The sequence below is a fragment of the Malus domestica genome, chromosome 08, assembly GCF_042453785.1.
Source record: "Malus domestica chromosome 08, GDT2T_hap1".
NCBI lineage: Eukaryota > Viridiplantae > Streptophyta > Magnoliopsida > Rosales > Rosaceae > Malus > Malus domestica.
The window spans coordinates 28,293,030-28,365,118 of record NC_091668.1 but is presented as its reverse complement, the minus strand read 5'-3'; the positions used below and the strand labels follow the sequence as shown (position 1 = coordinate 28,365,118).

Here is a 72,089-nt window from a genome sequence, read left to right as displayed (position 1 = left end):
TTTATTTAATTTTTAAAAACGTATTCTATTTAAATACATATTATTTATTTATTTATTAAACCAAACAATAATTATTTTATTTTTTTAAATCATAACAAAATTTTGGGAGGGTATTTTGGGGGGATTTTTGCCACCATTTTTTTCTGTCGGTTATAACCGACAGTAATGAAAATTTTTTGTCGGTTTATATTTAAAAAAATATTTATATCGGTTTTAACCGACAGTAATGAAAATTTTCCAACATAAAATCCCTCCATCTCTTCCTTGCGCCGGTGCCTTCTCCCTTCCCCCTTCCTTCCCCCTTTTCTCATCCTTGCATTTCCTTCTCTTCTCTTGTGAGAACCCGTTTTTGGTTAGGTTTCTGTGAAGTTTTAAGATCAGAAAATGGGATCCTTCCCCACTTCCATCTGCCGGCCTTCTTTCTTTTTCTACAAACATCATCATGACCTTTTTATCTTTTCAACAGCACCATCATTACTTTTTATTAAATCTCTCTCACTTCTTCTCTCATGTCCCATCCTCCCACTTTTATTTTATTTCTTCTCCCCCTATCAGCCGGTTCTCTTCACTCACATCTTTCTCTCTCTGACACACACCCCACTTTCCCGTGCACTCTCCCCTCCCTCACATCACTTATTCTCAGCCACTCAATCTCTCTCTATTTCATATCTCTTTTTCCCTCAAACTCTTTCATTTCATCTACACGCACAGAGAGCAATGTTGCAAAGAGCAACGTAGAGAAGCAGGGAGAAAGGCCGAGTGTATGAATAAGAGCAAAGGCTCTTGTTTGTTATCATGCAAAGGAGTTAGTCAGTATGCATGTAAGCTTAAGTTCTGGAGATTTTTAGATAGGTTGTCTTGTCAAAGCTCAAATTATCAAGGTGAGTGGGATCTTACATCTCTTCTCTTCTCTCCTCATTTCCTTCTCCCTTCCCCATTCCTTCCCCCTTTTCTCCCCTCCCTTCCTTCTGTCGAGTTCAACACTTGCAACTGAGAGCCTTTGGGAAAGGACAAGGTGAAATAATTCATTCACTTACATATATGCGTGTGCTAGACATGAGTTCAAGCACAGTTGTCACACTGCCAGATTCAATTGGGAGGCTGAAGCTCTCTTGCGCTACCTCGATTTATACTCTTTTTGTTTGATTTTCTTTTCTTGGCAACGAAACAGGCATCAACTTTTGATTTCTCGGAAACCCTAATTATCTATTTCTTCGATTAAAGTGATGTAGGCTACGACGAGAAGTGACAGAATTTGATTCGAAGAATCGATTTCACTTGGGCAGTGGAGAAGGACGAGAACAAGAAGTAGAAGAAACGCTCGAAAGAGAACGGGCGACACAGTGGCAATGGCAAAGCATGGTGGTGAACTTGCAATTGGCGCACCAAGAGCTCTCTGTGATCATAGATCTCATCAACACTGTAAGTATTTCGATTTTCATTCGATTTCGGGGAGAGATTCATTTCAATGAGCAATGCTTGCTGTGATTGAGTGATTCTAATGGAATGTGTGCAGGTAGAAACAAACGATGTTGTAACAGTGGCTAGCATGACGCATCCTAAACTGCTTCCTAATGAAGCTATGTCTGATCTTGCTGTGAATATGGAAAATACAGTGAATGCATGGGATATGGAAAATGCAGAAAGTGATTGTTTATATATTTTTTTATTATTAATATATTTTCTGTTGGTTTTATCCGACAATAATGCTTTTATTTATTCTTATTAATAAATTCTCTATCGATTAGATTCGACATAAGTTCTGTCGGTTTTAGTATTTTCTGTCGGTTTTAGCCAACAGAAATGCTCTTATTTATTCATTATTAATATATTCTTTGTCAGTTATATCCGACACAATTTCTGTCGATTTTAGAGTATTTTCTGTCAGAAAATTCATTTCCTGATGCTGGCAATTCGGTCGCTTATTATATCCGCCGCTACATCCATTTTCTGTCCGATTTTGCTTAAAATCCGACAGTAATATACATTTTTTTCGGTTTTTGGACCACCAGTTATAGATAATTTTGTAGTAGATTTCTCTTTAATGAAGAACCTATCAACCTCCACCTGCTTCGTCCTATCATATTGTACCAGATTAGGAGCGATATCCCTAGCAGCTTTGTTGTCACAAAATAACTTCATCGACGAACTATGATTGACCCTCAAATCTCATAATAGAAACTTAAGCCATAAGAGTTCGCAAATACCAAGAGCCATAACTCTATATTCTGCTTCTGCACTTGAACAAGCTACTACATTCTGCTTTTTACTTCTCCATTGCGGTCAGTTCTAAGCTTTGGCCCTCCATCTTCATAGCTTCCTTGCGATCTGCTTCACGACAGACATACGCATAAGTAGCTTGAAGTCCAAGTGCATCTTTGCGCAATATTTCTCCACGAACTTGATCATACTCATCATCAAGCCCACCAAGAAACAAATACAACCTTTGTCGCTCGGTTGTCTTCTAGAAAATCAAAACATCTTTTTCACATGCCATGGCCACTTTATTAAAGTGGTCTAATTCCTGAAAAATCTCTGTCAATTCTCCAAAGTAACTAGCCAAAGGCCGCCCATTCTGCCTGAGACGTGAGGCTTTCTGATTTAATGAATAAATTCTAGCCTCATCATTCTCATCAAAATAAGCAATCTTAAGAGCATCCCATATCTCTTTAGAAGTTGACAAACAAATATAACGTTTCATGATCTCCAGCTTCATTGCCGACAAGAGCCAACTCTTAATTCTCTGATCTTCAGAGAACCAATCATCATATTTGGGATCATCCTCTGCAGGAGCCTTAATGGACCCACAAAGATATCTTATCTTCTTCCTTCCAACAATATGAATTTGAATAAGAGGATCCCATATGTCATGGTTCTTCTCATCCAAAACCATCCCAATGTTGAAGTTTGAATTATCTGGCTGAATCATGACCGAAGCGGTAGCAAAAACGATTTGGTTGTTCTCGGAAGACATCTTTCATAGAGACTAGAAAACATGTGCAGCGGCAAAGGTACTCGGGCCAGCAACAAAACGCGTTGCTTATCAGAATTCAGGGCAATAAGATCGGGACACAGCAACAACTTCACGTTGCTTGCTTTTTTTCAGAGGCACCACGGTGATGCTGGGCACGGCACAATAACAAACCTTGTTAGGGTTCGAAACTTTCTTTCCTTTTTTTTACGACATGGCTCTGGTGCCAAGAAGATAATGCTTTGAATGTGTTAATTGTATTCTTCTCATTTTGAGGTATATATAATCAAGTACAATCCTACTACAATAAGGAAAGAATAATTACAATCAATCTACAACCTAAACTAGGAAACCTAATATTATAGGAATCCCAGAATTAAAGGAAAATAGTATACAAGTCAACAACTAGTCATGAGGAAACAAAAGGAAGCCAGAAATATTTCACCCTAACTATATGGAATTAATAAATAGAGATAGTTAAGATTTAGAATATTAGCTATTAAACTCTCCACTGTAATTATTTTGTGGTTTTCTACCTTTTGCCAGAGATGAACAAGAAAACACAAGTGTTTCCCAACTTGGTTAACCTGCACGGAAGTTTGTAGCCCTAGAATTTGAATTAGTTTGCAAAGGGTGTGTACAAATGGCAATCTCATACTTTGTTGCATGCATGCGTTAAGAGGATCCAAGATTATGAAAGCGGACACAAGCATTGTACTGGACAATATTTTGATTTCTGGTCTTGTATCGACAAATGTGTAAGTAGTAGTGTTCAAAGGTCTTGAAACTCATTTAGTTATACTGTCATGTTTGTTGACCTAAAAGCCTAAAACTACAATTGCGCGATGCAGGTTGCTCCCAAGCTTTTCCCGAAGCTGAAGTGATGTGGTGATTAGTTTTGCCCTAAAATGATGGCATTTTGTTTTTCAGATTTTAACTCAATCTCAATGCTTCAGAAGAGTATGTTTGTTCCCTGAACTAAGGATGGATGTATGACACATGTTATGAATATGGAGGCACTGAATTTGTGATGAATAAAAAGTAAAGTTATGGTTTTTGGGGCGCTCGACACACACGTTAATTTCTTGATAGTCTTGTAAACATAAGTTAAGACGCTTTGGAGTTTATCCGGCTAGCGTGTCAATTACTTGTATAACCATGCTAAAATTAAAAAATTAAAAGATAATGCTCAAATGATGATTAATTCATTATTATATAATATAATTAATAATAAATGAAAAGGTTAACTAGGGTCAAGTAAGAGGACACTTGGCATGCTTAGAGGTGTGTGGTAAGCATACACCACAATTAATTAATGTGGATGAGCAAAAATGCACCGAAAGCAAAACTATCAAATAATTTCCATACGCGAATATATATTATATTATATTGTATTACATTTATATTATATTATATTATATTATATTGTATTGTATTGTATTGTATTGTATTGTATTGTATTGTTGTATTGTATTCTATTGTATGGTATTGTATTGTAGTGTTTTTATATTATACTATATTATTTGGGGCGGAAGCATGACGGAAACGGATTGGGGATTCCTATAGTCATGTACAAAATTGTAATTGAATAATATTAACGGTTTTTCCCCATATCCAAAAAATGCCTCAATTTTCATCCCCAAATTTGCCCCCATTCGGATGGTTATCCAAAGTTATTGGATTTATTTGTTGAATTACCATACCTATACCCATGTCACCATTAATAGAGTTGAACTTTGAAACTATCCAGTTACAAACACAAAAGTACTAGATTTTAGACGTATCCAATTACAAGGAAAAATAGGGTGTGAACTAGATTTGCAATTTTATGAACGACACAAAAAAAATCAGAAATCAAGTCGAAGTTTAACGGGTCAAATGTTTTATCGAGCCAACCCGTTAATATGTTTTTTTGTTTTAAGTCCATGTCATTCATTAACAGTAGATAGTGCCGGATTCAAGATTTTAACATCGAGTTGTCCCAATATAAAAGTTCCAATAAAAACTAGACGAAGATAAATTGAAAAAATAAACAACAAACTATGTTTGTACCATACTTGACCAATCCCGAAACTACTGAGCACCGGTCAACATTATACCGTCAAGGACCCAGAAGAGTTTCCCTCCAACCAGGAGGCCAATCACAGCGCGACACGTGTCGACATCAGAAGCCAATCATAACGCGACACGTGTCAACATCAGAAGCCAATCACAACACGACACGTGTCAATCAGAATGGAACTAGAAACTTTCTTCTATAAATAGAGATCATTCTCTCACAATAATTCCTAATGTCATTTGTACTAAATCATTCACTAGTAGTTGCTAAAGGAGAGCTTGAACATATGTACTTGTGTAAACCCTTCATAATTAATGAGAACTCCTCTACTCCGTGGATGTAGCCAATTTGGGTGAACCACGTACATCTTGTGTTTGCTTCCCTGTCCCTATCCATTTACATACTTATTCACACTAGTGACCGGAGCAATCTAGTGAAGGTCACAAACTTAACACTTTCTGTTGTACCAAAGTCCTCACTGATTTTGTGCATCAACATTTGGCGCCGTCTGTGGGAACGACACTTATTCCCACTCTCTTCAGCTTTGCCAAGCTGGTTTCCACCATTCGTACACTCTCTTTTAACCAGGCATCCCTCTCCAACATGGGGAGCAAAGGAAGCCACAGCACACAGAATGACACCCATCTTGCACCTAGTGCGAAGCAACGAAAGAAGGAAGGAAAGAAGGTTGCTCTTCAAGCTAAAGTCGATGAGCTAGAATCTCAAAACAACAAGATAGCAATGAAGAATGAGGTCCTCCAAGAGCAGTATGAGAAGCTCTTTGAGATGCTCCACAAAACTGGGCGTACTCAAACACAAGAACTCGTTACCCCTGTGGACATCAACCATCATCTGGATGCCTATCAACAAGGAGGGTCACCTTCCTTCAACATGGGTATCTCTGATGAGGAACGAGCTAATCATCAAAACATTGATCAGCATGAGACTTCTCTCAACCCAACTGCTTCGACCCGAAGCAGGAGAAGTGGAGAAAGACACCTCCTTGCAGAAAGGTTGGAATGATCGAAAGCCGTTTATCGTGACTGCCGAGACTTCCTAAAGCAACATTGAGAGAATCCCCACCACATAAGTTCGAAGATCAATGACCCAAGGGTTTCTGAAAGACTCGGTCCCCTTCCACGTCCCAGGCCGGCTACCAATTTGGGAAAGAGGCAACAAGTCCTAGAGAAACACGAAGGTATAGAGGACTCAGAGATGTTTCGACAGACATACCTTGAAAGTCAGTACGGCGAGTCTAGGGAAAAATCACATGCTCTTGATCAAACCTTCCTGCTTCCAAGAGGAGATTGAGATTTACGAAAGAAAGCTCCAGTCGTACATGACTCCACTCAGGACCCTCTTGTCCTACAGCTTCTTAAGGAAGTAAACAAGTTGAAGGCCGAACGACAAGCAGAGATACCTGATTGGAACCAACCTAGGCCTAGTCCTCTTACAAAGAGGATCATCGACACCTCATCCAAGCAAAGACAAAGCAGAAGTTTGGCTTGCAACTCTATACTAGAAAAGAGGACCCGATTAAACACCTTAACCTCTTTGAGTCCACCATGGCATACCGGATGCACACCGACGAAGAGCGATGTCTTCTCTTCCCCTCCACCCTCTCTGGCGGAGCTCTAAATTGGTATTGCCTTCTTCCACCTGAGACAGTAGACTCATTTGAGGAATTGAGGAAACTATTTGTTTCTCACCACATTTTCCAGACCGATCGCTTGCATTATGCAGATGACTTGTACACTATTCGCCAGAAGCCGGACTAGTCACTACAAGAGTATGTCAGTCGCTTTAGCCATAAGTATTCTCGCTGCGCTGAGGCAGATGATAAGACCGCCTTCAAGGCCTTCATGGCAGGCATACGTGATTGTTTCTTCAAGTACATGATCAATGCCAACACTTGGAAGACTTACTCTGAGGTGATGGCACAGGTTTACAACCATGCCTCCGCTGAGGCAAGGACATATCAAGGGAAACCCCCCATATCCACCTATTATCAGCAAGTAGGGAGTGGAAGCCAGATCCAACCAAATGAGAAGACCTCGACCTTCCAAACGGCAGCGGTGCCTCCCCCTGCCTTACTTAATACTTTGCCAAGTCAACAGACATATCAATCTCAGGGTAAAAGGAAAGATTTCCATCATCACCAGTCTTATTTTAGTAAAATGAGTAAGGGACACTACCGCGATAACCAAAAGTATCGCCACGATAATCCTCGACCCTAGGCAGTCAACACAGTGGGTCAAGCACGTGTCAAGACAGCCCCTACCCCGAGGTATGAGGCATACACACCTTTGAACGCCACATGCATGGCCATTTACCCCAGCATAGCATACCTGATACCAAAGCCAAAGTCGAGGCACTCAGATTACAAGTCCACGAAGAACACGGGCACGTTTTGCTGCTACCACAAGTATAACGACCATGAAGGCAAGAAGTGTATCACCTTTCGTGATCATATTGAAGCTTTGGCATGTGAAGGAAAATTTGATCAATTCCTCCTTCACCTTCCAAGGGGTAACCGTAACCAACGCCAGGTTAATGTGATATATTCCATAAGTGGTGGCACACCCATATCTAAATCTTTCAACAGGGCCATGAAAAATAATGAACGAGCTTTAAGGTCTGGCCACCAAGTGTTTCACGTGGAAGACATCAGGAGAGGTAAGTATCATCTACTCTCACAACGACCCACTGATCGTGGAAGCTCACATAGCCAACTTTGAAGTACGACGAATCTTGGTAAACACGGGGGCTTCAGTCAATATCATGTTTGCTAAAGCTTTCAGGGCACTTAATGTAGCTGAAAATTTGCTCGATCGCTCGATTTCCCCTTTGATAAGCTTCTCCGGCGATATCGTGCAACCTTTGGGGAGCATACACTTACCTTTCACCATTGGTACAGGCCCTTACACAGCTACTATTACCACTAACTTCCTGGTGGTTGATTGCCCAATGGCATACAATGTCATCTTCGGACGCACAAGCATCAATGATCTCAAGGCCATGGTATCCACACATATGTTGTTGATGAAATTTCCAACCCCCTATGGCAATGGTTACATCATAGGAGATCAACTTAGTGCACGATCATGTTACAACACTTCGGTCAAGCAACAGCACCTGCTTGTGCCCAAGGAAACCCTTTCTATACATGACCAAGTCATAAAGACCAGCCCAGACGAAGCCAACTTGGATCTTCACGGTGGCAACAGTCAACCCGACGATCCTCGAGATGACTCTTTCACCCAGCAAGCACAACCCGCTGAAGAGTTGGAGAAGGTCTCTATCTCAAAAGATTATCCGGATCGCATGGTGAAGATTGGTACCACCTTGTCACCACCCATTCGGTTGGCATTGATCTCTTTTTTGCAAGAGAACACTGAGGTCTTTGCCTGGTCATACGAGGACATGCCAAGCATCTCCCCCGATATAATCTATCATTGCCTAAGTATTGACCCCAAGACCAAGCCAGTGAGACAAAAGCGAAGATCTTATGACGTGGAACGGTACGAGGCAATAAAGGCAGAAGTTAAAAAACTCAAAGGCATAGGCTTCATCCACAAAGTCAATTATCCAACATGGGTAGCAAATGTTGTCCTTGTTAAGAAGAATCCGACCAAGGAAAGTCTCCTGCTCCAAAAGGTCTTATGGAGAATGTGTGTCGATTACACCGACCTAAACAAAGGATGCCCGAATGATAGCTTTCCTCTTCCTCTCATAAACAGACTTATAGACTCTACGACAGGGTGTGAACTCCTGAGCTTCATGGATGATTACTCAGGATACAACCAAATCCTCATGAACCCTTCGGACCAAGAACACACAGCCTTCACTACTGACAGGGGACTATATTGCTATAAAGTCATGCCCTTCGACCTAAAGAATGCATGAGCGACTTATCAAAGACTGGTCAATTCAATGTTCGTCGAACACATTGGGAAGAGCATGGAAGTTTACATTAATGATATGCTAGTCAAGAGCAAACATGTTAACCAACATATCACCAACCTATTTGAAACTTTCACCATTCTGAAGAGGTATTGAATGAGGTTGAACCCCAATAAATGTGCCTTCGGCGTAGGCTATGGTAAATTCTTAGGCTTCATGATAAGCCAACGAGGCATTGAGGCTAATCCAGAGAAGATCAAAGCAATCTTCGACATGAAGGAACCAGTAACTTCAAAAGACATCCAGAGCCTTACTGGCAAGGTGGCAACCTTAACTAGGTTCATCTCTAAGGCCACAGATAGATGTGCTCCTTTCTTCAAAGCACTTAAAGGAAGTAAGAAGTACATTACATGGACTGATGAATGTGCTGAGGCATTCAAGAACCTCAAAGACTACATGAGTAAAGCCTCTTTACTCTCCAAACCTGAGGTTGGTGACACTTTCATTATCTATCTGTCGGTATCGGCTTCAGCAGTAAGTTCCGTTCTCATTCGAAATGATGGTAATGTCGAACGGCCTGTCTACTACGCTAGCAAAGCCTTACAAGATGCAGAGACACGATACTCCAACATTGAGAAATTAGCTCTAGCATTGGTCATGTCTGCTCGAAAACTTTGCCCTTACTTCCAAGCACACTCCATCATCGTGCTTACCAATCATCATCTTCGACAGATACTCCAAAGTCCTGACACTTCTGGGCGAATGATCAAATGGGCGATAGCATTGGGTGAGTTTGACATCTCCTACCAACCAAAGCCAGCTGAGAAGGGCCAAGGAGTGGCAGACTTCATCGTCAACTTCACATATCCTGTTGACATTGTTTCTACGCTTAAAGAGGTGGTTTCATTACCCTCGGAAGCTCAGAAAATAGAACCAACAGCCCCAGCATGGAGTCTATATGTTGATGGCTCGTCTAACCAACAGGGTTGTGGAGTAGGACTAGCCCTTACGACCCATGATAAAGTGGCGATGGAGTATGCTCTTCGTTTCAAATTCAAGGCGTCGAACAATAAGGCCGAATATGAACCCTCATAGCAGGCTTACGTTTGGCCAAACACCTTGGGGTTAAATGAATTGATATCTTCAGTGACTCCTAATTAGTGGTTAACCAAGTCACCAACAACTTTGACGCTAAGGATAGCTTCATGGCAGCATATCTGGCACAAACACAATTGTTGCTCAAGCACTTCCACTACCATATCACCCAAATTCCTCGAGTGGCAAACAGTCATGCAGATGCTTTGGCTCGCTTCGCCTCAGCGGTGGAAGACAAGATTGGGAGAAAAATTTAAGTCGAATTGTTGGCAGCACTAAGCACCATGGCTGCGGAAGTATGCAACTTACAACAGGGGGATAGTTGGATTACCCCAATTTGTAGATTCCTTGCTCATGGCACCCTTCCAAATGACAAAGTACAAGCTAAGCAGATTCGATACAAGGCTACCCGTTACTTGATCATTAATGACCAACTCTACAAGCGGGGTTTTAACCTACCATACCTAAGATGTCTTACGCCCGCAGAGGCGGAAACTGTCCTTTAGGAAATACATGAAGAAGTCTGCAGAGATCATGCTAGATCTCGATCCTTAACACACAAGGCTTTTCGCCAAGGATATTACTGGCCAACACTCCACCAAGATGCCATCAGAATATCCTACTCATGTGATAAGTGTCAACGCTACGCAACTATTCCTCACTCCCTTCCCGAGCCGCTCACTCCTATGATCAGCTCTTGGCCCTTCGCCCAATGGGGACTTGATTTAATCGGCCCAATACCTGCAGGGAATGGCAAGGTTCGCTATGCAATCGTTGTAGTTGACTACTTCACAAAGTGGGCCGAAGTAGAACCCTGAGCAACCATTACTGAGGCAAAAATAGAAGACTTCGTATGGAAGAACATTCTTTGCAGATTCGGCATTCCCAATTCGATAGTCACTGACAACAGGCGATAGTTCAACAACAATAAGTTCAGGATGTTCTGCTCTAAATTCAACATCAACTTATGTTTTGCCTCCCTAGCTCATCCCCATTCTAATGGATAAGTTGAAGCCATCAACAAAATAATCAAGCGAACTTTGAAAACCAGCTTGGACAAGGCTAAAGGTTGTTGGCCAGAATTTGTACCCCAAGTTCTTTGGTCATACCGCACTTCGTATCGGACATCAACAGGAGAAACCCCATTCTCACTTACCTTTGGTACAGAGGCAGTTGTCCCAGTTGAGCTTGAGCAATCAACGTTCCGAGTCCAGAACTACGTGCAAAGCGAAAATGACAAACAACTTACCCTTAACTTAGATCTAGTCGAGGAACACAAAAACCAGGCTTACTTGAGGAATGTCGCCTACAAGCAGCGCATCTCCAACTACTATGACTCCAGGGTCAAACCTCGTTCTTTCAAAGTGGGGGACTAGGTATTGAAGAAAAGATTACTCTGCGACAGAGTCCCGAGTGAAAGCACACTTAGTCCAAACTGGGATGGACCGTTTGAAGTTGTTGGCATCAGTCGTCCTGGCTCCTACAAGCTTAGAAGCTTCGATGGCAAGACCATTGGCCATCCATGGAACGCTGATCACTTAAAGTACTATTACAAGTAAACGCACATTGTACAAGTGTTAAGCTTCAGCCGTTCGGCATCCTATGTAACGAATACTATTTGGCATGAATTCAATAAAGAGGTGATTTAGACAACTTGATCATAATCCTCTTACATTCCTAGCAATGAAACACTCGCGTTCAAAGCTTCAACATGAATGCTTCCAACATGAAACAAAGTCTAAGTATATGTCAACAAGACTATACAAATAAACGAACAGCTTCACAGTATATTCGTTCAATCATACATTCCCACACATTCATACATAAGCCAACTGTACTTTGAAAGGGTTCAACATACTTTGTGTCATTCGACACTTGCTACATTGTGCCTAGACACCTTGCCCTTATTCTCACCAACCAGGTGATGAAATGTGAATAAGGAACTCATCTTCATGCCACCAACCAGGTGATAAAATGTGCAACCCGTACTTTCTTTCATGCACCAACCAGGTGATGAAATATACAACCCGTACTCTAATATCATTTGGCAACTTGCCACTCATGCCACCAACCAGGTGAAGAAGGAACTCATCTTCATGCCACCAACTAGGTGATGAAATGTACAACCCGTACTATCCTTCATGCCACCAACCAGATGATGAAATGTACAACCCGTACTCTAATATCATTTGGTAACTTGCCACTCATGCCACCAACCAGGTGAAGAAAGAACTCATCTTCATGCCACCAACCAAGTGATGAAATGTACAACATGTACTCTTCTTCATGCCACCAACCAGGTGATGAAATGTACAACCTGTACTCTAATATCATTTGGCAACTTGCCATTCATGCCACCTATTAGGGGAAGAAGGAACTCATCCTCGTGCCACCAACCGGGTGATAAAATGTGATTAAAGGTTATGAAGGAACTCACCTTCATACCACCAACCAAGTGATGAAAGTAACTCACCATCCATTCCACTTACCATAAGACGAGTGGTACAACTTGTACATGTGAACTCCTAGCATTCACAAATAATCAAAAACCCTCAAGCTTGACAACTCAACTAGGGGAACACTTATGCCCAACAAGAGTTATAGTCACCAACAAAGTCTTATTGCAAGCCAACAACAACTTTAGTGCATAGCATACGAAGATCAAGCTATTCAGCCCTCTTGCATCTGCTTCAAACATTTCCCCTCTGTAACAATGCAAACACTACAACTCGTAGAAAGCTTCACACACTCTTGATCAAGACAATGTGAAGCAAAACCAATTTATGGTGCCAACAAGAGCTTCATCAAAGGAGTTCAACCATAATTCTCAAAAGCTTCACACACTCTTGATTAAGGCAGTGTGAAGCAAAACCAATTTATGGTGCCAATAAGACCTTCATCAATGGAGGGCAACCATAATTCTCAAAAACTTCACACGCTCTTGATCAAGACAGTGTGAAGCAAAACCAATTTATGGTGCCAACAAGAGCTTCATCAAAGGAGTTCAACCACAATTCTCAAAAGCTTCACACACTCTTGATCAAGACAGTGTGAAGCAAAACCAATTTATGGTGCCAACAAAAGTTTCATCAATGGAGGGTAACCACAATTCTCAAAAGCTTCACACACTCTTGATCAAGACAGTGTGAAGCAAAACCAATTTATAGTGCCAACAAAAGCTTCATCAATGAAGGGCAACTACAAATTCTCAAAAGCTTCACACTATCTTGATCAAGATAGTGTGAAGCAAATCAATTCATGGTACCCAACAAAAGCTTCAACTCTAAAGCTTCACCTACAAAGCTTCAACACAAAAGCTTCACCAACAAAAGCTTCATCAATGAAGGACAACTACAAATTCTCAAAAGCTTCACACTATCTTGATCAAGATAGTTTGAAGCAAAATCAATTCATAGTACCCAACAAAAGCTTCAACTCCAAAACTTCACCTACAAAGCTTTAACACAAAAGCTTCACCAACAAAAGCTTCATCAATGGAGGACAACTACAAATTCTCAAAAACTTCACATTATCTTGATCAAGATAGTGTGAAGCAAAATCAATTCATGGTACCTAACAAAAGCTTCAACTCCAAAGCTTCACCTACAAAGCTTCAACTCTAAAGCTTCACCTACAAAAGCTTCAACACAAAAGCTTCACCCATAAAAGCTTCACCAACAAAAGCTTCAACTCCAGAGCTTCATCAATGGAGGACAACTACAAATTCTCAAAAGCTTCACACTATCTTGATCAAGATAGTGTGAAGCAAATCAATTCATGGTAACCAACAAAAGCTTCAACTCCAAAGCTTCACCTACAAAGCTTCAACACAAAAGCTTCACCAACAAAAGCTTCATCAATGGAGGACAACTACAAATTCTCAAAAGCTTCACACTATCTTTATCAAGATAGTGTGAATCAAAATCAATTCATGGTACCCAACAAAAGCTCCAACTCCAAAGCTTCACCTACAAAGCTTCAACTCCAAAGCTTCACCTACAAAGCTTCAACTCCAAAGCTTCACCTACAAAAGCTTCAACACAAAAGCTTCACCCACAAAAGCTTCAACTCCAAAGCTTGACCCACAAAAGCTTAACCCACAAAAGCTTAACCTACAAAAACTTCACCCACAAAAGCTTCACCTACAAAAGCTTCACCCACAAAAGCTTCACCTACAAAAGCTTCACCCATAAAAGCTTGACCCACAAAAGCTTCACCTACAAAAGCTTCACCCACAAAAGCTTCACCCATAAAAGCTTGACCCACAAAAGCTTGACCTACAAAAGCTTCACCTACAAAAGCTTGACCCACAAAAGCATCACCCACAAAAGCTTCACCCACAAAAGCTTGACCCACAAAAGCTTCACCCATAAAAGCTTCACCCACAAAAGCTTCAACATAAAAGCTTCACCTACAAAAGCTTCACACTATCTTGATCAAGATAGTGTGAAGCAAAATCAATTCATGGTGCCCAACAAAGCTTCAACCTCAAAGCTTCACCTACAAAGCTTCAACACTAAAGCTTCACCTACAAAGCTTCACCTACAAAGCTTCAACACCAAAGCTTCACCTACAAAGCTTTAATATATATATATATATATATATATATATATATATATATATATTCGGAAATTTGAAAATTCAAAAATTCAAAAATTCAAAAATTCAAAAATTCAAAAATTCAAAAATTCAAAAATTCAAAAATTCAAAAATTCAAAAATTCAAAAATTCAAAAAAAAAAAAACAAATCGAAAAAAAAAAATTTGCCTAGGCCTCCTATTGTTTGGGCCTAACAACTTTCATAACAAATATATATGAAGAAGGAGTTTTGGGCTACCACTTAAAAAGAAAATGCCTCATTCGTCAACTCCCTTGACCAGAGACTTGAGGGACTCCTACCATATGCTACTGCACCTTCATACTCGGAAGTCTCACGACCACTCAGTGACTTGGATTTTTCAAGTCTCCAAACGAGAAGTTTTCCTCACTCGAGAAATTAAGGGAGCACTACCTCAACCAACATGCTTCACTCACAAAGCTTCAACATACAAGCTTTAACAGAAGGAAAAATTTAAAGAACTTAATGAAGAAGGCCTTGGTGTATTTAACACAATACGTTGAAATGAAGCAAAGCTTGTTTATTGATATCTCCGACAAGTTACAAATATATACATATACATGAATCAAAATAAACAAACAAGAGGGAGCCTTCACAAAGGCTGCTCAGAAGAAGTCTCGGCAATCGGCAGAGCCCCAGAAAGAAGAGGCACCAAAGGGTGATTATTCGGAGCCTTAGTACTAGGCAGAACCCCAAAAGGAGGAGGCACCCAATGTTGATCATTTGGAGCTTCATTATGCGGTACAGCCCTAGAAGACGAAGGCAATAAATGCCTTTGGAACAAACCCACAAACCGCTGATGATCAAGTAAAATCTAACCATCAGATTCATGCAGCTGGTCGAATTTCCTCTTCATGTGCGAGCATGTGCAACTATTTATTCGCATGCTTGAGCCCTCTGATCTCCTGTTTGAGACTTATCACTTCAACCGCCAATGATTTAACTTGGCAGGTTCGAACAAATAGGCGTTGGGCCATATTAGACACAGAACCTACACACTGAACACTGAAAGCCAGAGAATCTTTAACAGATAACTCATAAGACCGTTTGGAAAGTAGTCTGTTATCTTTGGGAGTGAGAAGGTTCCTGGCCACCACCGCAGTGGTCATATCATTCTTCATCATAGAGTCCCCAATGGTAAGAAGACCAGTAGGGGATAAGAAGGATGGGCGCCATATGTTGTCTTGAGAAGGCATGGCTGCCTCTTCACCAAAGTTCAAGTCAAAACGACGGTCAGATGGGCCAGACATTCTCAGAAATGATGAAGGAGAAATGAGGTGCAATAAATCTCTGAAGTAAGGGGAAAATTCCTACAAGCAATAACTCTCTGAATGTACTTCTTGCACACAATTGGTGCCCTTATAAAAGAAATGGCAACAGGTCGTTGGTTCAAAAATTGAAGAGGCACCACTCTCCGGATTTCGAAGATGCACCACTTTCCACACACAACATCAGCTCCTCGGGTACCACAGATAACTTTGCCAAAGATCTCTGACAAAGTTTAGACACATAAATTTTGAAGGTCCAGCTACCCTACTATTACCTACAAGGGTAAAGGAACAGTTCCACTGCTTGATAACTAAAAAGTCTCAATGTGTGTCAACCTCCGTGTTCTGTGGCAAGGCAGATTAGCAAAAATGCCCAACCTTTACTCACATTTGAGAAAACACTCCCAACAAGATTGCTTGCTCAAAAATCGAAGAGGCACCACTCTCCAAATCTCAAGAGCCAGACTCCCAACAGGATTACTTTCTCAAAAATCAAAGAGACACTACTCTCCGAATCTCAAGAGTCAGACTCCCAACAGGATTGCTTGTTCGAAAATCGAAGAGGCATCGCTCTCCGAACTTCGAGAGCCAGATTTCCTTGGATAAAGCTTGTCTACGATCTTCACACGCAACATCAGCTTTCCAGATACCACATACCACTTTTTCAAAGTGCTCTGACAAAGTTAAAACACGTGAAGCTTGCAGCTCCCACTACATTGTTACAACCAAGAAGGGTAAAGGAATAGCATTACTACTTGTTGTTAGGGAGACTCTTATATATGTCGACATCCATCCTCCACGGACAGGTAGACCTGCAAAAATGCTCAACCCTTCCTCATATCTGATAGGGCACTCCCAACAAAGCCTCTCGAAATACTCAGCTTTCTTCCCCCCCCCAATAATACCTATGCAAACCAGCCACACCAGAGCAAGAGTATCTCATATCATCAGGGTCAAAAGCAAGAGTATCCCATATCATGCTTTTTCCCTATCTTTTCCTTTGCCCTTGTTCTTACCTGCAAGACAAAGAGAAAGAGAGCAATCAGTCAGCACTTAGAATCAAGCTTCCAGTCAGGAACTGACTGCCTGGAACCCCTTGCCTGATTACTTACCTGGCATTGCTCTCGAGTACTCATCTTCAACATCTTATGCTTCCAGAAAAGATACCACATCTACCTGAGGAACAGATAGGGCAAGTAAGAAAGATACAAGGAAGCATGTGGAGACAAGCGTAACAGAACACGTGCCGATTCATCTATTACTTCGCTAATGGTAAAAGTATCCCATATCATCAAGGTCGAACGCACTCTTGATTTGATAGACTTGTTTTGACCCTCAAATTCTTGAGTCGGCCTTATACTCTGGAGGAAACCAGAAAACCCTCCAGCCCAGTTCAAGAATAAGTTTGTGGAAAGTTACTTCTTCAAAAGCAAAAGTATATCATATCATCTCTTCTCCATTTACTTCTCCTTATCCTTGTTGCTGTTTATGACACAAGGAGAAGAAGAACAATCAATCGAAATCCAAAGTCGAACCTCTGATCCAGGTTGCTTGCTTGGAAGTCTAATTGCTTACCTTGTCTGTTACCTCTTTCAGCAAATCTCCTAGCTCGGCCACTTGGGGGACTCCTACTATAGGGTTTTGTATCGCACTTGACCAAGCCCGAAACTACAAGTAACCTTCAAGTGAAATTGATACATTACCTTGTGCATCTTCATCGGTTAAAGATACCACCCCTGGATTGATGAAAAGTACTTCTAGAGAAGATGCCACATCTACGTATGAGACAGATAAGGCAAGTGAAAATGATACCACACTTCGGTACTTAGAAGTTTCGTGATTACTCAATGGCTTGGATCTTGCAAGTCCCCAACCGAGGAGTTTCCCTCACTCGGGAACTTAGGGGAGCACTGTTTGTACCATACTTGACCAATCCTAACACTACTGAGCACCGGTCAACGTTATACCGTCAAAGACCCAGAAGAGTTTCCCTCCAACCAGAAGGTCAATCACAGCGCGACACGTGTCGACATCAGAAGCCAATCATAGCGCGACACGTGTCAACATCAGAAGCCAATCACAACATGACACGTGTCAATGTCAGAATGAAACTAGAAACTTTCTTCTATAAATAAAGATCATTCTCTCACGATATTTCCTAATATCATTTGTACTAAATCATTCATTAGTAGTCACTAAAGGAGAGCTTGAACCTATGTACTTGTGTAAACCTTTCACAATTAATGAGAACTCCTCTACTCTGTGGACGTAGCCAATCTGGGTGAACCACGTACATCTTGTGTTTGCTTCCCTGTCCCTATCCATTTACATACTTATTCACACTAGTGACCAGAGCAATCTAGCGAAGGTCGCAAACTTAACACCTTCTGTTGTACCAAAGTGGTCGCTGATTTTGTGCATCAACAAACTACATTTTTTCATCCATAATCTTTGTTACAAAGACTGTTCAAAACATGTCATGATAGTTTCATTGTCAACGTTATGGAGAGAAAAAGTCTGGTGTTGTACTACTAACGGTGGCCTTTGGTGGTCGAGTAGGGTGGGGAATGGGAGATAGTAGGATTGAGGACAAATTTTTCAGTGTGACTGTTACACGGACTTAAGGTGCTATAGTGACTATTAAATACTCTTTCACATGGATTCGAAGGGTCTTAAAGATGGATTTCTTTTTAGGGTTTAATGGCTTTAGGTTTACTCAAAAATCATTTGAAAATGCTTTGAACTTTTGAATTAAAAATGCTGCTAATACCAAAGGTAAATTTGAATCATATTATTACTAATTCATTGTGAGACTAATTAAACTCACCCCTTCCATCTTAATGTAAACAATATCGTTTGTTAAAAAAAAATGTTGCTGCTACTAAATGCTCTTTTACGTGGATTTCTTTCTCCTTCTGTTTTGCAAAACGTGAGCTGCAATGGCAGATTGGAAGAGATCCCAAGTCATACAACAACCCGGAGGAGTTCGAGCCGGAAATGATTTTAAGTAGTGACATAGATTATAAAGGGAATGACTTCGAAGTAATTCTGTTTGGGGCTGGTAGACGGGGTTGCCCTGGAATTCAGTTTGATGTGGCAGTTAAAGAGATTGCTCTGGCAAATTTAGTCCACAAGTTTGATTGGCCATTGCCTGGTGGTGCAAGAGGGGAGGACCTAGACATGACCGAATCCACGGGTGCGACTGTCCATAGAAAATATCCTCTTAAAGCCGTAGCTATCCTATATTCTTGCTGAAATATAGTGTTTGTGTGCACGTGAGTGTCCAGAATTAATAAGATAAGCGTCTGGAATTAATAAGATAAAGTTTTATTGTTGTTGTTGTTATTATGTGTGCATGTAAAATATTTTGCACTCAGATCATACATTTTTATAACTTATGAGTAGAGCATGTTTAAGCAAGTCCACACCCACAAAATAATTGCCTAGACAATTGGGCAAAGATAAATAATAAAAAGATAACTCATTTCATTATTAATTTTATCTTTTTCCTTATTTTTGGAAATGAGGTATTTGTCGATTTGCCCCTGAACTTGTATAGAGGTGTCAATTTCCCTCTTGAACTTTAATTTTAGCTGATTACCTCCTGAACTTTTATAATTAACCAATTTCCCTCCTGAACTTTTACTTTAGCCAATTACCCCATAAAATATTATAAATATCCGATTCCCCCCAACGTTAGATTTTAAAATTTTCATCCAATTTTCCATTCTTTTTGCCACTATACAGTTATCATGTGTTGTCCGCGTGATCAAAATGGAAAAAAAAAAAATTGGATGGAAAGTTTTAAAATCTAGCGTTAATGGGGAAATTAGCTATTTATGAAAATTCAAGGGGTAATTGACTAAAATTAAAGTTCAAGGGGAAATTGACTAATTATAAAAGTTCAGAGGATAATACAAGTTTAGGGGCCAAATTGGCATATGCCTTAGTAAAAAAAGTAATGCTAAAGAGACTAAATTTGTAGGCAAAATTTTGGAAACTGAAGGACATAGAAGTTGATGATTGGTTTATTACTTAATCGTTGATAAACGTGCTTATTTTTATTAATGGCACATTATTTAGTTTCCAAAATTAGTCTCCCTAGCATTAACCTTTGTAAAAACCTCTCTTTTTCCCGTCCCCTCTATAACCCTCTCCCTCCCTTCTCCTCCGCCGAACTACAAATCATCTTTCCTTTCCGTATGTTGCTAGATTAACTTAACTTCTATTTTTCCTTTCCATTGAACCTGCAACTCATCTTCAGCACCATCTTTCATCTCTCTCGAGTTGTCCTCGATCCCGCACTCGACTCAGACGATTCAATGAACAGGAGAAAGGATCGAATTCAAATTTGGGTTTGGTCTTATTAACCTATGAAACTATGAAACTCACAGTATATAGAACAATGGAAGATAGAACAACAAGGACGAGAAGAATAAAGCTTTGTATATTTCGAAGAGTAAAAGAAATGAAATACAATCTAATGCCCAATGACTTTTACATCAGTTGTTTATAATAGCTAACATCTCATTACAAAATGACTCAATTACCCTTTCTAACAACTTCCTCCTAACTACCTCAATCCAATTGGCTAACCAATGACATAATGCCACACGGCATATGGTTATTACTCCCCCCTCAAATGAAGCGGAGCTACAGAAGCTGAGTTTGCTGCAAAACAACTCCCAAGCCAAGTGATCTGCAATGTTTTTGAAAAATTGGACTATGCAATCCCTTTGTAAACACATCGGCTACCTGATCATCGGTGGGAATATAGTGAACCGTAAGATCTCCTTTTTGAACCTTATCACGTACGAAGTGATAATCCGTGTCAAGATGTTTGATCTTTTAGTGGAAAACTGGATTTGAACTTAAAGCCAATGCAGAGAGATTATCACAGTGTAAGGAAGGTGGGACTGATATGTATTGATGAATATCCTTAAACACTGATCGGATCCAAAAAACATCAGCGGCACAGTGAGCTAATGCCTTGTATTCTGCCTCTGTATAACTTCGAGATACTATGGATTGCTTTTTAGACTGCCAAGAAATTGGATTTACCCCAAGATAGAAAACAAAACATGTAATTGATCTTCTGGTGTTGATGTCTGCTCCCCAATCTGAGTCGGAATAAGCAGTTATATTGAATTCCTTGCTTTTTGTATACTGTAAGCCATAGCCAATAGTACCTTGTATATATCTCAAGATTCTTTTGACCAAAAACATGTATAAATCAGTTGGTTGTGCCATGAATTGACAAATCATGTTCACTAAATGGGCTATATCAAGTCTAGTAAAAGTCAGGTATTGAAGAGCCCCAACTATGCTTCTATAATGGCTAGGATCGGATAACGCTGTTCCTTCACCAGCAAGAATTTGAGTATGAGGCTTAGATGGTATTGAAGTAGACTTGCAGTTGTCCATAGCTACCTTGTGTAACACATCTTTGGCATATTTAGTATGTGATATGAACAAAGAACCATCATCCCTATACTGTATATGCAGCCCCAAAAAGTATGTCAATCTTCCCATATCTTTGAGATCAAATACACCAGCAAGATCATCAATCACAGATTGTATTTTAACTGAGTTTGAACCAGTGAGAATTATGTCATCAACATACAATAATAGAAGGATTATGTCTCCACCATCAACTTTGACAAAGAGACTGGTATCTAAAAGAGATTATTGAATCCAATAGCTGGAAGATAGTTTGTGAATTTCGAGTTCCAGGCTCGAAGAGCCTGTTTTAAACCATAAAGAGATTTGATCAATTTGCAAACATGATGAGGACATGTAGCATCCACAAACCCTTGTGGTTGTTTCATATAAACCTCTTCTTCCAAGTCTCCATGAAGAAAAGCTTTTTTGATATCAAGTTGCCTTAATTACCAATTGAACTGAGTAGCTTAGGCTAAGATGAGTCTTACGGTGGTATGTCTAACCACTGGACTGAATGTCTCTAAATAGTCCAAGCCTTGCTCTTGAGTATACCCATGTGCTACCAATCGGGCTTTGTACCTAGAAATGCTACCATCGGGATTTTTCTTTACCTTATACACCCACTTACTTCCAATAACCGATCGATTTGATGGTGGTGGGACAAGTATCCAAGTGCCTTGAGTTTTCAGTGCATTGAATTCCTCTTGCATGGCAATTTGCCATTCTTGTTTCAGTGAGGCAGTTTTAAATGTTCTCGGTTCTTCACAATCCGTGATGTCAGCAAGAAATGAGAATCCTCCAGTCAAATGTGTATCCAAGTTGGTAGAGAAAGCAGCAGTAGATAAATCATCAGGATGTAAAGACTGTAGCTGAGGTAAAAAGACAAGACACCCCACATAACTTTTCCTATGAATGGTACCAATTTTTAACCTGGTTTGGATACAATTCTGATCGACATCTATGATGACTGAATTAATATTAGTTGAAGTTGAGGTAAAAGGAAGAACTACCTGGAGTTATGTAGGATCAATGACACGAAGCAAATGAGTAATGTGTGGTGAAGAGGAAAGAGCATGAGATGTTCCAAAACCCTGATTTTCTGACTCTGTTGATACATGGTCTTCTGATGTATTTGTATTTGGAGAAAATATATCTGTACCTGATTGAGATAAAGAGCTATGTGATCCTGCAGGATCTGTATTTCTCTGTATAGATGACACTGGTATAGATACAATAACCGGGACACTCATTGGTTGATCATGTTCCTCATGTCTATGTAGCCTTGCAGGACTTGTATGTTGAACCATTTTTTGCAGGGAATAAGGATTCATTAAAATGAACATGTCTAGAGATGATAAACTTCTTAGTTTGCAAGTTATAACAAATCACTCCTTTGTACCCTTGTGAATAGCCTAAAAAAACACACATCACTGATCGTGGTTGTAATTTATTTACATTGTATGGTCTCAGCCAATGGAATACAGCAGAACCAAAAATCTTAAGAGATTGTATATCAGGTACCTTCTTATATAAAACCAAGTATGGGGAACTGAAAGATAAACTTTTGCACAGCATGTTATTGATTAACTGAACTGAATGAGCACAAGAAAAATACCATAGCTCAGAGGGTAAACCAGAAGCACTGAGAAGAGTGATTGCAGTTTCCAAGATATGTCTATGTTTCCTTTCTGCAATTCCGTTCTGTTGAAAAGTATACAGGCAAGATATTAATTGCAGGATACCTTTGTCAGCAAGAAAAGAAGTAAAACTCTTACTTGTATATTCACCTACCCCATCTGTTTGCAATGACTTAATTGTTGTACCAAATTGATTAAGAACAAACTTATAGTACTTAACAAAAATGGTAAACACATCTGATTTATTGCTCATAGGAAATATCCAAACAAATCTTGTATATTCATCAACAAATGTTACATAAACCTATATCCCTCTATGGATCTTACAGGTGATGGACCCTAGATATCAGTATGCACTTTCTGAAAAGGAGATGTACACCTATCAGTTCTAACAGGAAATGGAGTCCTAGACATCTTACCTTGAATACAAGAGATACAAGTACTATGAATTTCATCTGTTTGAACTGGAATATTCGATTGTTTTAACATGGTAGTCATCACATCATGAGCTGGATGTCCTAATCTCTGATGCCAGACATTATTCTTCACTGCTTTGCCCAAATAAGTTGCTGGATACTTTGTTATGAACTGAGAACCCTTTGCACTCGTGACCACAGGGATCTAGAACAATTCCTCAGGCCTACTCTTTCCTTGATACACTATCTCCTTTGTCTTCTTGTCCTGCACAAAAAATTCAGAGTCATCACAGATAAACCAGCTTTTGTTATCTGCACATAACTGCTTTACAGATAGTAAACTCCTAGCAATACTAGGCACATGTAAAACTTTATTAAGAACCAGAGAATGTGTAGGAGTCTGAAGTGTAGTTGAACCAATATGTTTAATTGGTAGACTTGTACCATTCCCAATTGTTATCTTCTCAAATCCCTCAAAAGGTGTTACTTAAGAAAGAGCACTGATATCGGAAGTTATATGATGTGACGCACCAGAGTCAACGATCCAAGTATCTTGAGGAATGAATTGTGTTGTCTGTTGTGCATTCATTGCAGACAGTGATGGAGGTGGAGCCTGTCCTTGATAAGCATAGTTTCCCCGCTGATAGCAATCCAAGGCTGAGTGACCTCTCTTCCCACATATTTGACACTCTACTACAACACATGTGGTTGGTATATTCGTATTCCTGTGAAAGCAATTAACTGCAGCGTGTCTTCTTTTGTTGCAAACCTGACATTCAATTACTACTGTAGTTCTAGTATCAACAATGCCTGACCAATTGTTATTTCCATTCCCGAGTTGTCTTGAGCCCCCTGAACTACCAGAACCATACCCTCTTCCTCTGAAGCCATTGTGATTCCTGTAATTGTTTCCACCCCTGTAGTTGTTATTACCTCTATAGTTGTTCCCAAAAGATCCAAATTGTGCATTAGAAAATTGTGGTCCAGATGCATTGTGACCACTAGAGTTTGCAGAAAAACCATATCCATATGAATCATTCGGAAACTAAGGTGGTGGTGAATAATATGGTTGTTGAAATTGAAGTGGTGGTAGTAAGGACTTTGAATCATAAGGGACAGCAGAGATGGTACCAGCAGTGATAGCTGGAATATGAGCATGACTGTGAGAATTTGAAGATGATGCAGAAGAGCTAGAACCAATATTTGAATTAGAACCAGTGGTTGAACTAGAACTTGACCCTTGAATATACAATGCAGACATATTCTGAGCAATTATATTCATTTCACCCTCAATTTCCCTCTCAGCACCAAGTAATAATGCCCTGAACTCCTTCAAAGTGAGTGTAAACTCCCTGGCCAATATAACAGTACGAATAACACCATATTCCTTAGGTAATCCAGCAAGACCAGCAATCATAATATCATTATCTGAGATAGATTCTCCTACAGCACTGAGTTGGTCTCTAATATGCTTTAACCTCCACAAATATCGATCAATTGTATCTGACCCTTTTTGAATCATGTGTAATTCAGTTTTCAAATGATTGATTCTGGATTTAGACACAGTAGCATATCGATCAACAAGATTAGTCCAAGCTTCATACGCAGTTCAACACCTAATCACATATTCCATAGCCTCATCAGTAAGAGTAGCAAGCAATAGACTCAACAAAGCCATATCAATTGTTTCCCATTCAGTATATGCTACTGTGATCTCCCTTGTAATCCCATTATCTGAATCAACAACAAACTTCGATGGACAAGGAGTTGTACCATCAAAATGACCAAACAACTTATATCCCCTTAACACCGACTGAAACTGAAATGCCCATTTGGCAAAATTATCATCCCTAAGCTTAATAGTAAGCATTCCCAAAACACCCTCAACTTTAAACGAGGGCGCAGCCATGACTGAAAGATTGACACTTCCACAGATCAAGAAACTAAATGATGAAAAGATTGACTCTAGAGTCGCAGACGAAGAGTCGCGGACAAGGCATTGGTGGGCTCGTTAGCAATCTCGTGCTGGAACCCAGTCTCTGATGGCTGTGTCAAGAACCAGATTTCCCGCCATTATTGGAGCTTCACGGGCAGTCACAGGTCACCAACGCCCCAGAGATCGCCACCTGATTGGGCTGGGGTGGAGAGATTCTTTTGGATTTTGGGGGGTTGAGTTGCCTAATTGCCCAAGTAATTGGCATGAGGTGGACTTGCTCTTTAAGTTTAATCGACAGTCAGGAGAATGCCTCGGTTGATACTGAGTGATTAACTACGATTTGGTTTAGTCACCCTCGCAATCGTTTACAACTTGCATTCATATGCTTTTCATTTTCGTTCAGTATCAATTTGTAGTCACAAAAATAAGTAACTTGAATTGATAAGATACACAGTGTTATTAAGATGATCGATTTCAGATCAACCACTTCCTTTAAACCATCCTTATAACAAGACTATAAATACCCGTCGAGTACGGCGTACGCTGAAATCCTAGTCCAGCAGCATGAATATGGAAACATAGCATACAAGAATTAGCTCTTCAATCTTGTAACACACATTTTTCCAAGTTTGGTAATCCAATATTGGTTTGTTTCTTGGACACGCCTAACTTCATCCCAACCGCCACTTGATACTACGATCAAATGATATTTCTTTTTATTTGTAAGTAAAAGGTCTTAGGTTCGATTTTCGCCAAAGATGAATATGAACTATATTATTACTAGCTTATTGTAACCGAAACCAACGTCTCCAATGATCTCGCAATGTTTGCTAGGAGGTCCTCATCTATCTCAGCGGGATCCAACATAGTTAATAATCATTTCTAGCACTTAAAGTCAGATATACGCTTGCATGACACCATAAATCATAAACAGCAAACTTACGACAATTAAATAATATTTTCTGTTATATTATTGATGTTAGGGTTGGAGAGCTTAGTTTAACTCGTGACTCATGGAAGTAAAGAAAATCATATATGATGTGTCTCATTATATCATTCTTCTAGTTGCTTGTCAGATTATGCTTGGTTTAGATTTCATTAACTAAGTTCTAATGTAATATATGATGATATTGCTTAGCTGATGACTTTAAACAATTAAAAGATCACGTTCAGTGTTTTTTTTTATTATTATTTTTGTAATTTTTATTTGTGGTATACATGTATATGTATGTCTTTGTGTGAATATATATAATGAGTCACTGTCAGTTAAAATTCTTATTGAGGGACACCTTGTGGGGGGGGTTTACACCGAATTTTGTTTCAATAATCCAAAATTCTAAACTCTTTTCATTCAAAGTTCATCCTCAAGTGAGACAAATCCGAAATTGTAGTCTCAGTAGAAAAACCGGATGAACACGGTGGTATTTCCAGAAACACTAAAATGAAAGCCGTACAATAATGATTTCAAATTTGAGTGATTTGTTGCAAGGATAATTTTCGAGATAAAACATGAAAACTTAGAATATTGTTTCAATCATTGAAATACAATACTAAATAGGCCCTACAGATGTGTTCCCTCCAATAAGCTTATTTGAGAGATCCCTCAATCAAAGCTTCCTCTATGTGTAACAAGTTATTCAAGGGAGCCTTTGGCTGAATATGTTTGCACATAGACAAAAGGGAGAAATAAATTGGATCTGTGAATTGAGAAGTCTGCTACATAATAGAGATTTTCTTTTCAGCTATTTCTGCCAAGCAACGATATCTTAATATCATTGTGGGAGAGCCTTCTTGATTTTTTTCCTTCATTTTGGTTTTTCTGATTTCTAGTGGAGGATAAAAAATGTGGTGTAGAAAATAAGAAATGGGAGACTATTTTTACCTTTAGGCATTACAACACGAATAACACTGGAGTACTTAGAATTTTCCGATTAATTAATATCTCACATGTAGCTAGGTAAATTACAAAAATGCATGGTCACTGCAGAATTAGCAGAAAACCTTCTTTCCACAACAAAATGGTCAGTTCTGAATGTTCATACTACTGGATATCCTTCCCATAATAGGTGGTATTGGTAGCTCAATTCTTTCTCTAGTGATAATACTATTATGTATTCTCCAATGCTCTTCTAGTTTTGTGCGTAACACTTCTATATTGTCAATTTGTGTGTGCATATATAGTATGTCTCTTTTATCTTTCGTAATAGTTACGTAAAACATATTTAGGGTGGACAAGGAACCTGTTGATCAAAAGAAGTAACTGGAAGAGTCGTGCAAGCCAAAATGTGTGACACCGTCCCTCGAGTATCAGGTATTTGCAGCACCCTGATGTTCTTCGGAAATGAAGTGTCTTTCTCCCTTGTTTCATTACTCTAACCATGATAAGGGTCGTCCTTGAAGACCAGCTTGACATCTAATGTCTTGCTTGCTAGTAAGGCACATACCGAACACCAAAAATAGTTTAGCAAAATTCTGAAAATAGAAAGCAACTTTCAGTTCTAGATTCAAGAGTTCAGCATAAACTCACAATGACAGGAGATGATCGTCAAACATGTAATATAATTTACAAACAAAAACAGAAAGAGATGGAGTGATTCATGTTTTCGTAGCTTGATTTCGTTGTTTAAGCAATTGGTGTTAGTCATTGAATTGTTCATATCACGTATGCAACGACAATGCTTCATGCTATATGGATTTGGATCCCATCCGGATCCAATTGTAGGAATCCTTACATTTTAGTCATTCATCGTGGATTGTGCGGTCAGAAATCATTTTATTTTTTTATTTAAAATTAAACACAAATAATACATAATAAAAACTGACCGCACGATGTACGATGAACGGCTAAGATGTGGAAATCCCTAAGATCCCCACAAAATGAATCCATAGCTGATCCTCTTCCATGCTATATAATATGATATGTCAGCAACAAGAAACCCGAATAAAAATAATTTAATCAGATGTTGGTCCGAGCAATTTTTTATTGGCAGCTTGAAGTATAAAACTGATTGACAACCTAACTTTTCAAAATAATATATAGCCATCTAAACCTAACACATGAACTGATAAAAGGAAAGGGATCCTCTTCAGATTCCTTTCATCTGAGCCTCATGACCCATAAATTGAGGCTCTTAAAATTTGATCCAACGGTTTAAAGTTATTATAACTTTTAATAGGACTCCCTGTTTGTAGTCGTTGAGTCAAATTTCAAAGCCCCGGATTTGTGGGTCCGAGGATCCCTTTCCCTAATAAACAATTAAGTAAGATAATGCTAGAGAGACTGATACGAATTATTTAATCATTCTTGTGGAAAATGATGTTGTTAGAGTATTTATACTACAATAATCTTGTCATTCTTGCAAGTATTATTGGTGTTTTTAACTCTTTTGCGTGTGTGGTAAAAATCCTATCAAGAAATTGGCGCTATTGCCGGGATCGAACATAATTCAGAAGGCCTTGAACCCAAAGGACATCATCTTGGACGCCAAAAAGCCTAAATAATCACAAAAACGTCACTTTGACAGCACTCTGCTCCTTTATTTCATCACCATAAATTATTCGTTTGGTAGAAAAACTTGAAACTTTGAACAAATAAGTTGAGACTCTCACGAACATCCTCCAACTGCAATCACTCTAAAATTCATCCATTTGATCACTTTTTGCTCAAGAAGAAGTCGAATGTCCTACATTAGAAATATAATTCAAAGTATCAAAATTCTCACAAAATAACTAATAAATTAATACTAAGAATAAGGTAAAATATATCGACTCATCAAAGACCAATGATGATAGTAGTAATTGGCATGAGGTGGACTTGCTCTTTAAGTTTAATCGACAGTCAGGAGAATGCCTCGGTTGATACTGAGTGATTAACTACGATTTGGTTTAGTCACCCTCGCAATCGTTTACAACTTGCATTCATATGCTTTTCATTTTCGTTCAGTATCAATTTGTAGTCACAAAAATAAGTAACTTGAATTGATATGATACACAGTGTTATTAAGATGATCGATTTCAGATCAACCACTTCCTTTAAACCATCCTTATAACAAGACTATAAATACCCGTCGAGTACGGCGTACGCTGAAATCCTAGTCCAGCAGCATGAATATGGAAACATAGCATAAGAGAATTAGCTCTTCAATCTTGTAACACACATTTTTCCAAGTTTGGTAATCCAATATTGGTTTGTTTCTTGGACACGCCTAACTTCTTCCCAACCACCACTTAATACTACGATCAAATGATATTTCTTTTTATTTGTAAATAAAAAGTCTTAGGTTCGATTTTCGCCAAAGATGAATATGAACTATATTATTACTAGCTTATTGTAACCGAAACCAACGTCTCCAATGATCTCGCAATGTTTGCTAGGAGGTCCTCATCTATCTCAGTGGGATCCAACATAGTTAATAATCATTTCTAGCACTTAAGGTCAGATATACGCTTGCATGACACCATAAATCATAAACAGCAAACTTACGACAATTAAATAATATTTTCTGTTATATTATTAATGTTAGGGTTGGAGAGCTTAGTTTAACTCGTGACTCATGGAAGTAAAGAAAATCATATATGATGTGTCTCATGATATCTTTCTTCTAGTTGCTTGTCAGATTATGCTTGGTTTAGATTTCATTAACTAAGTTCTAATGTAATATATGATGATATTGCTTAGCTGACAGACTTTAAACAATTAAAAGATCACGTTCAGTGTTTTTTTTTTATTATTATTTTTGTAATTTTTATTTGTGGTATACATGTATATGTATGTCTTTGTGTGAATATATATAATGAGTCACTGTCAGTTGAAATTCTTATTTGAGGGACACCTTGTGGTTTACACAGAATTTTGTTTCAATAATCCAAAATTCTAAACTCTTTTCATTCAAAGTTCATCCTCAAGTGAGACAAATCCGAAATTATAGTCTCAGTAGAAAAACCGGATGAACACGGTGGTATTTCAAGAAACACTAACATGAAAGCCGTACAATAATGATTTCAGATTTGAGTGATTTGTTGCAAGGATAATTTTCGGGATAAAACATGAAAACTTAGAATATTGTTTCAATCATTGAAATACAATACTAAATAGGCCCTACAGATGTGTTCCCTCCAATAAGCTTATTTGAGAGATCCCTCAATCAAAGCTTCCTCTATGTGTAACAAGTTATTCAAGGGAGCCTTTGGCTGAATATGTTTGCACATAGACAAAAGGGAGAAATAAATTGGATCTGTGAATTGAGAAGTCTGCTACATAATAGAGATTTTCTTTTCAGCTATTTCTGCCAAGCAACGATATCTTAATATCATTGTGGGAGAGCCTTCTTGATTTTTTTCCTTCATTTTGGTTTTTCTGATTTCTAGTGGAGGATAAAAAATGTGGTGTAGAAAATAAGAAATGGGAGACTATTTTTACCTTTAGGCATTACAACACGAATAACACTGGAGTACTTAGAATTTTACGATTAATTAATATCTCACATGTAGCTAGGTAAATTACAAAAATGCATGGTCACTGCAGAATTAGCAGAAAATCTTCTTTCCACAACAAAATGGTCAGTTCTGAATGTTCATACCACTGGATATCCTTCCCATAATAGGTGGTATTGGTAGCTCAATTCTTTCTCTAGTGATAATACTATTATGTATTCTCCAATGCTCTTCTAGTTTTGTGTGTAACGTTTCTATATTGTCAATTTGTGTGTGCATATATAGTATGTCTCTTCTATCTTTCGTAATAGTTATGGTAAAACATATTTAGGGTGGACAAGGAACCTGTTGATCAAAAGAAGTATCTGGAAGAGTCGTGCAAGCCAAAATGTGTGACACCGTCCCTCGAGTATCAGGTATTTGCAGCACCCTGATGTTCTTCGGAAATGAAGTGTCTTTCTCCCTTGTTTCATTACTCTAACCATGATAAGGGTCGTCCTTGAAGACCAGCTTGACATCTAATATCTTGCTTGCTAGTAAGGCACATACCGAACACCAAAAATAGTTTAGCAAAATTCTGAAAATAGAAAGCCACTTTCAGTTCTGGATTCAAGAGTTCAGCATAAACTCACAATGACAGGAGATGATCGTCAAACATGTAATATAATTTACAAACAAAAACAGAAAGAGATGGAGTGATACATGTTTTCGTAGTTTGATTTCGTTGTTTAAGCAATTGGTGTTAGTCATTGAATTGTTCATATCACGTATGCAACGACAATGCTTCATGCTATATGGATTTGGATCCCATCCGGATCCAATTGTAGGAATCCTTGCATTTTAGTCATTCATCGTGGATTGTGCGGTCAGAAATCATTTTATTTTTTTTATTTAAAATTAAACACAAATAATACATGATGAAAATTGACCGCACAATGTCCGATGAACGGTTAAGATGTGGAAATCCCTAAGATCCCCATAAAGTGAATCCATAGCAGATCCTCTTCCATGCTATATAATATGATATGTCAGCAACAAGAAACCCGAATAAAAATAATTTAATCAGATGTTGGTCCGAGCAATTTTTTATTGGCAGCTTGAGGTATAAAACTGATTGACAACCTAACTTTTCAAAATAATATATAGCCATCTAAACCTAATACATGAACTGATAAACGGAAAGGGATCCTCTACGGATTCCTTTTATCTGAGCCTCATGACCCACAAATTCGGGCTCTTAAAATTTGATCCAACGGTTAAAGTTATTATAACTTTTAATGGGACTCTCTGTTTGTAGTCGTTGAGTCAAATTTCAGGGCCCCGGATTTGTGGGTCCTGAGGCTCAGGTGAAAGGGATCCGGAAAGGATCCCTTTCCCTAATAAACAATTAAGAAGATAATGCTAGAGAGACTGATACGAATTATTTAATAATTCTTGTGGAAAATGATCTTGTTAGAGTATTTATACTACAATAATCTTGTCATTCTTGCAAGTATTATTGGTGTTTTTAACCCTTTTGCATGTGTGGTAAAAATCTATCAAGAAATTGGCACTGTTGCCAGGATCGAACATAATTGCAGAAGGCCTCGAACCCAAAGGACATCATCTTGGACGCCAAAAAGCCTAAATAATCACAAAAACGTCACTTTGACAGCACTCTTCTCCTTTATTTCATCACCATAAATTATTCGTTTGGTAGAAAAACTTGAAACTTTGATACAAATAAGTTGAGAGACTCACGAACATCCTCCAACTGAAATCACTCTAAAATTCGTCCGTTTGATCACTTTTTGATCAAGAAGAAGTCGAATGTCCTACATTAGAAATATAATTCAAAGTATCAAAATTCTCACAAAATAACTAATAAATTAATACTAAGAATAAGGTAAAATATATCGACTCATCAAAGACCAATGTGAGAACATGTGTACTGAGAGGCTCAACATGTTGATTAGCGTGCTCTGATACTAAAAAGAAAATGAGGTCCCACCATAAACCAAGTTGCAATTTAGAGTTGGATTACTCTTTATAATAAAGCGTATGAGAGGTCTATTATTCATTTCTTGACATGAGATTCACGTAGATTGACCGCCAACTTGAAAGAACCCATGAGAATTGCTTTGTAGAAGAATAATACATGCCACCATTTGGTTTGAAGGATATTGGATTTGAATAGATGAGTACTTACTTTCAAGTTATGTTGAAAGAAAATGAAAATTTCGGTCTAATCCCCTTAAAATGAAAAATCATCCTCCTCTACTTTTTAGAATTTTATCAAAAAAGATGGATACTCTACACTAATTTGATCTAATCTATAAGAAGATAATTGTCTAATCTCAAGACGCAGCAGTTGAAGAGAAAAACCTTATATATCCCAAGTCAAATCACCACTTTGCCATTCCCCTTTACCCTCAAAATAACTCAACTTTAAAGAGATTCATTTCAATCCAATCCTACATGCCATACAATGTAAATTGAAGACGGTGATATATAGGGAGGCAGATTGTCAGCCTTCCTATTTGGGTGCCTTTTCTATCTCCTCCTATTTGTGCAGTCACGGTTAAGCCATGTCAACATTTTATATTCTTATTGTTTTTTGTCTTATTATATCTATAAAAACATTAATATAAAATATGTTGACGTGACTTAACCGTGACCGCACGAAATAGGAGAGGATGGAAAGGGGCAGACAATCTGCCTCCGATATATAGCGGGTATATATACATGTTTTCTATTAATCAACAACAACAACAACAACAAAGCCTTTTCCCACTAAGTGGGGTCGGCTATATGAATCCTAGAACGCCATTGCGCTCGGTTTTGTGTCATTTCCTCCGTTAGATCCAAGTACTCTAAGTCTTTTCCTAAGGTCTCTTCCAAAGTTTTCCTAAGTCTTCCTCTACCCCTTCGGCCCTGAACTTCTATCCCGTAGTCACATATTCAAACCGGAGAGTCAGTAGGCCTTCTTTGCACATGTCCAAACCCATTTTGTGTACGTGTTGATGCTTCACCGCCCAACATTCTGTGCCATACAGCATCACTGGCCTTATTGCCGTCCTATAAAATTTTCCCTTGAGCTTCAGTGGTCTACGACGGTCACACAACACGCCGGATGCACTCTTCCACTTCATCCATCCAGCTTGTATTCTATGGTTGAGATCTCCATCTAATTCTCCGTTCTTTTGCAAGATAGATCCTAGGTAGCGAAAACAGTCGCTCTTTGGCATTACCTGATCTCCGATCCTTGCCCCTAACTCATTTTGGCATCCATTTGCGCTAAACTTGCACTCCATATATTCTGTCTTTGATCGGCTTATGCGAAGACCTTTAGATTCCAACACTTCTCTCCAAAGGTTAAGCTTCGCATTTACCCCTCCTGAGTTTCATCTATCAACACTATATCATTTGCGAGAAGCATACACCAAGGAATATCATCTTGAATATGTCCTGTTAACTCATCCATTACCAACGCAAGAGGGTAAGGACTTAAGGATTGTTGATGCACAAAATCAGTGAGGACTTTGGTACAACAGAAAGTATTAAGTTATTGCTATGGTCATTAGTGTGGATAAGTATGTAAATGGATAGAGACAGGAAAGCAAACATAAGATGTACGTGGTTCACCCAGATTGGCTACGTCCACGGAGTAGATGAGTTCTCATTAATTGTGAAGGGTTTACACAAGTACATAGGTTCAAGCTCTCCTTTAGTGAGTACAAATGAATGATTTAGTACAAATGACATTAGGAAATATTGTGGGAGAATGATCTCGTAATCACGAAACTTCTAAGTACCGAAGTGTGGTATCATCTTCACTTGCCTTATCTGTCTCATAGGTAGATGTGGCATCTTCTCTGGAAGTACTTTTCCTCCATCCAGGGGTGGTATCTTTAACTGGTGGAGATGCACAAGGTAATGTATCAATTTCACTTGAAGCTTACTTGTAGTTTCAGGCTTGGTCAAGCGCGATACCAACCATGTAGTAGGAGTCCCCCAAGTCGCCGAGCTAGGGGATCTGCTGAAAGAGGTGACAGACAAGGTAAGCAATCAAAGCTCCAACCAATCAATCCCAGATCAGAAGTTTGATTTCGAGTTCCGGCTGATTGTTCTCATTCTCCCTATGTTGCAAGCAACATGAAGGATAAAGAGAAGAAAAGGAGAATAGATGATATGAGATACTTTTGCTTTTGAAAAAGTAACTTTCCACAGGCTTATTCTTGAACTGGGCTGGAGGGTTTTCTGGTTTCCTCCAGAGTATAAGGCTGACTGAAGAATTTGAGGGTCAAAACAAGTTCATCAAATCTAGAGTACGTTCAACCCTGCTGATATGGGATACTTTTGCTGTTGACAAAGTAGTGGATGTATCGGCATGTGTTCTGTTACGCTTGTCTCCACATGCTTCCTTGTATCCTTCTTACTTTCCCTATTGGTTCCTCAGGCAGATGTGGTATCTTCTCTGGAAGCATAAGATGTTGAAGATGAGTACTCGAGAGCAATGTCAGGTAAGTAATCAGGTAAAGGGTTCCAGGCAATCAGTTCCTGACTGGAAGCTTGATTCCAAGTGCTGACTGATTGCTCTCTTTCTCCTTGTCTTGCAGGTAAGAATAAGGTCAAAGGAAAAGACAGGGAAAAAGCATGATATGGGATACTCTTGCTTTTAACCCTAATGATATGAGATATTCTTACTCTGGTGTAGCTTGTTTGCAGAGGTATTATCGGGGGGAAAGAAAGCTGAGTATTTCGAGAGGCTTCGTTGGGAGTACCCTCTCAGATATGAGGAAGGGTTGAGCATTTTTGCAGGTCTGCCTGTCCGTTAAGGATGAAGGTCAACATATATAGGAGTCTCCCTAACAACAAGTAGTAATGTTATTCCTTTACCCTGCTTGGTCATAGCACGGTAGTTGGAGCTGCCAGCTTCACGTGTGTCAGAGCACTTTGAAAAAGTAGTATGTGGTATATGGAAAGCTGATGTTGCGTGTGAAGATTACAGACAAGCTTTATCCAATGAGATCTGGCTCTCGAAGTTGAGAAAGCGGTGCCTCTTCGATTTTAGAACAAGCAATCATGTCGCGGATCTAGCTCTCGAGATTCGGAGAACAGTGCCTCTTCGATTTTTGAGAGAGCAATCCTGCTGGGAGTCTGGCTCTCGAGATTCGGAGAGCGGTCTCTTCGATTTTTGAGAAAGTAACCATGTTAGGAGTCTGGCTCTCGAGATTCGGAGGACGGTGCCTTTTCGATTTTGGAGCAAGCAATCTTGTTGGGAGTGTTTTCTCGAATGTGAGTAAAGGTAGGGCATGTTTGCTAGTCTACCTTGCCACGGAGCACAGAGGTTGACACACAGGGACTTTCCAATTATCCAGCAATGGTGATGTTCCTTTACCCTTGTGGGTAATAATATGATAGCTAGACCTTCAAAATTTATGTGTCTAAACTTTGTTAGTGTTGTTTCTTTGCTATTCTTTTACCATTATTGGTCATAGCGATGTAGTGGGAGCTGCAAGCTTCACGTGTCTAAACTTTGTCAAAAATCTTTGGCAAAGTTATATGTGGTACCCATGAGCTGATGGTGCGTGTGAAAAGTGGATGATTGAACAGTAAGATTCACGTGCTTTCTACTTCACCAGAAATCTTCAACAGAATGCCCGTAATTTCAGCAAAGCTGAGTGCGCATGTGACAAGTGCTGACAAGGCTGAAAAAAAAAGCAGGTGCCTCTTCGATTTCTGAGATCGGCCCTCGTGGTCTCTGAGCAGCCCAGCTTTTGAGAAAGCAAGCGCCTCTTCGATTTCTGAGATCGGCCTTCATGGTCTTTGAGCAGCCCAGCTTTTGAGAAAGCAAACGCCTCTTCGATTTCTGAGATCGGCCCTCGTGGTCTCTGAGCAGCCCAACTTTTGAGAAAGCAAACGCCTCTTCGATTTCTGGGCAGACGCCTCTTCGATTTCTGAAGCTCCGTCGAGTGCAGATTTTTATAGAGGCTGGCATTAAGTTTCAAAGCACACTTGAATCTTCACCAGTAGAAGCTCCCTTCTTGCACTTCTAAGATCTTGATTTGTCCGACCTCTTCTCTCTTCAACACCTTTGAAAATGTCTGACCCCTCCGACCGTCGTTTTGACTTGAACCTTGTTGAAGAGGCAGCCACGCCTTCTCCAGACAACATATGGCGCCCATCCTTCTTATCCCCTACTGGTCCTTTTACCGTTGGAGATTCCGTGATGAAGAATGATATGACCGCTGCAGTGGTGGCCAGGAACCTTCTCACTCCCAAAGATAACAAACTACTTTCCAAACGGTCTGATGAATTGGCTGTTAAGGATTATCTGGCTCTGAGTGTTCAGTGTGCAGGTTCAGTGTCTAATATGGCCCAACGCCTATTTGCTCGAACCCGCCAAGTTGAATCATTGGCGGCTGAAGTGATGAGTCTCAAACAGGAGATTAGAAGGCTCAAGCATGAGAATAAACAGTTGCACCGGCTCGCACATAACTATGCTACAAACATGAAGAGGAAGCTTGACCAGATGAAGGAATCTGATGGTCAGGTTTTACTTGATCATCAGCGGTTTGTGGGTTTGTTCCAAAGGCATTTATTGTCTTCGTCTTCTGGGGCTGTACCGCATAATGAAGCTCCAAATGATCAACCTCCGATGCCTCCTCCTTCTAGGGTTCTGTCCAGTACTGAGGCTCCGAATGATCCCCCTCCGGTGCCTTCTCTTTCTGGGGCTCTACCGACTGCTGAGACTTCTCCTAAGCAACCTTTGTGAAGGCTCCCTCTTGTTTGTTTATTTTGACTTATGTATATGTACATATTTGTAACTTATCGGAGATATCAATAAATAAGTTTTGCTTCATTTCCAACGTATTGTGTTGAAAACAAATTAATCAATATTGGAAAGAATAATTATTGGTCCGTGAGCTGTCATTCTCAGAAAACAAATGCAAAATTCATAAATAAATAGTTTCGACCAGGTTTCCCGCATTTTATGGCTTCCTTGATTAAAATTGATCTGGTAATTTGTTTGTTTATTCAGTCTATTTCTACAATACAGATTATTATTATTGTGTTACTTTATTCTTTTTCCTTTGATAATTGCTGTCCAACCTCTTTCGTCGAAGGTCGGAGCCCGATCGATCTTATATATATTGTCTGTAGGTTAGGGAAGACGGAGAAGAGATTAACAGAAAAGAAAATGGTGGAGCTGATGAAAATAATAACTGAAACCCTATCATGCTTACTGCAACCATTTTCCTTCAAATATTTCCTACTAGTGGCCATTTTCCTCATCCTCATATACAAATGGTCCTTCACCTCCACACCAAACTCATCGCCACCTTCTCCTCGAAAGCTGCCTGTCATCGGGAACCTTCACCAGCTTGGGTTGTACCCTCATCGCTCACTTGGAGCTTTAGCTCAACGCCACGGGCCTCTCATGATGCTCCATTTTGGAAGCATGCCAGTCCTGGTGGTCTCGTCGGCTGAGGCTGCCTCTGAGGTCATGAAGACCCATGACATCGCATTCTCCAGCAGACCCAAGATCACCTTCTTTAAGAAATTTCTCTACGACTTCAAAGACGTGGCATCGGCGCCTTATGGCGAGTATTGGAGGCAGGTCAAGGGCATATGTGTGTTAAATCTTCTGAGCAGAAAGAAGGTTCGCTCTTTTCGCACAGTGAGAGAAGAGGAAGCCAACTCCATGATCAAAAACATCATGAAGCAATCGACGTCAACTACATCGTCGGTTTCTAATTTAAGCGAAATCTTTCTGACGCTTACTAATGATGTTATCTCTAGAATTACACTTGGGACCAAGTACAGCGATGGTGACGAAGATGGGAAGATGTTTAAGGGGCTTACCGTGGAGTTGACGGAGATAATGTCACGCATCAATATTGGTGACTACATCCCATGGCTTTCTTGGTGCTCACGTCTCAATGGTTTGGATGCTAAGCAAGATGATCTCGCTAAACGATATGATGACTTCTTAGAGACAGTTGTTCAAAAGCATATGGATGGCGATGATCATGTCAAGAACGATGACGAAAAGGATCTTGTGGACGTTTTGCTTTCCCTTCAGAAAGAAAACGTGCTTCCTATTCCTCTCGATCGAGTTTGCATCAAAGCCATCACCTTGGTAATGAACATTCTCTCTTACTGCTGTATGTGTGACATAAAGCATTAAAACTTGATTTTATAGTTCAATGAATACTCTTGCAGGATATGTTTTCGGCTGGCACTGATACAACATCTACAGCCCTAGAGTGGACAATGTCTGAGCTTTTAAGGCATCCCAGAGTAATGAAAAAATTGCAGAACGAGATACGGGGAATAGTCGGAAACAAAACAGACATAACGGAGGATGATTTAGTCGGAATGCACTACTTGAAGGCAGTGATTAAGGAGTCTCTTCGCTTACATCCTCCATTTCCGCTACTGTTGCCCAGGATGTCAACCCAAGATGTTAAAATCAACGGTTACGACATTAAGGCCAACACACAAGTTATAGTGAATGCTTGGCAGATTGGAAGAGATCCCAAGTCATACAACAACCCAGAGGAGTTCGAGCCGGAAAGGTTTTTGAGTAGTGACATAGATTATAAAGGGAAGGACTTCGAATTAATTCCGTTTGGGGCTGGCAGACGGGGTTGCCCCGGAATTCAGTTTGCTGTGGCTGTTAAAGAGATTGCTTTGGCAAATTTAGTCCACAAGTTTGATTGGGCATTGCCTGGTGGCGCAAGAGGGGAGGACCTAGACATGACCGAATCCACGGGTGCGACTGTCCATAGAAAGTATCCTCTAAAAGCAGTAGCTATTCCATATTCTTGCTGAAATTTATGCGTTTGTGCAGGCGCATCCGGAATTAATAAGATAAGACTTTGTTGTTATATGCACGTGTAAAATATTTTGCACTGGATCATACAAGGTTCACAGTGAGTGGAGCATGTTTTAGTTTAATCGACAATCAGACGAGAATGCCTCGGTCGATACAAGTGATTAACTACGATTCGGTTTAGTAACCCTCGCAATGGTTTACAACTTGCGTTCATATGCTTTCATTTTCGTTGAGTATCAATTTGTATTCACAAAAATAAGCAACTCAAATTGATAAGATACACAGCTTTATTATGATGAATCGAATTCACATCAACCAGTTCCTTTAAACCATCCTTATTACAAGACTACAAATACCGGTCGAGTACGCTGAAATCCTGGTCCAGCACCATGAATACGGAAACAGAGCATACAAGAACTAGCCCTCTCAATCTTGCAACACACATTTTTCCAAGTTCGGCAACCCAGTCTTGGCTTGTTTCTTGGACACGCCTAACTTCATCCCAACCGAAACCAACGTCTCCAGTGATCTCGCACTGTTTGATAGGAGGTCCTCGTCTATCTCAATGGCATCCTGCATATAGTTAACATCCCACAACATAAGCCAGATGAAAATAATCATTTCTAGCAGTTAAAGTCCGATATAAGCTTGCATGACACCATAAATCATAAACAGCAAACTTACGACGATTTACCACCTAAATTTTAGATTAGGAGAGCTTCTATTCGCACTAGAAAATACCCATCTCGCCCGCATACCTACCTAACACATCTACCCGGAAAATTTTTAAAAACCAAAATCAATTTCTCTCAACTCTTCGCATAATCCCAAAACTACTCCCCATCTGTGTCAAAGACTCAAAAGCAATCGAAACAAGAAGAAAAGCTAGGCATGTCAATTATCTGATAATAGGCCAAAACAGGAGAAGAATAGTGATGCAACAATGTTTACATCCGCATCCAACACCTTTTTAATCATTATACCAACCTTTTCAAAAACGCAAATTACGGTGCTTCCACCAAATGAGAAATAGCCAAACTGCAAATTGAGTGAACATAAATGTCAATAAGAAACAAGGACAGTGCACATCAGCACATTATTTCTGTGTGAAGTTGTATGTGTGAAGTACAATCATATACATGTATAAAATAGAGTAAAAGGTAGTTATATTCTCTCCACCATTACCCGATTCTAACATTGGTCCATTTTTGAATTCCAGAGAGTCGTCCAACAGTTTTTATTTTTATTGGCGATTTGAACATAGGGACCTTGAGTGAAGAGGTAAACGCTCTAAACCACTACAAGTTCCTTGCATAGTCATCCAACATTTAATCGTCACTTTGGTCCTTCTGTCAGTGTTTTTTCTTTGGGTCAAAACTTAGGGTTACAAATATCCACACATGTTATATAAATTCTCTAGCCTCTCACCTCTCATTTTCTTCTCCCGTTTGAAGTTGTAAACCACTTTTTCATCTCAAATTGAAGTTAATCTCCAATTTTGGGGAAATAGGAGAAGGAAAGTGGAGGGTGATAGGCTGGGCAATTATATATGATGCAAGTAGACATTTTTTAACCCTTGAAATTATAGAAAAACTAACAGGATGTGACAGAAGAATCAGGTAAGTTTTCAAGGACTACAGTTAACATCTACTCCAAAGTCTAAAGCAAAAGAAAAATAATTCAAAAATTGAATCTTAACCTCTTCTCCTTTTTTAATATGGTCCCCCTCCTTCTTTGAAAAGGTAACGCTGCCAACCATAGTCGCACCAATTGCAACAAAAGCCACCTGCAGAAAGAAAAAAAAAAAAAAAAAGATGATCAAAACAATTACACTACTGCTATTGGCACTGCAATAGTAAGTACAGAAAACTTATAAAACATCCATTTTGTAATGCAAAAAGATAAGACCGTTAATATTACTGAGTCGGTAATAGTACTACTCAAGAAAAATACATCTCTTCTTAATTAGGAAAGCAAAAAAGCACTGATTTTGTCCAACACAAATGAACGCACTTCACTGTGACAGGAAATAAATATTTAAATTATAATAGCACAGCCCAATTTCCAAGTGAAATTGACCATTGAAGAAACAAGTCTGAATGCTTCTACTTTTCTAGAATTCAAACAGCATTGCAACACTAGGTAGTCAGATATTTTTAGTAGATGTTAGCTAGAGGTTGAGAATGTCAATGTCAGTGAAAGAATTGGTAGTCAGCTTTTACAGCAAATACTGGTAGTAATGAAAAAATTCAAGCGAAAGAAAATTTTAAAAAGATGAAAATCTTGAATGAACCCTTTAGAAAATGCTAAACCAATTCATAATCCATCAATTAAAAATGTAAAAATCTTAAAAATGGAATCCCAAGGATACAATATGGCATTGAATCTTAACTATCATTGTGCAAGCAATTTTTGGAATTAAATGCTATCTTTGATAATACTTGTTTAAGCTTAACCTACTTTAAGTAATATTTGTAAGCTAACAATTTGATGGACTCACATCTTCATTAAGGCCAACTCTTTTGTGGATCCACATTTTAATTAAGCTATATATAGTCCAACCCAAGCCACGTTTTATGGGCGAATTTTTGCCGAGTAAATTGAAAATTGTCTCCTGGATCTGTAGTCCAAAAATTGCTCTCTCCAGCTGGTTCACATGAAAGCGGTTGCTTTTGTATCGTCCCTTGTTTTACTTTTCTTTTCTTTTTTTTTTCTGTAAACTACTTTCTAAACATGGCGTGGACCAACCACACACCCACATGATGAATCCGGCATAACGCACCCTGCACATTTAAACAGCTCAAAAATCTTCCTAGATACAATACATTCCATCATGTGGAAAAATTGGAATTTTCAGATTTCCACCAAGACTGGCAACAGGATGCAATGGTCCACCTTCCATCTATGTTTGTGTCATCACTGCCGAAAAACATTGACTGATATTTCAAAGTTTCGGTCGAAGTTTTTCATCCTAAGGCACCAATATAACTCATTTTTATAAGCAGAATAGACTGAGCATGTATCACTACTTAATGTCCAAGAGAACACTTTATGTGAACAGAAATGAAATTGACAGTTTGGAAATATAAATGATTGTAGAAACAAACCTTTCCAAATTCTGCAGTTGATATAATTGATACTACTCGCTTATTCTCGGTGAATACATTACAATACTTGCTATTGACAGCTATGGGGTTAACCTGAAAAAGGAGAAAGGAAAAACTTAAGGGAAAATAAAAAAGGAAATCTGTAGAAAAGACAAATCAAGGATTTCCAACATGTCATATCGATCATCTACAATCACATACTGTATATAAGCATCCAGGTATATTTACAATCTTCTGAATAGTTCCAGAAACAGGAAAATGGAAGCGATGATAATCCTGAAACCATAAGAGACGATTAATATCAAAATATAAATCAGATAATGCAAAGTTCAACTTCATAGTACAAGATAATCAAAGCACAGTATAACAAATACCTGCGGTGCCAAACGAAATATTACCAACGATCCATCAATAAAACCACTGGAACATTGATCCTTCCCCAAAAGCCCATGAATTGAAAACTTTCGACCCTAAAAATATTTAAAGAAAAAAAACCAAGAAAATAGAATCAGAAATACATAAAGAACAAAATTAAGAAGCATAATAAGTAAATTACAGCTCCAAATATAAAAGAAATATTACCCAACAGACCTATTAATTTTAACACATTTGCTATGCTCCTTGTAGATCTATTATTTGTTAGCAATAAAGTTGACTCATCCCCAAATAAAACAAAATAATATCTACAAATCTTGACAAACAATTCGACTTCCATTAGCATTTCCTTCCTAAAGGATTCCAATCTTCTGGAATACTCTAAGGGGAATATAATTATCGTTTTCACATAACGTAAAGGCATGCAATCGTAATTCCAAAGACCTAGCCTCTCAAACTTTCTTGCTTTCTGAAGAGATGTCAATACAGAGGCTACACCAGAATCGTTGTAACCTTCAAGATTAGTTAATGTAAGTTATTTTCAGAAGTTAGATCAGAATTCTAACTTATGTAAGATTTGTGCTCCCACAAATTGATGTTTTCATTAAGTGACGAGTTCAATACTTGGGTACTCAACCACTCAATGACCAGACTGGACAAAACACATGAATCAATTTGAACAACTTGAGGTGGTTTCACTGCATGATACAGTAACATCTTGGGTACTCAAACACTCAATACTTGGGTACTCTAACAGTATGAATACATGAATCATCATTATTTTAACCAATTGAAGGCGAAGTGGCAGAACAAAGATATATGATTAGAATCTATATCTTTATTGCATAATTTGCATTGGTATATTAATATTTCTAGACAAGCTCCTTATAATCTTAGGTCTCTGAGAAGGTAGTGAATAAGGGTTGAGTTGAATAAGGGTTCACATTTATCATTTAAATTCCATCTTTCGTGCTTTCAAATTAAATAATTATGTAATTCAATTCCCGGAACTAAGAAGAGACAAGCACCAAAAAATCTTGAGAAAATAATGAAGTCATCAACAAGAATTCAAGTAAAAATGATAAAAATAACCTTAATCCAAAATCTCAGGCTTTCATCAACAGATTTAAATGCCATAAGACGGCTATCCGCAGCACATACGGCAACGTCATCTCGATCCATACAAGCAATTGGTCTTGCTCCAGGCTTTAACTCTCTCACAAAAAATTCATTAAATGTCTACATGCAAAAATTCAGAAATTAGAGATGTTTATCATCTTGACAATGTAAAGGAATACGTCAAATGTCAAACGTTCCAGCAAAAGTAAGAATATTTCACAAGCAAAAGAAACCAAACTAGATCCAACAGCCAATCTGTTAAAGAGAAAAGAAAATACATAAAAATTACAAACTACAAAAACTTCAGCTTTTGAGTCCAGGATTTATAAAAACAATAGAGGACACCCAACAGACCAGCATTCACCTGCATGCCAACTGGAAAAAACTAGCGGGGGTGAAGAAAGGCCATTCATGGGGAACTGGGAACACTAAAGTAGACTCAAAAAAGGGTACGTTATTTTTTTCACTGACTCGGCACATATAAAGGTAGGAAAGCACATGCATGTGGGGAACTGAATATGCAGAAATAAAACATAAGGTAATTTATAAAGTATGAAATAGTAATGAAAAAGAGGTTGCAAATCAACTAATATGTAAGAGTTATTCATATAGGCATCCTGTTGCCTTGTGTTAGGGCTGCTAACGCATCTTTATGCAACTTCAGCTTAGCGGAAAAACATGAACACCCCCTTGATACATTTGGTCAAACATATTAAACCAAAATGAAGAATGCATCAATTAGCCAAACAAGAATGAACTGTTTTAATACATAGGTAAACATGATGAATTTCATCCGATTCCAAAGCCCCAGCCTACCTTAAAATGTTCCAGAGGGTGCTTAACATCAGCCAAATTGATTTGATCCTACAAAATAGTTAAACTTCATCAAATGGATGTCGCTTCAGCTTAGCATGAACGTACAATAACATTATTCGAACTTGAGCATTACTGATAAAAAACAGTTCAAAAGGAAAGAACATCATATCAAATAGAGAGCTTAATTTTGGGTTTCCAGTGATGAGAATGTTGTAGCTACTGCATCGCACACACAACCCAGTCTTTTCCATGTATTGCAGCATATTCAAAAAAGTTCATAACAGATTAATAAGAATGTTATTCTAACAAAAGTGTCATGCCTTAAAAAATTCGACAAATTTTGGTATATCTTTAGCAGATTCAACTGAGTTCATTTTCCTCCCTTGCTTTTCAGAGATGCTCTGCAGGAGCTCCTTTGCCCCTGCATTAAATTGGTGAACCATATTAATAAAAATAAGGTTAATAAAAACTAAAAAGTGACCAAAGAATTCAGAGAAACTAAAACCTGCTGCTAGCTAGCAAAAGAACTCTAAAAGTTAGGAACTATTATTATTATTATTATTTGGATAGGCAATTGACGGTCAGTTCAAAGCCACAAGTCTCCTGTGAAAGTAGATTTAGCGTGGGTAGATATAATGATAGTGTTCGTAGCTACAAGTTACAACCAACCTGTCCCCACGGCCATGGGTAAAGACCATGAGCAAACTGAAACTATAGTTGTTAATATCAGATTATTGAACTTAAATCAAAAGCAATTAAAAACAAATTGCACTTATTAGAGGATAAGGAAGCTGACATTGTTGATAGAAAAGATGGAAGGTAAATAAGGTCAATGGTCCTAAGGAATTTATTGAGTAATACAAGATGTCAATTGAGATAAGAGGAAGGTGCTCGTGAGTCACAACACATCCTCTGCATCTTCATTAGATACAACACGTATTTACATTTTCAAATTAATACAGACCTGTATCCAAAAGGCCAAGCCCTAGTTTTGACTGGTAAATAGCTCTCATAGACAAAACAATCTTTTCATCTATCAGTTCTTCCACAAGTCTCTTTGTCCTCCGATCAAATACCTGAAGCAATAAACTGTTAATGGAAAAATAAAGTAAAAAAGAATTACATTTTGGAACATAGCAGATTGAATCACATCTACAATACTTCAATGGCACACTAGAGGAGAAAAATGAACAAATTTACCAGGTTAACAACCACTATGATGCATACCAGTTAAGCTCTCTGGTAATATGATCAATTTTTTATTATATCATGCAACTGGTTTTGGGTTGGATGCTCTAATTATTTGAACTTGCCAACACGGAAAGTGATCCATATAATTAAAAAACAATAGTAAACACATCATTAACATACAACACCTCAACACTAGAGGTTCCATTCTAGTGGTACTGTTAAGATCTTATGAAAACATTTCATAATCGAACAAACAAGACTTGAGTTCATTCAACTCATGCAAAATATAAGGTTTGAACATGTCCGTCTCTCGTCACTTGTGCATCATTTTAAACTTTCAATTTGTCGTTACGGCTAAAACATAGTCTACAAAACATACAACATCAAGGGAAGGGCAGGGCAAGGCAGATATACAATGCAAGGGAGAAAGTCTGAACGGTGTCGCAACTAAAAACCTCAAGCATGAATACCATTATGGAAAGGGATTCATATTTAAAACGAAAAAAACAATAAATATCTATCTAACCTTTAGCAGATCTAAAAGTAAGCTAAACCAAGAAAGTATACCACAATATGAGCAGCACTCGATCCAGAGTTTAAACCAATGTCATAAGATGAAACATGGGCCCATTCACTGAGTTTAAACATCCACCTACAGATACGTATGACCTTAGTATACCAAGTATAGCACACACTGATATATCCACTCAACTGAAATGAATCACCAACAATAAGAAGCCTGTTAATATGACAAGATTATTACCCATAAGAAGCCTGTTTATCGGTCAAAAATCCTCCAGTCATGACCTGTTTTCCGGTCCCCTCATCGAAACATAGGGTCAAATGGATCATGTAGTTCAGCTTATCAGAGACTTCAAGAGTCTCACCACAAACAGGACAGCAATTCATTAGTGGTTCCCTGAAAAGCAAAATAGTTTTATTCATCTTCTCAAGAATGAGAACTAAAGGGAAATTCTACATTCAAACAAGTTGCATTTAAATTAAACTGAAAATCATGGTATAAAATAAATAAAATGAAAACTTAGGTCTGGCATAAAAAAGGGTAATAGTAAGAAAGAACCTAAATTGTAAGAATTATAAAACTGTTTCCAAAGTACATAATCGATGGGCCAAACTAATTTAGGAGCAGTTAGCCATAATTTTTCTCACAAGCCCAACAAGAATGTGCTGACCAATGGTCTCAACTCGTATTCGTGTTAAACATAATAGCAATTGAAGTTGGCAACAAAACAAGTAAGGCCCTTTTTCTTTGAATGGACAATAGTTTCCTAAGCTGGAAATTCTTTCATTCTTTTAATTAGTCTAAGTTTGTTTCAATAGAAATTACCCTTATGAGCTAACCTTTTCCACGACATGAGCATAGCCTCTAGTTTTGTCAAATAATTCTTCTTCCTAGATCTAATGTTGAGTTGAAGCCATTCCAAACAGAAGTAAGCATAATTTTTTTTAAATGTAAGGAAAACTAAGAAGTATTTTTCTAAAACCTATCAAACAACAATTCAATAAACTTTTCTAAGGGAATTTTCTCCAAAACTTAAAAACAGTATAAAACCTAAAGATTTTTTATTCTCGTCTGATAAACATACAACAACTATAAGTATGACATATAACCCCAAATGGACATATGTTGACAGCCATGGAAGCTGAAAAATAATAAAATTCACATTTTCAACACTGCATAGGCTTAGAGATATTTTTTTGTCTTGTTTTGAGGTGTGATGATATGCAAAGAGATCAAAATAGTAACATATACAGTAGCAATTCATGGTTCAAAACTCTTCTAACTTCTACTTGTATCATTACTTTTCTTGTTGAATGGCAAGAAGGGCAGCCAATTCATCCATGCTAACAACACCATCCCCGTTCTTGTCAGCAGCTTTAAAAATCTCCTCTTTCTAGTAAGGAAGGAAGACATTTCTGAGACAATTGAACCAAAGGAAAAGAAAAGGACAGACAGGCCTAAAAATGTATCACAAAGTAACAAAGACATCTGAAATTGGAGGCCAAATGTATAGTTGTGGATGTTAGTTTCATGTACTGAGCACACACCAAAAGGCACTTAGACTTAGGAGCTAGGCTCAGATGAGCCATGACCCATGAACAAATTAAAAATGTGTATTGAGTGTGTTACAGTGAGCTTGAAATGAACTCAATTGGATTAAAAATGGTTATATACGTGTTCGTTTAGCTGAATGCAAATTACAGCATCCATGCAAACTCCATAAGGTCCACGAGTAGAGATCTCAAACAAATTTTGAAAATAGAAATATAGATACAAAGATATAAATAAATACGCAAGTCCAAACCTTGTTCGCTGCCACTTGATTCCCGAAAGCATTAATTAAGTCAGAAAATTCAGAGAAAGAAAGATTTCCATCTTCGTTATAGTCCTGTGAACAGTACAATATCTCAGAATCTTCAGCTTTACGCCATAAGAATACAAGGCATCAATATGACATATGACAAGATCATATTTCAATTACTACGGGCGATAAAAGCTTAAAAATGGAAAGAAAGAAAAAACATGGATTCATTATAAAAAGAAACAACAGAAATTAGACTGCCCAACAACAGAAACACAGACTAAACATCCTAACATTTCATGAATGAAATCCAAACTACAGCAGCCCTTATATCATATATACCCACATAAATTGGTTCGTTTGATGACGTTTCTGTTTTATTGCCTTTTATGTTTTTATATTCCAATTAAAGAGTTGAGAAGGATTATCAAAATTGGGGAAAAAATCGGAGAAAATAGATGTTGAGAATATAAAGTTTTGCATCTGAAATTCCAAGCGTTGCTTGATAATATATAAGATCCTGGGTCACTCCACCCATTACAAGTTTTAGGGTGGATAGCAGGCACTTATACGAGTGTGAGGCCTAGTTCGACAAATGTACTCCGTATGGACTGAATCACACATTTGGCTCAGTTTGGCCATGCCTCTGTCTCACTTGATGGTCTAAATTTATAGAAAGATATTACAGATAATGGTAAAGTATACAACAAAAACTAAAACCCATCTAAAATCTCTCAACCTCACCTCTCTCATCTTTAGTATTTATCTCCTCTACCTCTCTGAGTCATTAATTGAAAAAACAAATAATACATATTATCAAACAGGCCCAATATATTATCCTCTTGAACTTCCAAAAGAAAGATGAACGTCATTCATGTGGCCATATGCATGGGTTGTAAACAATAGATGTTTGAAAAGAATTGGAAAAACATGATATTCTTTGGCCAAAACTGAGAATAATATGAGGATCCTAAAGGACTTTCCATGAGAAACTATTGAAGCCAAAATTGAACGTTGCAAGAAATTTGGCCTTTTAAATGATGGATCAGCTTGATATGCAAACATTATGATCCTCAATTAATATAGTGAAAACAGACATGCAAGAAAATAGACTCAAGAAACCAAATATTTCCATTCAGGCTAGGAAATAATATCAAACAATGTAACAAACTTGAAATGCATGATCCTTCAAACAAAAAGAGAACCAAAAACAGCAACACATAAGCTAATTCTACTGACTCTCACCCAACATTCAACAAGAAAGGCCAGTCTCTAAAATCATTAGAAATAAAGCCCCACAAAAATGATAATCCTGTCCCATTAGAAGTCCACTGCTTCTCCATTAGTAACCCCGAATTAAATATCTGTTATTCCTTTCTATTTTTTCTTTTACATGTTATTCTTTTCCTTTCAATAACAAAAGCACTACTTTCTCATGAGCAATAAACCAAGCTTGTTATTGTACCTTTGAGCTTCTTTTAACTTTTTGAACTATGGGTCGTTAATGAGGTGGTTGAAGTAATATTTACACAAAATTACCACTGAATCAAGTTTATCTTCCATGTAACCTTAGAGTGCACTTTTCCAATCAAGGAAAGACTTTAATGTCACTAAAGTTTCTGCATAATTAGAACTTCAGCCCAAGGTGATGCAGTGCAGTAGAAACTATATCTTAACTACATGCAATGTTATAGTGGACAAGAAGTAGAATATAGCAGAACTGTTAAGATCAACATAGATGTGTCAATGTGAAGATCAAATGATGTTAATAAAATATTTAAGAACATTTTCTAATATATGAGTACATATGCAATTGGAACATACCACTATAGATAAGATACGCCTTGCAAAACTCTTTTCTGTTTCAATAGGGTCCTGTCAAATTTTCCAGCAAAGTGTTATTACTCCTAAATAGACTGACTAATCAAAGAAACTAGATTTATACATGGCACACCTCAACAGAGCATGAAACACAAATTTTTCCGACAATCTTGTCTGATGTTGATGGATTTAACAAGTCCAATGTCTCAGAATTGGAATCTGAATCCTGCAACAACAACAACATTTTATGCTCAGCGGAGGGAGGGAGAGAGAGAGAGAGGTAGTCTGGTACAGACAAGAGAGAGAGAGAGAGAGAGAGAGAGAGAGAGAGAGAGAGAGAGTTATTTCAACATAGAAGGTAGCTCACTCTGGCTAGAAATTCAAGTAGATCAATCTCACAATATCCTACCAGATTGTTTCTGGACATTTTATTCGTCTGCATTGCATAATAACTTGAATAAGTGAAAAATATACACAAATTGTAATAGAGCAAGAAAAAACACCATGGCATTCTGCAGTAAATAATCATGGCATGCCATAAGTAAACACAGACATGTACACAAGGCAAATTCTCAAAATGGTATTAGCAGCGGAAATGCTCCTCCTTTGTGACCGAAAGGTCACGGCTTCATCGTGGAAACAGCCTCTTTGCAAAGCAAGGGTAAGGCTGTGTTCCCCTACTTGTAAAGTAGTCCTACTTGAGAGTTCTTAGCTAGTTTTGCTAGTTGGTGGATTTCTTATCCACTTGTTGTAATTCCTTCTGTTGTTTTAATAAAATTCTATCGTTTCTTCTTAAAAAAAAAGTGAAAAAGCATTCCAAATTCTATGACACAGTGCAGTCCCAGACACCACAGCCATATCTGTCCTTGCCATATGATACCATACTTACCAAGGAAGAAATTGTGTGTTCCAGGACACTACGGTAAATAAATAAACTTACTGCATACCTCGAAAATGGAGATCCTTGCAAGATGAGGCCCATTTTTTTCCAAAAGAAGTTTCTTTTCCTGAAAATCAAAGGAGTTGCAGAGGGTCATTTTCAGCTCAAGAGCTCATACCAAGAAACAAAGACTACTTAATAATAACAAGGGTGTCAGGCCTATCATAAAAAATATCATTCAAAAATCAATCTGAACATCTTGTACATCACAAATTAAACAATAGAAAATATATGGAGATCTGAGAACCAAGGAGACAAAATGCAGGGAGAATCTAAAACCGTATGTAGTTTTTTTTTTTTTAAATCGGAAACAGGACATATATATGATTTTCCCTATTAAGAATAATTGGAAACTGTACAAAAATAGAAAGGAGATCCTGCAAAAGAAGACAAAAATAAAAATACGAAATAATTCTCAAGCATGCAGGCAAAACATACCATGGGTGCCAAAAGAACTGTTGTTCCAAGTTTAGAATTAACAGGAAGAAAGGGAGCGCAATAGACACCATGTTTCAATTCAACTGTTGCTATAGTAATTAACAGCCATGACATTTGTTCCTAAACCATGAATGAGGCTCTATAAAATCCTACAAAAGATATATAAACTGTCCTGGAGGGAGCAATGTTAGTGTAAAAAACAACTATATAAGACAAAGGCTGCTGTGTGTAGCTGTATTTGTAGCAAGACTTTTAGTTTCAATCTCGTAAGTGTAAAGATGTCCCAATAGCTTTACTAGAGTAAAGATAAACAGCCTTCAGTGAACACCAATCAAACACACAATCATCTGATATCCATAAACACTCCATTGAAAAGGAAAGTTAGACAAAACCGGTATAACAACCATCACCTAAGCAATGAGCATGCCTTTTTTTGCACAGATACTAAGTCAATATATTAAGAATTTAAGATTAAGAAAACAGATCAAAGCACGCGTGTTTTTCCATAATAAGAAACTGTATTGGGTTTCAGGTACTTACAGAGTTCCAGACGGGCTTGTCTGTTCTGCAACACCAACACCAGTAAAACAAATTAATACACGAAGTTCAGAATTAAGCCGAAATGTTATTGAAGAACAATATAACATTATATCATAGGAAAGAATTTGTGTAGCATATAGAGAATTGAATGCTCTGCAACCAGAAGCTGTCTTGTACTTGTTTGTTTCCTTCCTTTTTTAAATGACTTTCCATGTTGGTGTTTTTATCTATGTACTGCGACGATGCATGTACACAATGGTATCCCCTCGTATATGTCCTGTTGTATCCCTGTGTCGTATCGTATTCCCTAGTGGACATACAGCAATTTTTTTTCCTGTTAATTTGACGCATCCCCGTATCGTGTCGTATCCTTGTATCCGTGTCCGTGACCATACATCTGCTACTGCTGTTTTTATACCTATGTACTGCTGTTTTGGTTGTTTTATGAAAATAAAATATATGCGGGCACTAAACTCGTGTTCAAATTTCCCTCTCCGTAGTTTAGATTAATCTAGTTCAATACTCCTACCGCTAATTAAAAAACAAAAATTATATATATATATATATATAAAGTAATTTGAAATACACAAGTACATAAAATAAAAGAAAAAAAACAGAGAAGTTGGAGATGGGATTATTACTGAGGGGAGATGTTGGTACGGAAGGTTTGCTCCCCAAAAGCGAGACAGGCAAGCCACTTGTCCTTGAACTTCATTTCAGCCTGCGCAAGAAACACAGATAATTAAGCAGCCCAGATCAATGTTAATCCAATTTTAATCAATGTTAATAGAAGAAAAAGAAGAGAAGGAGGAGGAAACATCAAATATTTCCATGGAAATATCCAAAAAAAAAATCAGAGAAAAATATGGAAATGGATTGAAGTCTAAACTTCACGGAAACTTTTAAGTTTAAGCTAAAATCGAACAATTATCATCAATATTTCTGTCACATCTGTTAATTCGTTCAAACTAATGTTTGACAATGGCTAAAGTTTCATTTTAATTTTCCTTCATTTTCATGAAAAGCAACCGATATCAATATCCGTCGATATTTTTACAAATTTGCATATCCATATTTCAACAAATACCGATATTTTAAACACTGCATATATATTATAGATATACATATGTATATACCTGAACGAGGGTTAGCAGAGCAATTCCAGCGAAATCGCCGGCATCATCAAGGCGTTTATGATGAGACACCGACTTTGCACGACTGTGAAGGTGAAGTCGCTGCTTCAGCCGAGACCGACGCGATCCCCTCGCAGACTTCTCCGACCCGGCAAGGCTGCTCTCACTCTCTTCTTTCGAGCTTCCATGCCCCATTCTCTCTCTCTCCCCCTCTTTCTCTCTCTAAATTTTGGGTTGCTGGTATAATAAGTGACCGACGTAAAGAAGGTCAAATTGCGATAATGGGATGCGACCCGCGAGCAAAACTTTCTTTTGTAATTCGAATATCTTCTGCTTACGAATTTTTGCTCATCATCATTTAATGTAGTATATATTTACTATTTTATTTATCAATTTTTAGGTAAGTTTAAATTTTAATACTACGCGAATTTAAAAATTTAAATTTATCTAACAGTAATAAATAAGATGTTAAACATATATTACACTAAATGATGGTGAGCAAAAATACTTCCAGTCTTTTCTTTTGCACTTTTCCCAGTGGACCCATCTCCACTCAAGGGTTATAAGCCACTTACCCACTTTGAATCAGTGCTAAATCCAGCCACTTTGCCCGCGAGCAAAAGTTTCTTTTGTAATTGGAGTATGCTTATGCTTAGGCTTTTCCACTTTTGTAAATGGGCCCAATCTCCACTCAATGTTATAAGCCACTTGCCCACATTGAATCAATGCTAAATTTAGCCACGAGTAAACTGCATATTGACAGCCTTCAGGCCTTTCGGTCTCTCGCTTAGAGATTTTTTGGTGTGTTTAAAATACAGGCACATAAGATATGTATCCTTATACAAGCGGATAAACACTTTTAAAAAATCTTTACTCTACTTGTATAACAACATATGGCATCCACCACGTATTCCAAGCACATTGAAAAATTTCCTCCTCTTTCAGGCTCCAACATATGCATTAGCGGGGGCACGGGCCAGGCCGGGCCTAATTTTGGAGAAACTGGACCTTATCCGTTTTAAACAGTAAAGAAGCGGGATGGGCCGGGTAGAAGGATTTTGAGTTTTTGAACCAGACATAACCTCAGTCCGTTTGAAACGAGCCGATTCAAGACAAGTCCACGGATCCAACTCTTTTTTTTCTGTAATTTATAAACTACATTGCGCAACAGCACTGCAGCAACACATACATGTTTTAGAAAATTACAAGACCTGTTTCACACGCTTCTACACATAAGAGCTGTTTTTTAAAATTGAGGGTGCACTGCACATCAATTCTTATATATTCTTATATACACACACACACACACATATTCTTCTGTGTGCTATATACATATATATATATATATATATATAATATCCGCATACATGAAACATCTTATATAAAGCTTTGAATGTAAACTCATCTCTGAAAAACATCATATAGAAATTCAATTTACAAACTCATCGATTACAGAAATCTAAAAATAAAATAATATTAAAAAAATCCATGTACATATCAAATTTCCCATTAAGTTTAATGCGATCAAGCTTTATTAAATGGAGAAAATCAACTAACTATTAAAACTGAGCAACACAAAATGTATAAGAAAGCAAAGATAATTAATTAAAATAAAATAAAAGAATTGAAGAAGGAACATTCACGAAAACAGAATTCTACCAGATTCCTCCTCAAGGAGCACCGTTCCAATTTGGTCTCAACAGCCAACTCAATAGGAGAAGCACTATTAGGCAATACTTAACCTAGAAATTTAAAAGAATAAATTGTAAACCCCAAATTGAGAACCCAGGACAAAATCTACAAATCCTAAAAAAAAACCCTAAATCCCTAAACCAAAAATTCACATAAATAAAAAACCCTAATTCATAATTTCCTAAATGTTAGTAGGAAGATGGTTGCTAGCAGTGTTCTCGATGGCGGTGATTTGTTGTTGGTGGTCGCAACGGCAGTGATGTCGTTGAGGAGGAAAAATAGGTGGTGTCGTCGTGGTTTTGGGACCTAGGTTCTCCGGGATGTCGTCCAAGATGAGAGATACGTGGTGCCATCGTGATGGTCGAGACGGCGGTGAGAAGAGCGAGTATGGAGTCACAAAGGTTGATGTCGTCAATGAGGATATGACAGGAGTGGATGGTCTAGAAACTCTGGATTCTGAGAGAGAGAAAGCAGCAGACGAGTCCATCCATTATATTTAGAACGGGCTGGTCCGAGGCCCCATTATTCTAAATAATAGGACTCGGCCTGCCCCTAAAATGCACACGCCCCACCCCACCCCGCTTATCCTCTAAAAAAATTGGACCCGCCCTATACCCGCTCCGAACCTTGTCTACCCGCCCTGACCCACGGCTCCTTTATGACACGCCCGACCCCGATATCCTCCAAACACCAGAGTAGGCACGTGTTGGTGACACCCGAAGGTGACGAAGCCATACTAACATGCATGAGAACTATGAAGAAAGAACGAACATAAATAAAACTCATAAATTTAACTATAATGAATATGTAATTGTGGAACGTGTTCAGAGCATACAACTAATTCAGAACGTTGTAAAAGGAATATTATAAAACTGAACAAACAAAGGAATGGGTTCTATGACAAGAAAGCTCGAAGATACTAATGCAGGAATGCCTTGACGTCAAGATTGTACGCCTTAATTCTAAGTCATGAGGGGGCGTAAAACAAAACATGAGTGGACCAAGTTTATATATATGTAATACTAAAACAATTAATCTTCAACGTACTAACCCCCAGTTTTAGAAAACTCATATAGCATAATAAGTAATAGGTTTTCCGAAAACCCTAGCATGCCATAACACCTTCATAAAACATATATCGTATATAGTGTGCTTAGTAGTAGTATCACAATCGCCCGTAGGCACTACATATCTCAATTGAAGCCATATATAAATATCTTCCGCCCGTAGGCACTACATCTCCCGACCGAAGTCACATATAAATATCTTACGCCCGTAGGCACTACATCTCCTGGCCGAAGCCATATATAAATATCATTTGCTCGTAAGCACATAGTATGAATAACCACTAAGTAAGCAAAAAAATCATGAACATAATATTTCCAAAATATATCTCATTATAGCTCAAACATCATATCATAAATCATATTCATAAATATCTCAGTAAACATAAATTCGATAAAGCATGATAATTCATAAAACGTAAATCCGATTTACTCATAAACGTAGTCATAAAATCATGATTTTCATGTATGCATTTCTAGTAATTAAATCATGCATTTTGGAAAGGGTCCACTCAGAGATACTCCGTCGCCGAATAGCCGTTCGAACTAGGTAGGACGGAAATGCCACTAACAAACGCACCTAAGCACATAAAGGGACCAATTAATAAAACTCTACTAAAACAATGGAATTTGGGAAAACGAAGCGCGGATTTGGAATCAGGACGTCGAAATTAGTTTAGGAGGGGTCCCGGCCGAAACCCAAAAAAGTCAACCCAAAAGTCAACGTTGACCGGAAAGTCAACGGCTAACTCATCTGAGCTGAGCTGCGGGAGCTCACCGGAAATTGGGGTTTTTGGCTGGAAGTTTGGGTAATTTTCAAAGCTTCGTAACTTCTTCGTTTCTTAACCAAATTCAATCCATACTATATCAAAACAAAGTTAGGAAAGTATAGAACAGGATTATACCTATTTGGAAGCCCAATGGTTACCAGAGATGGTCGCAAAAATGTCTTGAAAGGTGACTAGTCTGCTGGAAAACTAGGGAACTCGCAGAAACTAGGTAAACTTTAAACATTCATAACTTCTTTAATACTTAATTGTTGGAGTAGTTATGTTTTTATTTAAATATTCTCATATATATATATATATATATATATTTATGCTTTGTTTTATTAAAAATATTAAGTATATAATTGCTAATTGCTATTAACGTTATCAATTAATAAGGAGTAATTAGCACCACATAAATTTGTTTTGAGATTCCTTCTCTGTATAGAGAAGAAGAACAAGTCTTTATCCATAATCCTTCCATAATCATTTCGTGTTGATTCTTTTTCTATTTTGATCTGTTTTGTTTTGTTTTTTCCTTTTGATTTCTTACGGTTTTCAAGTCCCAAATAACTCAACCCTTAACGTCTCTTTCTTTGTAATATATATATTAGTCCCGAGAGTCAGAAAAAAAACGAACTACAAGTTTTACATATATTGAGTTAATAGTAACTTATCAAAAGGGTGTGAGTTCGAAGGTTCTTCCGTTGTGCACGGAAAAACCTTATCAGAAGAAGAAGGTTTTGGGCTATTTTATCTTGGGGATGACGTGATATTTGTGAACTGCTTGCACACATTGGACAGAGCCGCGAAACGTCTTAAAGAGAGCGACTTAGTATGCGACCCATCCTAAGAATCATTCATCACTCAAGGCTTCTACATTTGTTCGGGTAACTTTGTTCCTTTCTATTTTAGTTTACAACAATTTTAAGACGTATTCAATCTGACATGGATTTTGAAAACAACACTACACCAGACCTTAACAAGCCTTCCAAGTTTGAGGGTCTCTCCACTTTAAGCGTTGGAGACAGAAGATGTTATTTTTTCTCACCACAAAAAAAAATTGGCTTCCTTTTGCACCACTGACAAACCAACTATCCCTGAAGAGCCCACTATTGCACAAACCAAAGCTTCACAAACTTGGATTGGAAATGATTTTCTTGCTAAGAATTATATTCTTAATGGATTGTCTAATGACCTTTATGACTACTACTCTGATTATGGCATTACTAAAGATTTATGGGAGGCACTTCAGAAAAAAATATGAGATTGAGGAAGTTGGGGCTAAGAAATTTAATGTTAGTCGTTATTTGAAATATCAGATGGTTAATGATAAATCTGTTGAAGCACAATCTCATGAATTACAGAAAATTGCTCATGAAATTATTTCTAAATGCATGGTTTTAGATGATCAATTTTAGGTTGCCATCATCATTGATAAGTTGCCACCAACCTGGAAAAATTTCAAGAACTCACTGTGCCACAAAACAAAGGAGTTTTCTCCAGAAAGCTTGATCACTTGACTTCGCATTGAGGAAGAGGCCATGAAACAAGAATTGAAGATGGAAATTCTAGTCGTGTCAAACAACAAGAAGACTACCAACTTCAACCAGAACCGAACTCTAGCTGTGTTGAAGCCAAATGGGAAGAACATGAAGATTAGAACAAGAATCACAACAAGCGCCTCAACAACAACACCAACAAGGTTCAAAATTGAAATCCCTCTCATCCTCAGAATAGGTACCATCCCTCTCAAGTGCTGCTTCTAATTCGAGATAGTTTAAATGCTATAACTGTCATAAGTTGGGCCATCTTGCCCAAAATTGCATAAATAAGAAAAGCCTGTTCTACAAGCAAATCTTGTTGAAGAGCAATTGATTGCAATGATATCAGATATCAACCTAGTTGATGGGGGGTGGTGGGTGGACGCTGATGCTTCTCATTATATTTGCTATGATCGTTCTCTTTTCAAGATCTATTATGTGGTTGAGGGAAGGAATGTGTTGTTGGGTGATTCGCACTCAACTGATGTTGCTGGTATTGGAGAGATGGAGTTGAAGTTCACCTCTGTAAAAACCATGATACTAAAAGATGTGATGCATGCTCCAGCGATAAGGAAGAATCTGGTCTCGGGCTTTATTCTTGACAAGGCTGGATTCACTCAAACCATTGGAGCATATACGTATACTCTTACTAAAAATGGGATCTTTGTGGGAAATGAATATGCTACTGATGGAATGTTTAAATTGAATGTTGATGCTAATAAAATGTCTGCTTCTACTTACATGTTGTCTTCTTTTAATATTTGGCATGCTAGACTTTGTCATGTTAACAAACACTTGGTTAAGAACATAAGTAACTTAGGCTTTTTACCCAACTTATCATTGAATGATTTTGAAAAATGTGAATATTGTAGTCAAGCTAAAATCACTAGAACTTTGCATAAATTTGTCAATAGAGAATCTGAACCACTTGACTTAATTCATTCCGATATATGCGAATTTGATAGAGTGTTAACTAGAAATGGAAAATTTTATTTTATTACCTTTATTGATGATTGTTCAAATTATTGTTTTGTCTATCTTATGAAAAATAAAAGTGAAGCTATTGACATGTTCAAAATTTTCTTGACTGAAGTTGAAAATCAATTTAATCGTAAGATTAAAAGATTTCGTAGTGATAGAGGACAAGAATATGAATCCACTAAATTCGTTAATTTGTTTAAGTCTCATGAAATTATTCATGAAACTACTGCTCCTTATTCTCCTGAAATGAATGGTAAAGCGAAAAGAAAAAATCGAACGGTTTGTGAATTGAATGTTGCTACTTTACTTAGTTATGGAGCTGCTTCTTATTGGCGAGTGAAATTGTGTTGACTGTATGTTACGTGTTAAATAAAATTTCTAACTCAAAAATGAATATTACTTATGAAATTTGGAAAAATGAGAAATCAAATGTGTTGTATTTCAGAACTTGGGGTTGTTTAGCTTATGTTCGTAAACTTGATCCAAAAAGATCGAAATTGGCTAGTAGAGCATATGAATGTGTTTTTATTGGTTATGCATATAATAGCAAAGCATATAGATTTTATGATTTGAGAAACCATGTCATAATTGAGTCACTTGATGCTCATTTTTATGAGAATAAATTTCCTTTTAATCTTCGAAATAGTGGGGGTTCTAATTCTTCTAGAATTGATCAACCTACTGTTGTAGAACATAGTGAATCTGCATTAGAACCTAGGAAAAGTAAAAGAGTTCAAATAGCTAAATATTTTAGGCCTGATTTTCATGTATATAACTTACAAGAGGATCCTAATACAATTCAAGAAGCTTTAACTTCTTTAGATGCAGATAGCTATAAATGATGAAATGGACTCCCTGGAGTCAAATCAAACTTGGCACTTGGTGGATCTTCCACCTGGTTGCAAAACAATAGGTTGCAAATGGATTCTTAAAAGAAAAATAAAACCTGACGGTTCTGTTGAAAAATTTAAAGCCCGGCTTGTTGCCAAAGGCTATAGGCAAAGAGAAAATATTGATTTCTTTGATACTTATTCACTTGTGACTAGAATAACATCTATTCGTGTATTGTTTGCTTTAGCTTTTATTCATGATCTTGTTGTGCACCAAATGGATGTTAAAACAACTTTCTTAAATGGTGAATTAAAGGAAGGAATATATATATATATATATATATATATGGATCAACCAGAGGGTTTTATTATTCCAGGACAAAAATAAAGTTTGCAAGTTAGATAAGTCTCTTTATGGATTAAAACATGCTCCTAAACAATGGCATGCAAAATTTGATAGTTCGGTTACTTTGAATGGTTTTTAAATAAATGAAAGTGACAAATGCATCTATTATAAGTCTGAAAATGATATGTGCACTATAATATGCCTATATGAGGATGATTTGCTTATTTTTTGCTCGAACATTCATGTTGTGAATAACGTCAAAACTTTGTTATGTGCTAATTTTGATATGAAAGACTTGGGTGAAGCTAGTGTAATACTTGGTTTGAAAATAACTAGGTCCAAAAATTGGTTTTCTTTAGATCAATCCCACTGCATCGAAAAAGTTTTAAGAAAGTATAATTATTTCGATTGTAAACCAGCATGTACTCCTTATGACCTAGTGTAAAACTGTTCAAGAACACTGGTGACAGTGTTAAACAATCTAAGTATGCAAGTATTATTGGTAGCTTTCGTTATGTTACTGATTGCACTAGACTTGATATATCTTATGTTATAGGAGTTTTATGCAGATTTACTAGCAGACATATTTTGGAGCATTGGCATGCTATAGAGAAGCTTATGAGATACCTTAAAATGACGATGAATTTTAGTTTACAACTCAATGAAATCGAGAGATTCAAAAAGAAAATCACACTTCTCAATGAGACAAAGAGAATGATACCTTTCTCGACAGCTAACTCGTCATGGTTTGGCCGGAAAATGGCCTGAAAGGTCGCAGCCCGACTTGAGTTTCGATCATGACGATCCAGAAGGAAGTTCGAGTTGAGGTTAGGTGTTTCAGGCTCGTGAGGACGAGACGAAGCTCATGGTGCTCTTGGTTTAGGCGATGGTGAGAGTGTTGTCGTTGTTGTGTTTGTGTATGTTGAGCTCAGAGAGAGTAGAGGTGAGAGGGAGAGAAAGAGAGAGAGAGAGAGAGAGATATATATATATATATATATATATATATATATATATATATATGAGATCCACGGGAAGAAGAATGAGGGAAAAGAGAAAAAAAGGTGGGTAAGAGACCAAAACAAAGGGGTGGGCCCCACTGACACACCAAACAAGACCAAAAAGCAAACATTTAAAATAAGTATCCCAACCAAAATGAAATTACAAAATTGCCCTCAACGTTTCTTAAAATCCTAGACGGGTTGTTACACTCTACCCACACCCCTAATATGCATCCCAAGTTAAGGGAAAAATTTAGCCATGCATGGCTAGAGATGAAAAATATTTTAGCCTTATAGTACACTTTAAAAATAATTTAGCCCTATAGTATACTTTAAAATATTAATTTTTAATGACTTAAACAAAGTCAAAGGCTCCATGACTAGACATGACCTAATTTGGTAAGGTTTTGAGAGGAATCAGTTTTGAGAAAAATCAAATAAGAGAGAAATCAGCTTGGGACAGAGTTCGAACAATGTTTTGTGAACTAGTTTTGAAATTGGGGAGATAGTGCTTTGTGGCAGTGCAAAAAATCAATCATATTTATGCATTCTAGTGCAAGTTTGATCTCCTCCAGTTTTTATTATCTCCAACAACTAACTATTTAACTCATAATGTTAATTCTCTACTAAAGGAAATTGAAATCAACTTTTGGACAAAATTGCTTGTAATTGTTTGTAAAACTGTTTATTATAAGTGATTTTGATAGTTTTAATAATTGTTTGACAATTAAGGGAAAGTTATTGGGAAATTTGGAAAAATAACCAAAATTTAGACTCTATATAGAATTATAGTCACCCTTTTAAGTTTATGATAATTATAATCAAAAGTTGATATGAAAGTACTGATATACCCTTAAAATGAGTTTTCCTATAACAACCAAAAAACAAAATCCTACAAAAACACTCAAACGTTGATAGTTTTCATTCTTAGGATTCAAAATACATGTAAGAACGCAAAATTCAACTGTCCATATATGTGTGATTTAGATTCCCAGAGTTTCTCAGCAACCAAACAGAGTATAACAAGGACCCAAAAGTCATATTAGTTGATATCTCTTCTCTCAATTTGTGTTACGTAGATTTCTTTATCTGATAGTTTTCCTACTTTTACTTGTTTGTTCACATGTAAGTCCCTAATGCATTGCGTCAAGGGATGATAAGCCTTTCTCAAGCTTCTACAAATGCAGCAATTCTACTTTTCTGGTGCAAATAGGAAGAGAGAAAAAACACACATGCATAAAGATATGTATGCGAGAGAGAGAGAGAGAGAGAGGGAGAGAGAGAGAGAGAGTTACAAAGATGGTGGTGGGCTGGGCGCTAGCTTCGGTGGAGATGACAGCGGCTGCGTAGTTGATTGTGTCAACGCTATTATCCATGATTGCTTGTGTGATCCAATAAAGCTCGTTGCTTTGCTTTTGGAGCTAAATTCATGTTCTTCTTTTTCTCAAATAAACGACTCTAGCGAAGATTGACTAAATGAGTTTCGAATTCCTTGATATGTGGTCGGAGAATGACAGTTTTCTGGCTAGATTCGACCGACATGGCAAATTCGATCTGAATGAACATTTCTCGAACCTGAATTTTAAAAAATTTCTTTTTGGTTTTATGAGAAAACGCATTCTAAGGGTATGTTAGTAATTTCATGTAAAATTTCGGTTATAATTATTATTAACTTAAAATGGTGGCTATAATTCAATATAAGGTCCAAAATTTGGTTAATTATGCAAATTTCCCAAAGTTATCTTTTGGTGTAAGTCATTTAGCACTATTAGGGGCAGGCGACTCGTCATGGGTATAAAAAAATATTTCAAACTTCTTGCTCCAAGCAACATGGTTGGTTCCACCAAAAAAAGAGGCTTGTAAGGGGATGCTTGTAAAAAAAATGCAAGGATGGATCTAGTCCTTTCATCCCTTTGCCCGTGAAAAAAATGATGCAGGACGGGATTGGGTGTATCGAAAGAATGGGATATAGATGACTTGAGATTCACTCAGCTTAGGGCAATAGAGTTTGCTCGACATTTGTTAATCATGAAGTCACTCAGAATCAACACAACCAAACCTAATACTTGTTTTGAAGGAGAAAATCACTCTTAGATTAATTTTTCATTCACTAATTATATGACTTACATATAGAGCCCTTTTGAATAAGGACATTAGCTACATTGATAAAAGCATCACAAAAGCATATGGTTAAATCTTTCTATATATTATACAAGAATATCCTTGTACTAAAGCCTACCACAATTTCTCCTAATTACACCTTGGAATCCTGTCTTGACACTAATCTGCCCCATTTTTAGAATTGATTCGATGAAATCAGCCTCAAAAGATGGTCCAAAGGGAATATTGAACAAAGGAAAGTAGGAGTCCATTATGCTCCTTGTCATTGCGTCCTCGTTAAGCTTGGCATCAGATTCTAACACAGCGAACCCATTTCTTATGTTCTGCAAAATATGAAGGTCGAATGTTTGCTCGCTTCCTTCGTCGATCGGCAGCCGGATGTTGACGTTGCCGTTTTGAGGGCACCTTTGTTTCAGTTGAGGGAGGAGGTTAGGATTGATGCTTGGATCAGATCCCCCTCCTGGGAAGAAGTTGTACAGCCTTCTTGTTAAAAAGAAGCATGCTGTCGTCCCAATTGTATGAGCAGCTGAAATAAGTAACATTAGAAGTAAGACTTCTCAGCGAAAAGGTATGTAACATCATTAGACTGTATTATTGAATGGCAAAAAAACATGATTAATATGTCTTATATATTGAACCTTTTATTTTGTTAATATGACACATTTACGAATAACTCGTACTATGAGAGATATGTCTACATATTATAATAACCTGTTTGGTGGACTGAATGAGATTGGATTTTAGGGATATGATTAGACTGTAGATATTAGTAAAGCTATGTAAGATAAGACTTGTAAAGTGAATTCGTAACGCATCATGTTTACTATTGACCATCTCACATTTTAACAAAATAAACAAACAGACTGAAAGTAAATATATTTTACTTGGTCACAACCTGTCCTTGAGTCTAATTAATTAGATGTAGGATTATACTATTTACTTGCAGTGATGACTGTTCACTTGGTCGAACTGGTCATGCATGTCAAGTTAACCACACGTTAACTTGGTTTTTCACCAACCTTGGCTATCATCCAACTTTCATGAGAGAGAGAGAGAGAGAGAGAGAGAGAGAGAGAGTAGTACCAGTGAGAAGGACAAGGTCTTTTTCTGTGAGACCCCTTCGCATAAACTTAGCCTTGAGTTGTTGGATTGAATCACTGACATCCGGCATATCGTCAGCCAGAGACATATTTGATACCACACCATCTCTTCGACCTGTACCCACTTCATATGCAGGGCCACCAGCCTACATGTATATTAATTGTACGAACAAAATTAAAAAACAAGAGTTAATTTTGGGCGCTAAGTGCGTAGCACACTGATCTAACCAACGAATTAAACTCAAGTCCGCGAAAGTGAAACTACCTACCAAGGCTATAGCATCTCTAGCTGCCAAGGCCACAATGTCTGCACAAGAAACGACGCCTTGGCATGCAGCCTCCAACTGTGACTTGGCTTTCTCTATCACTTCGAATCCCCCAACGCCTTGGTGACCAAATGCATGTCTCTCCGCGTTTGCACCATCCTCAATAAGAATTGAACCATCACACCCCTGATCTCATCATGGTATATCATATAAATATATATATATATATAAAACACAAGTACACAACTTAATTAACAATATGTTAACTTAATTATCATAAGAGATGGTGAGAGATGGATGAATCACCTGGACGAAGCAGTCGTGAAAATGGAGTCGGAGCAAGATTGCTGCAGTATTGGCATCGGAGAGAACGGCATCTCTAACAACGGTACGAACAATGGACTCGGCTTCGGGGCATGTTTCACCGTAGAAACCCACCATAAGCTGCCCGTCAGCCTGAGATAAACCAACCAGAAAGACAAAAGCCAAAGCCAAAACCAATGCCATAACTTAATTAACGGGGCTGACGAATCGAGCAGGTGCAGTGGGAAATGCTACCGACTGAGGCAGAACAGAAAGAAAGGTAATTTTTTATTTTTTATTTTTGGACAAAGAGAAAGGTAATTTATATAAGTCAAAAACGCATGCACCAAGCTAAAGCCTAACATGCATATTCTGCTTGACAAGTTTTTTGAGGATAGGACCACATGCAATGTGTCAAATAGAATGCATGAGCATTTGTCACCTTGCTAATCAATTTTTCGTTTTTTGTTTCTTATTTATAATGAATAGTCATAAATTTATATAATTACAATTCAGCCTTGGTTATTTTTTAACTCACTGCGTTTTAGGTTCAAATTCTTTTTTTTATTTTTTATTTTACTTCAGTGGGAGGATATAAATTTGGGATCTTTTTCTTCTTTTCTTTCTCTTTGACTGGCCACGCTCAATTTCAATTTGTTTACATTTTCCGGCCAAGATAGTTTTTACATCCTGTCTACAAAAAAAACATTTCGACCAACCAAAAAGGTAATTGTCAATTGAGCGTCCATGCTCTGTCCGACTCAATCAACTTACCTAGGAAAAAAGTTTCCGTTGATCAACCTCATCAGCACAAACTAAAATCCCTAAGGAAATCAACACAGTTTAATGCCCATATTATTTAGGTTTGGCTGAAGGCACAAATTAAGATAAGTGTGGAATGTGGGTAAATAACTTTCATTCTTGTCACTCAATACTATTGGTGGTATTCATCTTCACTTGAAAGTAAGAGATCTTAGATTCAACTATCGTGATTGGTGAATTCGATACCAATTTAGGTTATCTATTGTGTGGCTTAGCCGAACTCCCCCTCCATTTAGTGTAAAAATATATTGACAACTTGAATTCGATACCAAATTAGGTTGTTCATTCTTGGTGGCCTGTTAATTAACAGGTTAGTTTAGTGTAACTCATACTTACCCATTTTAATTCGCCTTGTCAACTGGGATTGGACTAGCCAGGACTACTTACTTATGTAATCCCATGTTTTGTCCATGCTGATACTAAGTTAAATGAGACTCGCGTGAATAAGGATAGGCAAATACCCATTGGTTATGGGTAACCGTGGTTATCCGCCTATTTAAATTTGATGGTTACGGTTATGAGTAACCGTTTAGATAAATAAACGGTTATGGGTATAACCGTTTACCTGTGAAATTTAAATGGGCGGTTATGTGTATTACCCGCGGTTATAAACAGGTACCCATTTAACCATTAAAATATGTAAAACTAAAAAAAAAAAAATTAGTATATATATATGCCTCACTTGAGAGAAAAATATAGTTGATAGAACGAGTCAATGTTTAATATATGTGATTGAATGTGCCAAAGCGTTAAAGTGTTCGACAGTTTTGTTTTGGAGTCTTTTGGGGCTTTGGCCAATTCAAGACAATGATTACTTTGAGTTTTTAGAAACATGTTATTGTCGGCTAATGCGTGTATATATATATATATATATGTATATGTATATATTTAATTGGCCTCAAGTTTTCAATAAGTATTTGACCCAAAAATTAGAAATCAATTAAATAGCTTGGATCGATGAACATATGTTTCTAAATAAAAATCCAAATATTTATCAAATTAGTTTATTAGCAGACTGATGCGTACTTACATACATACATACATATGTATGTATGTATGTATGTATGTATGTATACAAGAATATTAATTAACCTACAACCATGCATGATTCTTATAATAGATTGACCATCAAATAATTGGGAGACATTGCATATATTCATAAATAATATTGCCGTTAATACAAAAATTCATGTTAAATGTATTTAAAACGGTATTTAATTGTTAGAAAAAGAAAATTATGACAAATTTCTTTTTAATTTTCAAGTTGTTAAAAAAATAGGTAGACGAGTGAAAAAAAAGAGTAAACGGGTTTAAAATGGGTAAACGGGTACATGGTTATGGTTAAATGGATATATGGTTATGGGTAAATGGGTATGCGGTTATGGATATGGTTAATTGTTTATAAACGGTTATGAGTATGAGTATACCCGTTTATGTAAATACCCAACAAGTAAACGGTTATGCGGGTAAAAGCGTAAACGGTTATGGGTAGATAACCGCGGTTACCTGCCTGCCATAACCGTTGCCCATCCCTACGCGTGAACTAGATGCCTCGCTAGAAGTTCTTAGTGAGACCCTCCCTAAACCATGGGACTTGCTATGACCCTTTGATTCTCTGCTCCGCTTCGCCCCTTCTGCTTCGCTATTTACGCCTCAGTTTTAGCCCCTCCCATCTTGGATTTCTCACCGTTCAGAAAAAACCCCAAAACCACCTTCTTGTCGTTTTCAAAACCAACTTCTTAAGGGAAAGAGAGTCGATGTGTGGTCGTGTGGTGTGGTGTGGGTGAGGTCAAAGTCGAGACTCAATAGATGAAGAATTAGCCATTAGGGGAGGATAAGAGGCCGTGTTGGGTGATCGGATCATATTTATATATATTTTTACTTCGAATTCACTCGTCTTTTCTTAGTTAGTTCCTTATATTTTTGAGCTATTTACGTTATTTTTGTGTTTATAGGATTTGTTATGCAAAGAAAATAAAAATAGAACAAGTGAAATTTTATGTAATAAATTCGTCAAAACTGTCTGTGTAGATCAGCTTTTAAATTAAATTAAAAAATATATATAATAATGATAAGTCATGATGATGTTAAACATCATCATGATGGTTTTGTTTTGTAGAAGAAAAGAAAGGAACGGATGGAGAAGAAGAAAAAAAAAAGGGAATAAAAGTATGGAAAGCAAAGGCATACGAGGGAGAAAGAAATCAGAAAAGGAGGGATCCAAAGCGTGAGGGAGGAAAGGAGTAAGCTGCCCTTGCAGCTTTGAGAAGGTCAGAAAAGAGATATAAAAAAATATAGAAAGAAAGGAGAGGTCAGAGAGGATAGAGAGACGGGCAGAGGTCAGAAACAAGAAAGAAAAATATAAAAAAGGCAGGAAGCTGCCTTAGCAGCGGGAAAAAGAGAAGAGAGGGAAGGCAGCAACAGAGGGGGACAGGCGCAGAAAATAAAGAGGATAGGCGCGGAAAAGAACAGCTGCCTGGCAGCTAGTTGGTCAGAGGCTGCACAGAGCAGAAGCACAGAGGCAGAGAGCAAGCTTCTCCTCTTTCGGTTAAAACTTTTCAACTTATATTTTACTTTTGGTTAAATGTTTTAATAATGTGTAACTAATTTTATTTTGGCTAGAGATTAATTCGAAACCATGAATATATTTGTAATATGAATTGATTACCTTCAGTTGTGATTTCTGAGTTGTGATTTAATTTGCTTAACTGCTTGATTGATAACTTATTTTTGTATGTCGATTAAGGATGCATACTTAATTTACATGCATGAATTTGATGCTAGAATATAAGTGAATTTCACCTAATCGTTATGAACTTATATTCACAAGTAGTGAAGGTTGTTATCCACAATCGTGTTAAGTGAATTCTTGGCAAGAGTATCATGCTTTTCATAGTTACGAATGCCTCGTCAATGCTTATAGTTTTCACAAAGTTTAATGATCTTTGATTGTATCTCTATTGTGCTTTTCACGTAGGGGACTTTTGAAGAATGTTTTGAATTGTTGTATGCGTTTTCCCGTCCAATTCAATAACTTAAGGAAAACTTGAAGATTAAAAAAGTGTTGTTCACGGTTAATCTGAAGTGTTGAGATTCACAACTTATTGAAAGAACAACTGAAAATCAATTTAGGTTGCATATGTGTCATGTGTAGAGAAGAACCCTCTAGCTAGTCCGTCATTTATCCTTTCACCTTAATTTCATGTTTTTGTCAATTCTGTAATTTATTTAAGTTTAATTTACTTCTAGTCAAAACCAAACACCCTTCCATTATTAAATTATATTATTTAGTTAGTTTTCATTGTTGTTAGTCTTTTAATTCAATTTCCGTCCATTTCAGTTCCTAGTGTCTAATTTGATTGTTTTCATTATTTTGAGTTATCCTAAGTGTGTTTCGAGTTATTAGAGTTTTTAGCCTAGTTTTGTGTCCTTGAGTCTTATTTAATATTTTTAAATTAATTTAGAATAGATTAGCAATCCCTCCTAATCCCCGGCCTAGAACGATACCCTACTTACATCCATACTACAATTGTCAAAAAGAGGGTTTAATTTGTGTGTCAAGAAATTCTCACATCAAATTTTGGCGCCGTTGCCGGGGATTAGCAAAGTTGCTAATCCCTTGTCTTGAGTCTTGTTTAAATTGTTTAGTTTTTTTTTTATTTTTTTTATTTTTTTTTTTATTTTTTATAATTACCCTGTTTTGTTTACTTATGATATTTGATTTAGTTTTATTTCTTTGATATCAGGTACTAAAAGAAGTAAGACATGGCAATTGCTAATCTTCAAGCTCAAATGGCAATTCTTACTTCTCAATTGTCACAGTACATCGAAAGGACCACAATACAAAGCACCCCTACATTCGATGTGTCCTATACGCAAGGATATCAAGCAGATCAACATCCACAAAGGAGTTGGGAGAGTTATCATGATCATAATCAATCAATGAACAACTTGTTTTCCAACACGTATAATTCAGATTGGAGGGATCATTCAAACACTATGTGGTGGGAACCTCAACCAGTTCAACACGAAGGATATTGGCAGCCATATAATGAGTTCTATTCAAGCCCTGCTCAGCCACCACAACCTCATACACAATATACCCAACCAAACTCAGGTTCGTCAATAAATTATGAACAAATTCTTAATGAATTAAATTCTTTGGCGCAGGGCTCACAAAATCAAGCCAAGGAGGCTCAACAAGGAGAATATTGGCAGCCATATGAGGAGTTCTATACAACGCCTATGCAGCCACCACAACCTGCCCCGCAACAATTCCAATCAAATTCAGGTTCGTCAATAGATTGTGCTCAAATTCTTGATGTACTAACTTCTTTGACGCAGGAATCACAAAATCAAGCCCAAGTGATGAGCGAATTGAAGAATCAAATGGGAGAGATCGCGGAATTCATGGGGCAAATGCAAGAACAAAGTGAAGTAACTGACTCAACTGTTGAAATTATTGAAGCTATCAACTTGGAAAGTGGCATAGAGGTTGGAGATGAACCCAAGATGTCCAAACCAAGCCAAAACATGGATGAACAGTTACTGCTCGAAGAAGAGGAGGATAACAAGGCCACGGCAAAGGAAGAACCACCATTGCTGCAGCCTACCCTAGCCCCAACACCCTTGCCGCAGCCCCATATGCCCTCTATGCAGTCCACTACAACCAAGGTAAGCCCAAATTCAATTCGTCCTGACCCCGTTCCACTAAATGTCTTTATTCCTTGCAGGATCATGCAATCCAAGGAAGAAGAGGGTGAGAAAGGCATCTTTGAAACCTTTCCAAAGAATCAAGAGAAAGAAGTGGATGGGGAATGTCTAGAATGCATCAAAGAGGATGTGCTTGAGACAACCATTCCTAAAGAAGTTGAATTTTATGACATGGGACAAGTCCCAACCATCACATTCAATCTGGCCAAGTCCAATATCCCTGAAACTTTCAAAAATGTGGTGTTTGTCATTGAGTTCTTGTCGGACAAAGCAAGTAAGCCATCTTCTCCAATTTCGATTTTAGTATATACTAACTTGTTGATTTTGATGATTCAGGCACCTACACTAGAATTTACACCATTGCCGGATCACGTCAAGTATCACCGTCCATTCAATGATCAATTCCATGCTATGGGCCCTATCCAAGTTTAGAAGGAAGTATCGTCCGGCTGCAAGACGTTAAAGAAAGCGCTTCTTGGGAGGCAACCCATGTATTCAAAAAAAGGAAGATCTATGAATCGCTCTACAATCAGTTTTGCGTTTCTAAAAACCTTCACTTTTCTGCATTTTTATTTTGCCATGATTGTCAATTTTTTTATTTTTGTTTATTTAATTATTTTTGGGTGTGGGTTTATTTTTGAAACATTGATAGATATGCAAGATATTCTTAAATTCTTTTTCATGAAAAAAAAAAAAAAAAACTTAAACTTAAAAATATTTTACAATGATGTGTGAACTAATAGCATTCATTGGTCAGGTGGTGCTTCAGTAGTCGGCGGAGCTTCAGCAGTCGGCGGGGCCACGGAAGGAGGAGGTATCTGAGGTTGATCAGTTGGAGCTTCACTACGCGGTGTCGCCCCAGAAGACGAAGGCAGATGCGGTTGGAACAAACCCACAAACCTTCGGTGATCAAGTAAAATCTGACCATCATTTTCCTGCAGCTGGTCAATTTTCCTCTTCATGTTTGTGGCATAACTGTGTGCAAGCTTATGCAATTGTTTATTTTCATGCTTGAGTCCTCTAATCTCCTCTTTGAGACTCTGTATTTCAGCCACCAACGATTCAACGTGACGGGTTCGGGCAAATAGGCGTTGGGCCATGTTGGACACGGAACCGGCACACTGCACGCTAAGAGC

At 37.7% G+C, this 72,089-nt stretch overlaps 4 protein-coding genes and 1 long non-coding RNA gene across 6 annotated transcripts; 2 read left to right on the top strand and 3 right to left on the bottom strand.

Moving 5' to 3' along the window:
• Positions 1–20,762: 20,762 nt before the first annotated feature.
• LOC139198153 (uncharacterized) lies at positions 20,763–25,318 on the bottom strand. Its single transcript, XM_070826422.1, has 10 exons — positions 25,026–25,318; positions 24,510–24,959; positions 24,179–24,410; positions 23,622–23,674; positions 23,148–23,265; positions 22,972–23,057; positions 22,812–22,905; positions 22,516–22,575; positions 21,985–22,366; positions 20,763–21,589 (listed from the first exon to the last, which is right to left on the bottom strand). Exons 1-10 carry the CDS (start codon positions 25,316–25,318, stop codon positions 20,763–20,765), a joined length of 2,595 nt encoding a protein of 864 aa, XP_070682523.1.
• Positions 25,319–37,924: 12,606 nt separating this feature from the next.
• Positions 37,925–39,654, top strand: LOC103453590 (cytochrome P450 736A117-like). The gene is made up of 2 exons (XM_070826041.1): positions 37,925–38,903; positions 38,987–39,654. The coding sequence occupies exons 1-2, from the start codon at positions 37,962–37,964 to the stop codon at positions 39,596–39,598; spliced, it is 1,554 nt and encodes a 517-aa protein (XP_070682142.1). The 5' UTR covers positions 37,925–37,961; the 3' UTR covers positions 39,599–39,654.
• A 217-nt stretch (positions 39,655–39,871) lies between these two features.
• Positions 39,872–53,766, bottom strand: LOC103453579 (phosphatidylserine decarboxylase proenzyme 3-like). 2 transcript variants are annotated; one of them, XR_531883.4, is made up of 22 exons: positions 53,410–53,762; positions 52,915–52,994; positions 52,274–52,298; positions 51,303–51,362; positions 50,723–50,791; positions 50,489–50,581; positions 50,359–50,409; positions 48,538–48,621; positions 48,035–48,126; positions 46,974–47,129; positions 46,778–46,862; positions 45,984–46,095; positions 45,340–45,440; positions 45,020–45,067; positions 44,177–44,323; positions 43,084–43,179; positions 42,911–42,985; positions 42,710–42,802; positions 42,103–42,385; positions 41,302–41,388; positions 40,590–40,640; positions 39,872–40,175 (listed from the first exon to the last, which is right to left on the bottom strand). XR_531883.4 is itself a non-coding variant. In XM_008393128.4 (21 exons), exons 1-21 carry the CDS (start codon positions 53,599–53,601, stop codon positions 40,029–40,031), a joined length of 1,944 nt encoding a protein of 647 aa, XP_008391350.1. In that variant the 5' UTR covers positions 53,602–53,766; the 3' UTR covers positions 39,872–40,028. The 2 variants fall into 2 exon arrangements, 1 of the variants encoding a protein (XP_008391350.1); XM_008393128.4 differs by lacking the exon at positions 42,103–42,385 and having other exon boundaries at positions 53,410–53,766.
• Positions 53,767–63,694: 9,928 nt separating this feature from the next.
• On the bottom strand, positions 63,695–65,699 carry LOC103453748 (peroxidase 43). Its single transcript, XM_008393319.4, has 4 exons — positions 65,422–65,699; positions 65,119–65,301; positions 64,833–64,995; positions 63,695–64,275 (listed from the first exon to the last, which is right to left on the bottom strand). Exons 1-4 carry the CDS (start codon positions 65,620–65,622, stop codon positions 63,857–63,859), a joined length of 966 nt encoding a protein of 321 aa, XP_008391541.1. The 5' UTR covers positions 65,623–65,699; the 3' UTR covers positions 63,695–63,856.
• Positions 64,090–68,939, top strand: LOC114826631 (uncharacterized). The gene is made up of 2 exons (XR_003775653.2): positions 64,090–64,317; positions 68,360–68,939. It is a non-coding gene; the product is annotated as an uncharacterized lncRNA (long non-coding RNA).
• Positions 68,940–72,089: the final 3,150 nt, after the last annotated feature.

Coding starts and splice junctions, on each gene's coding strand:
- LOC139198153 (XM_070826422.1), bottom strand. CDS start 25,318: ATGGCTGCGCCCTCGTTTAAAGTTGAGGGTGTTTTGGGAATGCTTACT. Junction 24,960..25,025: donor GCTATGGAATATGTGATTAG/GTGTTGAACTGC, acceptor GTCTAAATCCAG/AATCAATCATTTGAAAACTG. Junction 24,411..24,509: donor GCTGTCCCTTATGATTCAAA/GTCCTTACTACC, acceptor TGCAAACTCTAG/TGGTCACAATGCATCTGGAC.
- LOC103453590 (XM_070826041.1), top strand. CDS start 37,962: ATGGTGGAGCTGATGAAAATAATAACTGAAACCCTATCATGCTTACTG. Junction 38,904..38,986: donor GCATCAAAGCCATCACCTTG/GTAATGAACATT, acceptor ATACTCTTGCAG/GATATGTTTTCGGCTGGCAC.
- LOC103453579 (XM_008393128.4), bottom strand. CDS start 53,601: ATGGGGCATGGAAGCTCGAAAGAAGAGAGTGAGAGCAGCCTTGCCGGG. Junction 45,068..45,339: donor AATTTGTCGAATTTTTTAAG/GCATGACACTTT, acceptor ACTATTTTGTAG/GATCAAATCAATTTGGCTGA. Junction 42,986..43,083: donor TATTTCGTTTGGCACCGCAG/GTATTTGTTATA, acceptor TTATGGTTTCAG/GATTATCATCGCTTCCATTT.
- LOC103453748 (XM_008393319.4), bottom strand. CDS start 65,622: ATGGCATTGGTTTTGGCTTTGGCTTTTGTCTTTCTGGTTGGTTTATCT. Junction 65,302..65,421: donor TTCACGACTGCTTCGTCCAG/GTGATTCATCCA, acceptor TGATGAGATCAG/GGGTGTGATGGTTCAATTCT. Junction 64,276..64,832: donor AGACCTTGTCCTTCTCACTG/GTACTACTCTCT, acceptor TACTTATTTCAG/CTGCTCATACAATTGGGACG.